Raw genomic sequence first — 72,089 nt, 5'->3', positions numbered from 1 at the left:
AGAGGAGCCACTGTGAACTGTGACCCCAGCCCGCCCCCAGCATGGTCCCACAGATCTTCATTGAAAGCAAGGAAAAAAAAAATGAAGGTGACATTGAGCTCCAAGCAAAAGATAATGTTCAAAATAACATCCCAGAACACAGAGAGAGCCATGAGGAATTCAACCTCTGACCTGGAGGATTCAGGGTGAAATTATCTAAAGCTCTGAAGAGGACTGAAGCCCCAGCTGGTGTTGGAATGACTTTGCCACTTACAGGGAGCAAGTTTCTGCTCCCACAGGAGCCCCTGTGTCCTCTGTGTTCTGTGGTTCCCTCTCAGGGTGACCCACTCTAAGCCACCTCTCTATCCTCAGGTGTCTCTTTCCCTCTTAGCCTTGAGATTCTCACTCTCTGTCTTATCTCCTGGCTCTGGGAAGCTGATTCTAAAAGTCCACACTATCCCAACTGAGGACAAACTTTCCATTGTTTAATTTAAAAATTCAAAATCTCCCCTGAGCCAAACCTCCCAGACTGCTGGTACTTCCCACTGTCTTCTGGTGTGAGATTTCTTCTGAAATTCACTGGCTAGTGTGCGTTGTAAGTGAAATGCCACTGATCATAGAACTTAATTATTTGGTTAGATCTAGTTATTTTTACACCCAACTGATTAGTTCCTCCTATCTCTAACCAATTTATGAACACGAACTCAGAGGGCCAGACTTCCACAAGTACCCATTTCATGGATCTAATAGGAATCAATCTGCCGAGTTGATGGTGGGATTTACAGATTAAGTTCCAGGTAGAAAGAGAGATAATTTGGGACAGACACCCCTTCCCATGGAGGGACATCTTAATGTAATGGAAAGTCGTATATAGAGAGAGGGCTAACTGAATGATAAGCATTTCACATGCATTATTTTGTTTACTCCTCCTATCAATCCTATAAGGCTGACTTGATAAAAATCTTCCTTTCTTTATCTCCAAAATGGGAGTAAAAATACTATTTACCTTAACAGGTACTTTTAAGGATCAAATAAAATAGTATATGTGGTAAGAGTTTGTAAATCACATGCATTTTACAAATGTTAGTTGACGCTCTTATTATCCCTCAAATCAAACCATACAAGCAACTGGTAATTTCAGGTGCAGTCTTAGGCCTCAGTATGGTTCGCTGCCTCCATCAGACCTAAACTACTTAGCTCTGTAGCCAAAATTGTGAATTTGATTACATCTCATTGCTTTGCTCACAGGCACCAACATTTCTTTCCTGTATTAAAGAACAGTGTAATAAGGTGAGAATTTCTCTCTTTGTCCAGGGACTGGGATCTAGCTTAGCCCCTGAAGAGAACAGTTTCACAAGTGCCTGGGTGAGCTGGCTGGATGACCCTCAGGTAGAACTGAGCCTTCCCTCTAGCTGAGGAGGTCGGCCCCCTTGGAAGTGGCACGGACTTGCCTATTTGATGCTGTAGCGTCTGACTCCTGGAAGCCTCTAGCTGCTTAATGGATTCATTTAAGTGATAATACGAGCCGATCATATGTCAGGTTGTTAAAATGGTGATAACATATTGCACTAGGAGAACATTATCTACAGTAACTGCATTATAATGGTTAGGGAATGTCGACAGAACTACATATGATATTCCCATAAACACCAAATGAATGCAGAGCAACTAGGCTATTCATTCCAAGTGTGGCCAAGGCAAGAGGTAACACTTCATCTTCCAGGCCCTCGTTTTCCAAACATTGCAAAAAGGAGACATATGCAGACAAGTGTTCACACATCAAAGGCAAACAAATGCACATGCTTCTCTGATTTATAACCAATCCGGAAACCCACTTACCCAGCTTCAAGGGAGGGTGTGAGCTCACAAAATGTTCTTTCCCAAGGAAGAGAATGAATGAGAGGGACAGAGGGAATGTAAGATGCTACATGAACAGCAGGAACCATGAGCTCTCTGTCCCCTGTTTCTGCTTTACTCTACTAGAGAATTTAAAAGGGGTGGGTGAGTTGCACAGTAAAGCGTCTGCCCTACTTCCCACTCCCTGCACCCTCTAGGACCACCCATTGAGAAAGAATAGTTAAGTAGATAAAAGTTTCTCTTTGCCACCTTCAGCCCCAAGTTTCAGTACTGTTCTCCTGTCTCTTAGTATCTCCCCAATACTCTTCTCTAATACCTCCTCCTCTGATGTTCCATCTTAAAGTGTTATTCCTCTCATGGTATTTATACTGTAAAGAATAGTACTACCAGAGCAGAGAGATTCGGCTTATTAGAACATATAGATGTGACTTTTGGCTTCCAACTTCAAATTGGCAATAATAATAGTTACCTTTCATTCAGTGTTTCCTATGAGCTAAGCAATGTGTTTTACATTATCTGTAAACTTCAGAAACATCCGCAAGGCAGGGTTTACAATTACCATTTTAAAGATGAGGTAACTGAGGCTCAGACACTTAAACAAGTAGGCAGAAGGGAAGAAGCTAGCATTGATATACAACTCTGCAAAACCCTTGTGTTAGGCAGGTTTTCCTTTTAAAGAGCCAAACATCTCTGAGGCCATTCCTTATTTTTTACGTTCAAAAATATTGTTCTACCTTACAAGGCCACTGTGAAGGTCACTTTCCCTTTGGAAATTGCAAACAACTTATACAGATGTCAATAAACACCAGTACAAAGTAAAAAAAGAGCCCTGAGTCTGGAGTTACAAGACTTGGATTCGAGTTCCTCATTGAATAATATCCACTGGGAAAATGGCTTTATATCTTTGTGCCCTGTGATATGGTTTGACTGCGTCCCCACCCAAATCTCATATAGAACTGTAGTTCCCATAACCCCCACGTGTCATTGGAAGGACCTGGTGAAAGATAATTGAATCATGGGGGCAGTTACCTCCATGCTGTTCTCATGATAGTGAGTTCTCATGGGATCTGATGGTTTTGTAAGGGACTTTTCCCCCTTTTGCTTGGCACTTCTCCTTGCTGCTGCCATGTGAAGAAGGACATGTTTGCTTCCCCTTCCACCGTGAGTGTAAGTTTCCTGAGGCTTCCTCAGCCATGCTGAACTGTGAGTCAATTAAACCGCTTTCCTTTATAAATTAGCCAGTCTTGGATATGTCTTTATTAGCAGTGTGAGAATGAACTAATACATCTTGTCTTCTTCCTGTAAAATGGGGTTGCTGTGAGCACTGGAATCCTTTACTGCCTGCCCACTATGTGTCCTGTAGTGTGCTGGGTCCAGAGGCCTCTGCTCTGTAGCAACTTATAGTCTAAAGGGGCAAATAGATTGCATAAACAAATAGTGATAATAAAAGTCCATCAGTGCTATAATAGAGGTAAGTATAAAGTGATCTGGGAGCACCAATGAGGCAAAGCGACTGGTCCTCAGCAACCTCGTTACAAGGAAACAGATGGATAGTGTTCTATCAAAACTAATAGAATGAAAGATATTGCAAAGGCAATATGTGCTGAGGTGCTTGGTAAACTAAAGCACCAAACACATGGAGAGTTTATGATTTGCTCAAAGGAAGGAATTGCTATCTAGAAGAACAACTATCTTGCCAGCAGGGGAATATTTTTAGGGGAAATACTTCCCTAAAAACATAAGACCTTTGGGAGGCTGCCTAGTCCCCTGGCCTGCTTCAAACCCTGTTTCTTGGTTTAAACCTAAGTCCTTCCCCACCTCTCTCTATTATCAAGGCAGGGAATTGTGACCTAACATGCTTGTAGGCCCCAGGCTTTCCCATCACCTGGGGCACTGAGCCGTAGGGAATGCCCCAGGGCCAGAAAGAAAGGCCTTTATGCTTTTATAAAGTGATGCCACAGGGAGCTCTGAAACCCTGATCCCCCTGCCCTGGGGGAGCCTGAGGCCAGGGGAGATTTCTGGCAGCCTCTCTAACACTGCAATTCTCCCTGCTTACCTGGCTGTGATTTGGGGTCAGTGCTGTTGTTTTTCACTGCTTAATAAGGAACATCCTGGCAAAAGGCTATGCATTCCTCTGTTAAATCAAAACATTTTGTCATAGAAGACAACATGTGGTGTGATTCTATTTATATGAATTGTCCAGAATAGGCAGATCCATAAAGAAAGTAGATTAATGGTTGCCTCGGTCTGGTTGGGGAGTGGCTCTGGTGGAAGAGAAAATGGGGGAGTGCACTGCTAATGGGTACAGGGTTTTTTTGGGGGTGATGAAAGTGTTCTAAAATTGATTGGGGTTATAGCTGCAAATTCTGTAACTATACCAAAAACCATTGAATTGTGCAATTTAAATTGGTGATTGTATTTTGTGTGAATTATATCTCAATAAAGCTGTTAAAACAAAACACTCAGAAATATTAAGGTTTTGGCCGGGAAGTCACAATAAAGAGTCTCTTGGTGGTGAGAGAAAACAGTACAAGAAGCTGGTCTCTGACGCTCCAGGTTTCAGTGTTCATGTGGGGTTCTGCCTCTCTCAGTTCCACTTGCTTCACAATGACAGGTCCCCGGGGAAAGCTGGTGCTCTCTCCTCAGGACAGAGTCTGGCCAGCTATTCTCTCCTCTGCCTGCTGCCTAATTTGTCTCAGCCCAAGGCAGACGATCTTTCTTTCTTTCTTTCTTTCTTTTTTTTTTTTTTTTTGGAGATGTAGTTTCGCTCTTGTTTCCCAGGCCAGAATGCAATGGTGCGATCTTGACTCACTGCAACCTCCACCTCCTGGGTTCAAGTGATTCTCCTGCCTCAGCCTCCTGAGTAGCTGGGATTATAGGCATGCACAATGACGCTCAGCTAATTTTTGTATTATTAGTAGAGATGCGGTTTCACCATGCTGGCCAGGCTGGTCTCAAACTCCTGACCTCAGATGATCCACCCGCCTCGGCCTCCCAACGTGCTGGAATTACAGGCATGAGCCACTGCACTTGGCCAAAGATCTTTCTTTATAAGGCAATTAAATATAAGTGGAAAAGATTAGTATAGTGGACAGGGGAAAGGGGGTGTTATTTTTTTAATGGGCATAGAGTTTTGGTTTGGGAAGATGAAAAAAGTTATGGAAATGGATGTTGGTGAGGGTTGTACAATAATGTGAATGCGCTTAATGCCACTGAAGAGTACAATTGAAAATGATTAAGAGGGCAAAGTGTATGTTATGTGTGTTTTACCACAACCTTAAAAAAATATTATCACATAATTAGGGTGGTCTCTAAAACATTCTTGGAAAAAAGTAGGAGTCATGAAAAGAGAACTTCCTTGTGGGGATGGTATGGAAAGTAAGCAAACTGAAAGTAAGCAAACTGATCATAGCTTAGTTAATATGACAATGCTGGCCTATTAGGAAATCTTGAAATTATACCCCTGTGAATGAAAAGGGTGCTTCTTCCCTTCCAACCTCCTTGATCCTGGAGAAGAGCTCCATGTCATGCTGTACTGTCTATTTGCAGTTGACAGAACCATGCTGCATGCAGGATGCTTTGGAAAGACATGTGTTAATAAATAACAATCACAGAGAAAAAGGAGTTTGGTATTGTAGGCTGTGTCTTACCCATCTCACCCTTCCCAGACCTGATACGCTGTTCTTATCTCACCACAATATATTTTTTCTTCTCAAATTAAAATCACTGTCACCATACACCCCAAACTCTTTTAGCATTCCTAAGCTCATCCACCCAGCTTCTCAACCCAGAAACCTCAAGGTCATCTTTGACATCTCCATCTCTTCCCAATAAACCATCAAAAACCTCTTAATTCTAGTCCAAGATATCTCTTGAATGTGTCTGTTTACTTCCATCCACACTGCCTCCACCCAAGCCTTGGCACTATTAGCACTAACCTGGACCTCTACGATAGCTTGTAGCGGAGTGGTCTCCCACTTCCATCCTGGGTCCCTAGTACTTCATTCTTTGAGAAGCAGTAAGAGTGACCCTTTTAGAGATTAAATGAGATTGGGTTACTCCTGGGCTAAAGCTTCACAGGCTAGCAATCCCAGCTAGAGCAAACTCCTTCCTGTGGCCTGCAGTGCTCTGCAGAGCAACCACACGCCTGCCTCTGTCCATCATGTCATCATATCACCTTCTCCCTTACCACATTTTTCGAGGACTTTTAACCTTTAAAAAAAAAAAAAAACTGGCCTTTTTCAGTTCTTAAAAGGTCCCATGCTTTCCTTGGCTAATTCCTATTTGTCTTTCAGTTCTCAGATCAAATGTCACTTATGCAGAGAGTCCATTAATTCATTCATTTACAACTTATGCATTTATCCAATAAATAGATACCTAGCATATACACTAGTGGTAGGCACTGGAATTGGTTTTGAGCCCTCTTCCAGTCTAATTAAAGCCTCCTATTATTCTCTTTCTTTGCACTCTGTTCTCTTTATTCACAGTATTGAACACAATTTGTCATGATAATTTTAATTTTTTTTAAAAAGCCTTTCTTCCTACATAATGCTAAGGTCTTTGAGGGCAGGTGCTATTTAGTTTGCCACTGTATTGTCCTTATAATAATAGTTATTCAATAAATATTTGCTGAATGAATGAATATATCTTTAAATAGAGGTTCTTTTTGCCAGCAGCATATGGCATATGGAAAGTTTATTGCTTTCTTTCTCTTCCCGACTTCCTCCACATCATAAAATAACAGTACATGATTCTGAGGGTGGCTAAGTAGGAAATAGGCTTGCCAAATGCTTCCTAATGAGAATCAGCATTGGTTAATAAATGACAATAATAATGAGTAACATTCGTATAGCATTTTACAATTTGCAAAGCATTTTCCAAATGCATTATCTTCTTCAATTTAATAAAGATAATCTAGTTCTTGGTTGCCCTATAAGAATTACATTTAAAAAAAGAAAAAGCTTAAGGACAATAGGGATTAGGCTGTTACAATATTTAAAGTCTATTAGTAAAAGATCGGTGAGATAGAAAAAGAAGGATAACCCTTTCACTTGGTTGCTCCTTCCAAATCTTGAGGCCACTTTGCAAATTTGCAAAAACAAAGGCACATCTTTTAAGTTCTTTGTATCTGTGCTCTATCAGAGTTTTGGGCTGCTCACCATGCTGGATTAGAACTTATGGTGCAATGTACACGACATGATGGATTCCACCTTAGTGTTTCATCAGTCTGAGGAATCCTCCCTAGAGCTCAAGGACAAAGAGGAGTCTCAGCAAGTAGAAGCTGGAGTACAGGACTCCTTGATTATTGGTTATAGAGAGAGGGAGGTTTCCCTGGATTGAATGCCCTGCCCCTACAGAGGCAGCCATATTTGGGATTACTTACATCGACCTGGGCACTCCGTTCCTCCCTGTTTTCTTCCAAAAGTCCTTCCTTTGTACCTGCACTGTATAAAGAATGGACCTTCCCAAATGCAAAGATCCATGATATATATTAGAAGCAGATATAGGAAATTGACTAGGGAATCTGCACAAATGATATTGTATAGAATTAAGTAGAAGATACCCCAACATGCACATCCCTTTACAGCTTAGCAACTGTTTTACTCTATCACATCCAAATGTCCTTAACTCTGGGCAGTAAAGTTCTGATCAGTTTACCTTTATCATCACAGCATGGCATTTTCAAGGACTCTGCCTGGCACTTTCAATCTTCTTCTCCTCTTGGTATTGATTCTCTGGCGTCATGATCAGCAAAAGGCCAGCCTGAGGGGTGGAAGCCCTTGGGAGGTAGAGGAGAGTGAAGTGACAGAAGACATAGATCTGTCACCTTGAATGTACTCCAGCTCAGCCAATCACAGAGTTGGCCTGGGTCAGACCTGTATAATTTGGGGATGGGAGACCAGTTTGGAATACCAGGCACTGTAGACTGAGACACCAGATGCTATAGGGGAGCCAGAACTGAAACTGCTCCATCAGCTGGAGCTGCGATTTTTGGCAAGTCACTCTTCCTCTTCTTCTGCCCTCCAAACTGAATAGTCTGGTCTGATTTTCTCTGGGGTCTTTCTGCTCTAACATTCTATGATCTTAATTTTCATTTAATTATTCCACAATGCCTCAAAAATGAGGACACAATCAATGGTGTCAAGGGGTAAAGAGATATAGGATAAAATGAGAATAAAAGGTGCCCACTGATTTTTGCCATTTTGAATGAGATGATCGGGGTGGAAGAACATGTTAAATTGAGGAGTGAATAGAAAGTAAATAGAAATAGATTGCAAAGAAGAAAAAGACATGGAGAAATGGCCAGAGATGAGATGAGTCTGGTGAAATTTGGAAAGGGGAAATGATAGTACAAAAAATACAGCAGCCCCTTCGTATCTGCAAGGATGATAGGGTCTTTCTTCTTATTTCCCAAAGTTCTAGAAGGGATTGGTCCCAGGAGCCACACCGCCCCCTAACCCCCCACCCTCGGGACACCAAAATCCATGATGCTCAAGTTCCTTATATAAAATAGAATAGTATTTGCATATAACCTACCCATATCCTTTCCCATATTTTAAATCATCTCTAGATTACTTCTAATATCTGATGCAATGTAAATGTTATGCAAATAGTTGTTCTACTGTGTTGGCTTTTATATTTGTATTACTTTTTTATTGTTGTATTGCTATTTTGTCCCGAATATTTTCAATCTCAGATGGTTGAATCCAGGGGTACAGGGAGCCAACTGTATACTTTACTATTAGATATATAAAAGCAGCTAAGGAAGTCATATGCTATTCAACTTGTAGGATACTTTTCAGCTCTTAAATTGGGATTCCTGAGTGTTTTAGTTTTTGTTTTAGGATGACCTGGGGAAAAGATAAAAATTGATGGAAGTGGGAAAAGAGTAAAAGAGTAAATTGTGCTAAACAGAAGGATAATAGTCTTTTTTCTTATTCCCCAAAGTTCTGGAACTGAAGAAATAAAATATCCCTGGACACTGAAGGTGGGTGGAGATGTAGAGGAAAGAGTGTGACATTGGAGCGTGTGGACCTGACTTCCCAAACATGGCCAGGGAAACAGGATCCAGAAGACATATGGGCACCACCAGTAGACTCATGACTCAGCCCCTCTTCAGTCTAATGTTTTAAAAGCACTTGTTCAACCATACTTAAAGGAGAAGCTGACCAAGGGAAGGACAAATGACCTCTAGAGCCCACAGTTCAAATCTGGCCCCACACTTGGCACTCATCTATCCAAACAAAGGCTGACATTTGCCCAAACTGTCCTGTCTTAGAAAGCAGTTTAGCAGGTTCCTTAGAGGTCTCATCTCCCATCTCCAGTGATTTTTTTTTAAAGTCTCCTGTTCCGATAGTCTCCCTGAGGTTAAATATGTATATATGTGTGTGTACGTACTAGTATATAAATATCTATGTATATGTGTATGGTTGTATCAGAAGTTTAAAAAATACAGTTCATTCTCTTTATTCATAGCAACTGTGTTCTGTAAAATTACCAGGAACTTTGAATTAATGACTACTGAACCATTGATCCCAAGGGAAGGACAGGACTAAGTTCCTTGAAGCCTCTGGTCATGATGTTGTCATCAACTGATCAATACATAGCCTTGTTTTATGTGTGTCTCTGTTTAAAGACACCTTTACTATATATTGTTGACTCATTAACATTGAACTCTCGGCCAACAGTGCTGTAACTTATGCCTGGATGAAGCTTATCTAACACAGGTATTTTCTCTGTAAGGCTCAGAACAGTGTTCTTGCACTTAGGAACAGTAGCCAGCCCTTCAGCATTGTATTTGGGGGGTCATTTTAAACAGCAAAATCACCAAAAAAACGCATAAAAATGTAAAAACATGTGAGACTAAATAGACTGCTAAAAGGACACTCGTTTACAGTATGAGAGCAGAAAAACAAGGCAGAGTACCAGTTCATTGAACCTTTGCTGAAACCACACATATGGTGACAAATAGTTCCTCATTCTGCACATGTCTGTGAACGACTGAAAAAGGACCAAGAAAATGGATTGAGTTGTACAAATACATTTTAGCTAGTAGATGAATTCATGAATACAAAAAAAACCCATAAATAATGTGGATCAATCATACATGTATGTGTATATATTGATATTGGGCAAGTTCTCTAATCTCTTGAAGCCTCAATTTACCTAACTATAAAATAGGATTCATAATACTTCCTTATAGTGCTAGTGTGAAGGTGAAATAAAATAATCTGTGGAAAGCATCTGCAGGATATGCAATAAGCTTTTTGAGCCACTGAGGAGGGAGCTGTCACCTTTTCCCATGCACTCCCCTTCTCTTCATTTGGCAGCCTCATTTCTTCAGCAGACCATCCATGGTGAGCGGCTCTAACTTTCAATCTGGCCAGACCATTTTCCCCTTGTATTAAAATTGTCCTGGAAAACCATTAGGTCGATTTTCAATCATCACAGCTAATACATTCCTTGTTGCAAATGCCAAGTATTCTGCACTTGCTTCAGTTTTTCAGATCTTCTCTCTCATATTCTGTACCTGGGGTGAAATCCATGCCTAGTAAAACAGCCCTTTTGTATCCAGGCCAGGATGCATCTGAGACTTGAATGCTTTTGCTTTCTCTCCTGTTTTTTGTTTTGTTTTGTTTTGTTTTGTTTTGTTTTGTTTTTGGTTTTGTTTTGTTTTGTTTCTCTTCTCTGCCTGATCAATACTTTCCCATCTGAAGAAGCAAAACATTCTCTCTCTTCTGTTTCCCTTGCTGCTGATTCTGGCTCAAGGGGATGGGGGCAGGAGTGGAGGAAAGAGGGTCAGAGTCTATATTTAACCACAAAGATAATTCCTCCTTGACAGCAGCTCCAGAGAGAATTTGACATTTGAGGGGACTGAGTAGCAAGAGTAATTTGCATTTATCTGGCTATAGAAACAGAAAGGATTGGGAGCAACAAGTGATCTGTGGAGGTAAAAATGAGTCAGGGGTTTGGAAGAGGGAATATAGGGCAGGTGAAGAAGAAGAAATTATTGCCAACAATGATGGAAGGATAAAGAACAAGACTCCTGAAACTATTTCCTTAAATGTTGCACTAAAGCAACTCCCAGAGGATTGTAATAGCTTTGGAGTGGGACAAGTGGCACAGATGGGGAGGCTGACATGTCCCGGCTGCTTAAATACTCTGAATTCTAGATCTGCATTTATCAAAATTTAATGTACACCTGAATTGCCCTGGATCTTGAATAAAATGCATATATTAATTCGGTAGGTTGGGGTGGGCCCCAAGATTTTGTATTTTTAGCAAGCTTCCAAATGAAGCTGATGTTGGTCCTGGGACCACACTTTGATTAGCAAAGCTCTACTAGAGTGTTTTGGGAGTCCACAGGCAAAGAAAAGCAAGGCAAGGTGATCAGACAACCATCTCCACTTCTCCCTTCTCTATTTATAGTTCTCTCTGCTTTTAAAGCCTCATTTTGTATTTTCCTCTTTACTTGTCTTTCCCCATCTACACTCAAGCACTTGGAGAATTTGGATTGTGTTTTGTCGATCTTTGCATATAAGGCTTTGTCCAGAGTGGGCACTTCATAAATATTAAAGTTGTAGTTTAAAACATCCCTCTTTCTCTATGAAGCTTTGCCAGATCATTCCAGCCCTACAGCACTTGTTATCTGTATCATTCATTTGGCAATTAATCTTAGACAGCCTTATGACAGTTTATGTATTGTTGTACTGGACTGTTATATATCTTTTGAATTGCTATTTATTTTTTAGCCCTTTATGTATTGACTCTGCTGCTAGGTTGTAAATAAGTTCTTTGAGTTGAGGGACTGCATTTTTATTTATTCATCAATCATTTAGTTTGTACCTACCTGTGCAAGGCAGTGTGCTAGGGTCTTGGTACACAAAGATAAATAAGGTAGGGTCCCTGAGAGACAGCATGGTATAATGAGAAGGGTTCAGCTCTCAGCCAGAAACAACTAGGCTTGAATCCCAGCTCTGCTACTAACTAGCTGTATGACCTTAAAAAAGAAAAACACACCATGACCTCAACCTTTACAGCTGTAAAATGGGTTAAACACATTAATCTTGTAGAATTGTGGTGAGATTAGCTAAATGACATATATAACAGTTCCTGTAATAAGGATCTGGTGGGCACTTTGAAAAAATAATTCCCTGCCCTTCGGAAAGTTATCACCAAGTAGTTTATAAAAAATGACAAATATACAAATAGCCAAAGCACCAGAGAGACTATTTTAGTGGGGTCCTTCTTTATAACTCCCCCAGGTCTAGCTGGGAAGGGCTTAATAAATGCCTGTTGCTTGATTGAACACAACCATAGTATCTACTACCATAAAGGTGCTTGGAGAGAGTTAATTGGATTCAATTTTATTTATTAATTTTAATTATTTGAAACTTATTATATTGACTCCTCCTATGATCAGGCCATGGACTAGGCTCTATAAAAGTGTAAGGATCTCTCAGTTCTTTGCTTCATGGAGCTTGTAGGAAGAACTCTTCTTACAAAAAAATGCTGTCACTAAAGAATGGATGACATAAACAAGAACCAGAAGTGCAAATAAAAACATAAGCTGAGAAGAGGAAGGAATATATCGATTCTGACAGTGGTAATAGGGAGGAGGAGGTGGCCTCTGAGCAAAAGGGGAACCCAAGGAACAGTGCAGATGAGGGGCCAGTTAGGAGGGCTTGGGGAAAGTTCAAGTTGGCGGAAGGCAGCCTATAGCTGTCCTCTAGGCCATGAAGAAGCCGACTAGATGGTAATACCCTAGATGCTGCTGGGGGACTCCAGGCATGGCCTCCTTTGCTCTGACACCCTCACTATTAAGAATAATCTCTCCTTTGGTCCAGATGAGAAGCCTGAGGCAGAGTCTAGGAGATGGCTGCCCACATGGTAGAGATAAGGCAGGGCTAATATTTGGTATACCTGTCTGCCAACCTGTGGATTAGGTGGGATCCAGACTTTCTTCCATTTTGAAATAACTAAAAGGAAGAAGATCTTGGAAGCAGAAGAGCAGAAAGTTCTTTTTGGCTCCTGGGCCTGATTATTGTCCCTACTCATCTACTTGGAGCAAGGATAAATATTTCTTCCACCCTAGTCTTCATGTTTTTCCCTGAGCCTGTGCTGAAAATATGACTTTAGTGACTATGGCCTCTGGTTCGAACCAACCCAGGAATTTCTGGCAATGACAGCTATCAGCAGGCAGTGAGCCCAAAGAGGTTAAAAAGTTAAGTCTGTCTGACTCATCATGGTGCTGAATTCTTAGCTTCAACGGAGTCCTGGTTCTTTACTTCTGCCCTTGGAATCTGCTAGAGTAAATGTCGGCCTGACATATGGTTCAGATTTCTGACATGCCCAGAGATGTCACGTGGGAGCAGCTCTTGATGGTTTCAGGGTACCAGGCCATATTTGCCGCACCCTTAATGGTGCTACCTGTCTTGCAAAAATCCTGTGGATTATTCTATAATCCAGAAAAGCCATTCAGAGGGATTTTACTTAATTTAACCTAAATGAGAGATACTTTTAAGAGCTGTGTAGGTTTGTCCAATCACACCTAGAAATTAACAGTTTTCATACTTCTAGCTTCCTTCTCACAGCAAACAATCATGGATTATCAAACCATAAATCAGCAGTTAATGGATTTTTTATCTATGTGCTTTGGCCTTTGGTATGGTTTTTAATTTTCTTTTAATTTGTATCAGTCTCAGTCCTGCTTCTTCAATTTTTCCAGCATCTTCAGGTTAGAGGATGCTGCAGTGATGCCCTGCTCCTAGGTGATCTGCAGGAAGGAAGGATGCATGCCCATACCTTCACAATCAAACACAATTTTCCACAATTGAATAGCACAGTCTGGGAAGAGGAAAATACAGTCATGTGCCACCAACATTTCAGTCAATGACAGACTGTATATAAGACAGTGGTCCCATAAAATACTACCATATTTTTACTGTACATTATTTTTTTCTCCCCCGAGATGGAGTCTTGCTCCATTGCCCAGACTGGAGTGCAGTGGTGTGATCTCGGCTCACTGCAACCTCCACCTCCTGGGTTCAAGCAATTCTCCTGCCTCAGCCTCCCGAGTAGCTGGGACTACAGGCATGTGCCACCACACCTGGCTAATTTTTGTATTTTTAGTAGAGACGGGTTTTCACCATGTTGGCCAGGCTGGTCTCAAATTCCTGACCTCATGATCTGCCCACCTTGGTCTCCCAAAGTGCTGGGATAACAGGTGTACCTTTTCTATGTTTATATACACTTAGATACATGAATATTTACCACTGTGTTACAGTTGCCTACAGTATCCAGTAGAGTAACATGCTGTATAGATTTATAGCCTAGGAGCATAGGCTATGCCACACAGCCTATGTGTGTAGTAGGCTCTGCCATCTAGGTTTGTGGGCATACACTCTATGATGTTCACGTAACAATGAAATCACCTAACAATGCATTTCTCAGAACATATCCCTGTAATTAAGTGAGCAAGTACTGTATATGTGTGTTTAGAGTTTGGGTAGGAGGAGAAGGCTGAGAGCAGGATGGATTCCCTCATGAAAGCTCTGCATGGGAAGAATCTGTCTTGCAGTTCATATGACTTCAGCCTCCAGAGAAGATGGCTGGGTGAGCAGTTAGAAACATAAAAATTAGAGCTGTGGAAGCCTTCTGATTAAAATGGGCAGCCAGGTGACCTGAGTGTTGCATCAACTGAAAAATTCATATCCAGTACCAGGCCTGTTAAAGACCAAGGGTGGAAATTAACCTCTCTTAGCACAATGATTAAGCTGCTGTCAATACAGCCCTTTTCCACTAGTGCTAAAAACTTACTGATTTCTCTTTTCTTTAATTGGATTAAAATGAAGGCAACCCAAGACCTCAGAGGAAAGAAAGCTGAGCAGAAACCATACTCTCTAGGGGCTCCAGGCTCTGCCAACTGTGTTGCTCCAGGTGTGAGAGAGCTTTGTGTGCCTTTGATGCCTGGACTGAGCAAGCCAGCTATGTGGCTTAATTATCACAAGGCAAACTGCTAGGATAGGGTCTGCAGTGGACTTGCTTCAGATACTACAGACTTCCAGAGCCAGAAAGAGAAGTGAAGCATGTTGTTTAGCCTACAAGTGGTTTTAATCTGTTGCTGTCTTGAGACATTAGGGACCTCTGGCTGGTGGTGAGCACCTGCCTGCATTTGTCTTCTGGGTGGATTCAGACCATCCAGTATACCTCTCCTGTTTCTGCAAAGATCTATAACTTGCTCTCATTATCCTGAGATGCATAAGGATAGATAAATAATGGGGGTGATGAACGCCCTGGGGTAATGGTCCTGAAGTGGATTCCCAGGGCCAGTGTGAACCTGCACAGTGTCTTTGGGTGAATCAGAGAAAGGGTGTCCCTCTGGGCAGTCATAGTCACTCAGCCGCACTAAGTGGCCAGATAAAATGTTGATGCCAAGAAAAGAGTGGCCCTTTCTGGGAAAAGAGATGGAGGAGGGGGAATCAGACACAGCCCTTATGGTTCACAGCTTGTTAAACAGAATGCAGACTGGACTTCAGCCATCCCTTCCCACCTCAGCAAGATGCATCGGGACAGGGCAAAAATCTGCATAACCATCAGTAGTGGCCCTGGTGACAACTTGTGAAGCAAGGGAGCAGTGAGATATCTCAAGGCACCGGACTGTGTGGAGGAGGAGGAGCCCTTTACTTCTGTAGGACTTTCCTAGCAGATTCTATAGGATTTTGCTAGCTCCGGGCTCAGCTAAACAAATGTTGGTGAAATAGGAACACAGGACTTTTGAACCAAAGTGGATCTGAAGCAGCAGGCCAGGAACTGGTGCAAAGGGAAGGAAATGATGTCTGCTTCCCAGATATATGCTCTGATCAGCACCACTCATCTTTCCCTGTGAGTTGGTGCCTCAGTCTTCCCCACAGCCCCAATGTAGTATATTCGGAAAGACGGTTGTAACATCCCCAACATTTTTGCCACAGATGGAGTCAGGACGCACTCTTGCACTTCACACACAGATAATGGTGCACGCCCCAGGTGCCTCACATCCTTCCTTTCTTTGAGGTTATGTGCTATTTGATGTCTTGGTTCCCAGCCACAATGGACTTTAAAGGGATTTGGGAGGAATACATGGGAAGAAAAATTATTTCCACGTGAGTTGAACAATTGAGAGGAATTTCTGAACCAGACAATGACCATAGAGCAAGAAAAAAAATCTGTTGGGGGTGATTTGAAAGTAATACTAGACCCACATATATCTACACTTAGATGGGAAGAAAAAGTGCTTTCTTTTCCCTGTGTCTCCATTTTTCTCTCTCCCTCTCTGTCTCTCTCAAATGATAATCCTATTGCCGGAATAGAAACTAATTGTTTTCTTCTTCCTAAGTATTTTTCCTTCCTGAATACTGCCTCTTCTTTAATATCCTAAAAAAGCATTACCATGTGAATAGGTTCCAGCCAGCACAATCAAGAGCCTTTTCTGGGGTTTGCCAGATGCTTTTAACAGACACCATACTTGCAAGCATCCGTAAAACATTTAAAACTGTTTGTTCATCCTCATCCACCCCCACCCATCTGCATGGTTCTTTTCTTCTGCAGGAATACAAGTTTTACCCTGGGTTCCAGATTCTGGGAGTCCCCACAAACCCTCTTCAGTGCCTTCTTGAGCTGTGCCTGTTATGATATGGCCAGCAAGATAAGAATAGTTTTTTAAATGGTTCAATACAAACCAAAAGAAGAAGATACACACAAATTATATGAAATTCAGATTTCATGGGCAGAGTGGAGTAATTGCACAGAGATGGTATGGCCAATACAGCCCTAATTATTTGCTCTCTGGCCTTTTACAGAGAAAAGTTCCCTAAATCCTGAGCTTCTTAACTGAGCTTCTAGTCACTGAGGAAGAACTCAGCCAGAATTGTTTTCTAGGCTAGGCCCGTCCAGGGAAGGCAATACACTAGAGATAAGAATTCAAAGGGAGACTCGTGTTGAGGGCTCTGGATTGAGATGAGCATAGATATTTTTGCGTGGAGATTTTGGAAGTGCAGTGTTCATACGCACAGGACGCTATGCAATTTTTCACCATACACAAATGCACACGCGCACACACACACACACACACACACACATACACACAAATCAGGAAGTCAGAGTCTTCTATTCATCGGGCTGTGGTTGCATCAGCCCCTTAGGTCAGGTTGTCAAAGGAGCCAACGGTCAGGTTGGCTCAAAGGAGCCGCTTAGGTCAGGTTGTCAAAGGAGCCAACGGCAATGTGGCTGGTCTGGATGGAGGATTCTAGGACTCTGCTGTTGATCAGTTTACTCCTGATAACTGAAATATTCCGGGCCATTGGGCTCTTATAAGTGAAACAAAGCCCATGAGGAAAATAGTTTAGTCCTTCTGCAGGTATCTTGTTATCTGTCCTATCTCTGCTTAGTTCCAAATCTAACCTCTCTGCTGATTGGACACTCCAGAGGAAACTGAGCTTTTGGCAGCTAAGTGTAGATCTATGCCTGACTCCTCAGGTTCTCAATGCAACACTTTAACCTGGGGGTGGCTTGTAAGCAATTAAAAAAATATAAATCTGATTCCTAGACCTTATACTCAGCAGAATGTGATCTGTGGGCCTGGGATGGGATGGAGACTAGTTATTTGCATTTTCAAAACCACCCCAGGTGATCTGATACACACTAAAGACTAAAAGCTGCCTTTTTCTTCTTCCTCACAGGTGTCATTGGCAGCATTTCCACCTCAAAAAAATTCACAGGAAACACACCCTTGCTCCATCTTTCCTCATACCCACCTATTGTCCTTCAGTTCTGTTCAGTTGGTTCATTAACTCTGCCTGGAGAGCCTGCTATGTGCCAGACACTGCACTAGGCTGCATGAGTACCAAAGCAGGTTAGACACGGAGGCAGGGGTAGGAGATATACGTGCCTCAGGAGGTCATTCTCCCCCTGCAGGGTGACCAGTGCTCTGATGGGTTGCCCAAGGTGCTGTGACTCACAAAAGGGCAGGGGCATGCTCCTCAACCTGCACTCACCTGGGCAGGTTCTCTGGACTTCTCTATATCTGTGCCACCACCTTGCCCCTTTGCCTGGGCTGCCAGCTTCCCTGTGGCTGGGTCTGCAAGAACATTCATAATTGCAGGAAGGAGGGAAGCTTTGGTGGGAGTGTTTGGCCCTTCTGTTGAACTAAGAGAGTCCTCTTTTCCTCTCTCTGCAACTCATCGCAGGGGCTGGAAGGAACAATGAAGTTTGCACTCAGCTGTCTATTCAGCTGATGATGCAGGAGGCTGGGAACGAGGTGCTGGGGCAGCCTTCCATGGACAGCTATATTGGCCCCGCGGCGCTCAGCTTACAGATAATAAAAACTTTGTTCTTTTCTTTACTCTTTTTGTTATCAGTAAACAAAGCAGATCCGCTGCCGGGGTGACACCGAGGGACGAGATGCACACTGACAAGGTGCCTGAATATATATTTTTCTGAACTATGATGAATTTTTTTCAACAGAGTCAGTATTCTGACCACTCTCCCCTGCTGACACTTTTATTATCTGTAGCTCAATTTCATGGAGCAGATTTGGTTTTCTTCTCCAATCCTAAGATTCTTTTTAAAACAAATCAGCTTCACTCTCTGGTGGTGGCTTTGTTTGTCCCTTTTTTTTTTCTGGGATGACATTTTTTGAGGACTGAATATTTGTAGCTCTGTGTGGAATAAAAGCATTCATTTTCTCCAAGAAGCCTCTTTTTTCACCCCCTCTTGTTGCCAAAGAAGCAGGGCTGGACAGTGAGACCAATAATAATGATAAAAGATAATATTTATTGAATGCTAACTCTGTAACAGGCACCTTTCATTTGGCTCTATGCCCATGATGGCTTCTACTCCTCACAACAGCCCCATGAAGTAAGTGCTAATATTATTCTCATATTACAGAGAAAGAAATGCAGGCTCAAAGAGATTTTGAAAGTCACTTGCCCCACATCACAAGCTCATAAGTTGCAGAGTCAGGATTTAAACTCAGGCTTAGTCTGGCTAGAGAGCCTGGGTTCTTATCCATCACACAATGCTAGGTTGCTCTGGACACAGTCTTGGCTCTCACATATGCATAGCATTCCTTAACTCCCTGGATACTGAAAGTGGCTAATCCAGAAGAGGAGAGAAGGGAAGCTGTTCTTTTGAGTTTCTTATGTCATTGCTTTCCCTGGACTTAGTGGTGTAAGTAATTTGGGATTGAATATGGGGATAAGAGCACACCACACAGTTCAAAATGAAGGTACTGATGTTCCCTTCTCAAGGAGTTGGGGCCCTCATTTTTCCTCGGTATGTTATAATTATAGCCCCACTGGCTGCAGTCTATTTAGTTAAGATGGAAATGTGAGTTTAATAAACATTTCAAAGTGACTTTATTGGCTGTACATTCTTGATGATGGCGCATCAAGAGAAAGAAGATTTTACCAACATAAAGATATTCAACCTCACTGAGTCCATGGCTGTGATCAATTCACTATGAGTTTTCACCTAGAATTAAAAACTGTGGATTATCAAGGTGAGGGTGAGGATAAAGATATAGAACAGCATATCAGAGATTCCAATAAGTAGCCAAGAATATTTCATCAATTTTTCCAAGGGGATTTCTCTTTCCCTCTCTTTCTATTCTAGCCTTTCCTCACTCCTCATTCACATCCTATCAAATTACATCCTGGAAATGGCTTGCCTGTCCCTGCTGCCTCAGCTTACTAAAGGTAATGCTGAGCTGCCTGGCATGAGCTACCCCATAATCTAGTGTAGAGTTTTGTCAATGTTCAGATCACAGAAGCAAAGGAAAGAAGAGGTACAAATCTACCTATGCACCTTATGGGACTCATCTAAATGGCACTTCCTCCACCTAAAGCCCCTAGCCTCATTTTCCCCTACTCATCCATTCATTCACTCACCAAATATTTATTCAGTTCAACAAATATATACTGGGCATCTAATGTAGGCCAGGCGCTGTGCTAGGCATACACAATAGGGAAGAAGTAGAATAGCCCCTGCTGTCCACATGAGCATAGTTAAGTGGAGGAGGCAAACAATAAAATAAGTGCAATGATTGCATGTGGCTGGGATACACGGAACACTTTGGGAACTCCTGGTGGGAAAGTGAATGTGTTGATATGGTACCCCAGGTAGAAGGAACTGTCTGTTGGGTTTTTCTGTTACTTGCAGCCTATAGCACCCTACCTGAAGAAGCATGCTTGAGAAATCACTACATATACGCCACACTTCTACTTCACTGGCTATGTTCCTGTACATTCTGCAAGCATAGATATCTTCTTAACAGCTCTACCTATAGTCTTACACACTGTATGAGAACTACCTCAAATGTCCCCTCCCTTCATCCAAACCAACATGCTTCTCCTTCCCATATGACTTTATGCCCATTTTGGAAGGCAATGGTCACATTTTCCCTAGTATCATAATTACTTCTGTGCTTATCTGATTCCTCCTACTGAACTGGAAGCTCTTTGACCCTAGGCACAGTGTCTTATGCTTCTGTACAAACCCTGCAGTGCTTTCACAGTGTCTGACCTCAGTAGCTACTAAGTGATGAATGGATGAATGAATGGATGCAATGCAATGGGGATCTGGGGAGAAGTGAGATGCAAACAAAGGAGAAGGTGAGATCTAGTGAAATGTGAAGTGAAAGGGAGATCCAGCTAGGCAGAGAAAGTATATGGCCTGAGAACCACTGATGTCAGGGCATGAGGAATCACCAAGTTGGAAAAGCCATATTGCTTGGCATCTCAGGTTATGGCTGACAGTACCATGTTGGTTAGGAGTTGACAGCTGAGGATAAGAAACTCGGAAGCTAAAAAATAACAAGCACAGAGATAAATTTATATATATACATTTATAGTTCATCTCAAATAATGTCTTTCTACCTTAATAATGCAGGAGAGAAAGCCAGACTCTGAAGTCAGGGATGGCAGTGTGGCATGTGCCTAACAGGTGAGATTCAGCATCATGGAATGATTACTTGCTGTTAAGTTACTCTTAGCCAGGGCTTGAGAACCTATGATACCACCTTGCAACAGCTGTCCGGACCTCAGAACAGCCCCTAGTTGGTGCTAAAGTGGCTTTTGAGATCCAAGAATGTGCGGGAGCTGCAAATAAAGTGGTAAAATATATTTGCAACTGAACACATTTAAGAACTTCTTGTGACATTCAAGGCCGTAGGGGAGTGGGCCAGACATGCCCCAAGGGTAGATGTGGAAGAGGCTGCTTTTGAGATCTGCAAATGAAAAGATGAGGAAGTGAGAAGTTCAAGTTTTATTTTGGGTGAAGAAATGAAAAAGTGAAACTTCTTATTCCAGGGCTGGAAACAGAAGAGAGGCACCAGGCATGTTAGTATTGAGAAACTAACTTTTGTCTAGTTGGCTAGACTGGATCCTTTTATTCTGTGTAGACCAGAAAGTTTATTTACATTCTTCTTTACTTCTATCATTTATTCCTTCATTTTTCCTCTTTCTTTCCTCTTCTTTGTCGAGAAATGGGGCTTCTACATCTGTGAAGCAAAGTAATGGCTTCAAATTGATAAATGTGTGGCCTAGTCAATTCATGTCCACGTCCCCTTTTAAGAAAGTGAAGACTCAGCTTGTAGGTAGAAGAACCAGTGTGAACTGTGGGAGTGGGCTAGGGGGTGTCCATTCCTCAGGTGAGAACTCAAATCAAGCCTTCAGTAACACTCATAGCTCCTGTTCTGTTTTTGTGATGCATTCGGTTATTTATGGCACATTTCTATGTCTCTGCTGGACTGACGGTCATCCAGATAGACAGACCTGATGGAAGAACACAGGAAATGCTTGCTGAGTGAAATGAGTCAGATGAAAATTAATCACTTTGTGCTCTCTGAGAAAGAACTAGAGTGACAACCCTCCCCATTGTCTGAAGCTCACAGGACTAGAAGTTGAGAGTCAAGTTCAAGTCTAACTGTGGCCCTATCCAGAGCATGCTGCTTCTCCTTTCTAGCCTTCTTTTTTTTTCGTCTCTAAAGGCACTGGACTGAATAATCCCTAAAATCCCTTCCAGACATTTCACTCAGTTTTTCTATGCTTCTTTACTGTACATTTCTAAGCTTGTGAAGCAAGAAAGAGAACAGGCAACACTAGAACCCTCAGAGCTGGGCGTGTTTCCTCCAGGAAGCCTGGGTCCTGCAGATGACGCCTGGAGAGCTCACAGGCCCTGGATATTCTGGGCCACAAAGATGGGCTCAGCTGGCCCTGGGCCCAGACTGAGTTTAGGGGCAGTATGGATTTTTTATAAAGAGAAAAGTTTTGTTTGATAAGTGTACACAAAACTCAGGGTTGCTGAGTGAAGCTGACTTTGTGCTGATTCCCTGTAGCCATGTGGAAAACACAAGTCAAGTGTGAGTCATACATCAACATATTTCATGATTCTTAAGTTGCAAGGTGTTTTGTTTTATTTTTATTTTATTTTTTATTTTTGCCTTGTTTAGAAAACTGGCCCTTTCTCCTCTAAATGCCTCTTCCAATCTGCTGCCTTTGCCCATTATAACTACATCTAGAGGATGCCTCTGGACATGCTATGGTCACTGCTTTGGTCCCACCAAACTCCTTTTCCTTGCCACTCCCAGCTTACCCTCCCTCTCTTTTCCTGAAACCCTCGTCCTCCCAAGTTTTATGGAAATCAATCTTAAAGGAATGCTGCTCATTTAATTCACTCTAGTTCTCATTAGACCTGCTATCTGATTTCACAATGTTCCGGGTTTGTGAGCCAGTGCCATTTTATGACTGTATTTTGTTTGAGTTTTATAGGAAGCACACACACAGACACGAATATCAAGCAACTGATACTACGCTTGTTTTAAGTACCAATGTAAAGTCACAACTAAAACCTAAACTTGCCCTTCTCCTGAACCATGCCTACTGATCCAGCTCTACAATGTGCTCTGGAAGGGGCCCTGGGACAGCCATCTCCTGTCCCTCCAATGTTCCGTCAAGCCCAGAAACCCACATGTAACCCCTGCCACCCTGCACGGGAGGGGAGAAAGCTTATCTGAACACTAAATTCATTATACTCAAAGGCAACATTTGTCCAAAAGCCAAAAAGAGCAAATGGAACAAAATAACAACTAGTGTCTGTGTATCACTGTATAATTTGCAAACCACTTTCCCACAGGCTGTCTCTCAGAGGCATTACCCCTGCCCTTTGAGAATATGTAGACTATCTCCATCGTGTGGGTGAGAAAACAGGCTACAAAAGTTTAACTTACTTTTCCAAGGTTTTCTCATTATTAAATGGCAAATTCAGGCTTTAATCCCAGGTTTGCCTCCTATAGATTCCACGGAAATTTCATGGCAAGGAAATGATGTCCACAGTAGATGAATATAGGCTGTAGGACAGACTAAGTATTTTTACTGCATTTAAAAAATAAGTTGTGCCAATTTTGTTTTATTAGTTTCAAGGTAAAACAGCAATTTTTTCAAACATCAGAAAATATGTGTTCTTTTCTATATACTTAGATAAATGTTCAGCTGAATCACCAGATCTGACTGCCAATTTATGTGGCTATGAATTTTTTATATACTTTTTTTTTTAGATCAGTTTTAGGTTCACAGAAAAATAAGCAAAAGATACAGAGATTTTCCATGTGTTCGCCACCCCCACACAAGCCTAGCCTCCTCCATTATCAACATTCCCCACCAGAGAGGTACATCCAAAAATCCACAGTTTACATTAGAGTCCACTCTTGCTTTTACTGAGTTTATTAGACTGGGTTTCAGTATTCCTTAGAGCTTGGTAATTCTAAGACATCTACTATGATTGGTCACTAAAGACCACAAAATATCATGAGCATTATTTTATTCATGCATTAAACAAACACTTTTAAAATCCATGTTGAGTTCAAGGTCTCGTGCTAGTTGTCATTGTACCAAGACCTGCCCCCTTGCCCCTCAACACACACTGCAATCAAACATGTACCACTCCATCCCCAATCTGCCTGTATCATGACCAAAGCCTGAGCACTGTCTTCATAAACCTTCTCCAAGTCACTGCCAAAGAGTTCTCTGTCAAAGGCTACCATGAAGTAGTTTAAAGGGCTTTTGGGACTCCTGGATAAAGCCAATTCAAAAGAGACTCTGGCAGTAGGTGGTACCACTACCTTCCTAAGAACCCCTGGCACCCCACCTCTCTCCCTGGATGCACCACTCTTAGCTTTTATTATCTACAAACTAGGGTACTTTATTTCCTCTCAGCCTGTTTCATAAATCCAAAGCCATTCTATGAGCTGCAATACTAGTTGGTGGATTAAAACTACAATCTGGACTGGCAAGCTGCTAGTCAGTAATGTGCTTTGGGAGCAGGAAGGCTGGTGGAGGGGGATGAGAGTAGAGGGAGGGAAGGAGATGGGGGCGGGGAGGACAGTGCTGTCCAGTCCTGCATTGTGCCACAAGAAAGGTAGAAGACAAGGCCATTGTGTTTGCTCAGTGGCTCTTCTTTGGTTTTGTTCTTTTCTCCAGTGTCTGACAGCACGTGGGCCGGGGACTTGTTTCATTGTTTAGGTTCTCTCTTCTCTCTGTGTTGTCAACGGCACCCATCTACAAAGAGACAGCCAAGGAATAGTTTGTTTGTTAAGAAAATAAAAAGGAAAATTCTTTTGTTTCCTGTTTCTGTGCAGCTTGGAAACAGCCCTCACAAAGAAAGATTTTCAAAGAAATGCTTCATCATTCAGAGACAGTTCAGTCCGTTTATTTCTGACCCCATCAACCTTCTGATCTAGGTTTCTTCCCAGTGCTTCTTGCCCACCACCAAGAAGAGCCACCTAAAACCTGGGCTCTAAAAAAAAAACTGTAGACAGACCTCCTAACAAGATGGGCTACTGCCTGGCACCACCATAATTTATTTATTGATTATAATGGGCAGGAACTTGGCTTATTTATGGCAGACTTTTCTGAGTATTTATTGATACTGCTAATTCTTGGCAACCAGAAGGGAGAGTTGGCAGGTTCAGTAATCCAAAGAGTGGCGCTATGAAGCTCCATCCTCAGAATAGCACCAAGGAAGCAAATGATTTGTGATGCTCAGAAGCAATTGTGAATATTCAACTAGAGTTTAGGCTGAGGTGATTTCCCAAACAAATCATTACAGAGAGAGAATGTAGGGAAATAAAGAAAGGTGTTGCTAGATAATATTTACCCCAGCCCTGAGGCCAGGCTGAGTTCATGCAACCCTAAAAATAAAGCAGTTCAGATGGTGAGTTTGGGCCTACTGAATCAGAGGGAATTCTGTGATTTGGATGTCACATCATATTTACAAGGCTTGTCCCTGTGGTGCCATTCACTATATGGAATTTTTAATTTAAAAATTAAGAAATAAATTATTAACATAGACTCTGACACATGGGTGGTAGCAACCATCCAGGTTGGCATATTAATGTCTGCAACTATTGGTTGCTGGACTATAACACCTACTGGCAAAGTTTAGGATTACATCTCATCACAGACCACTTATTATTCGTGCAGTCAGTATAGTCCCTCAATAGTTATTAAGCACTTATTGTGTGCCCAGCATTCTTCTAAGCTCTGGGGTTACAATGGTAAAGAAAGACTGACACATTTTTTGTCCTATGAACAGAAAACATATTGAGGTGAGACAGATAGATATAATCAAATAAATATATAAGACTATTTCAGATAGTAGTAAGTGCTATGAAAATTAACAAAATTTAGTAATGTAATAGAAAACAGAGCTACAGGGCCAACGGTGGGACTGCCTTACTTGGGGTAGTTATGCAAAATCCGACATTGGGATGAACCCAGAATGAGAAAGAGTGAACCATACAGAAACCTAAAGGATCAACATTTCAGGAAGAGAAGACGTCAGGTACAAAAGGCATGAGATGGGACCTGTCTTAGTCCATTCTGTGCTGCCGTAACAGAATACTACAGACTGGTTAATATATAATGAATAGAAATATGTTTCTTCCAGTTCTGGAGGCTGGGAAGTCTAAGGTCAGACACCAGCACGTTCATTGGTGAGGGTCTGGCCTCTGTTTCCAAGATGGCACCTTGAATGTTGCAGTCTCTGTGCTGGGGCGGGGGATGCTGTGTCCTTACATGGCTGAAGGAAGAAGGGGAAAGGGTACAAACTGCACTCCCTCTCTCAAGCTTTTTTTAGAAGAGCACCTAATCCCATTCATGAGGAAGGAGCCCTCATTGCCTAATCACCTCTTAAAGGTTACATTTCTTAATATTATTACATTGGCAACACAAGATTTTGGAGAGGACACATTCAAACCATAGCAGAACTCATTTTATGTGTTTGGGAAACAGAAAGAAGGTTAGTAACACTAAGAGTAGAGAGTCTGGGAGAGCATGGCAGAAGACAAGATCAGAGAAGAGTATGTAGGAAGCCCACCATGGTATTGGGTGCCTACAGTCCCAGTTCATGGGAGGCTGAGGCGGAGGATCCCTTGAGGCCAGAAGTTCAAGGCTGCAGTGCTCTTTAACTGCATCTGTGAATAGCCGCTGCATTCCAACCTGGGCAACATAGCGAGACTGTCATTTGGGGTTTTCAAAAGAAGTACATAGTAAAATTAGGATTAGAAGTTTGGATTTTATTTTAAATGTCCTAGAAAAACTAGATGGCTTTCAGAAAGAAAGTGACAAGATATTATTTCAGGTTTCAGATGATCATCCTGCTGCTATGTGGAACATATAAGCAAGGAACACCAGCCGGAGGCTGAGCAGTTGTCCAGGCAAGAAGTTATGGTGGCACTGGTTATGATGGCATTTATTTTTTTGTATAGAGGTAGAGATGGAAGAAAGATGTCAAATTTGAAATAGATAAGAGGACAGTTTTAAGAATTTCTAAATATAGAATCACAACACATTGCTTTATACTTTAGATTTGCAAAATTAATATTTGAACTAAGTATTTTACTGATACTTAGTAAATACTTAGCACTAGACTCAACTGTCTCCTTCCAAAACCCCTCCAACCCATTCTAAATTTCTCTAAAAACTAAGTACCTATTACCAATAGCATAGAAATTAAGAGGCTCAATTCAACTATCAAATGAGCCTGTTTTCAAATTTTTATTATACCAATTAGCAGTCCTGAGGTCTTTGGCAAGTTATTAAATTTCCTGAGCCTCAATTTTATCAACTGAAAATGGAGATAATAATAGGAACCACCTCACAATTGTTGTGGGGCCTAGCTCACATAGTGTATGTACATAGCCCGCTTGTAGACACATAACAAATTCTCAATACACATTAACTAGCATTCTTCTTAAAACTTCTTCCAGGTGGAAGTAGATGCCTTATCATTACAGTCTAATCTGTAAGACACATAAATGTCTTGCCGGACTTGCATATTCACAGAGCAACCTTGAAATTTTCAAATTGCCAAAAGTGTAGCTTTTATTTTTTTCATTTTTAATTGATGTATAAATAACACACATAAACTGCATGTATTCAAAATTTACAATTCAATTTTTTTGTATAAATATATAACTGTGAAACCATCAGCATGATTGAGATGATGAGCATGTTCACTGTCTCCAAAAGTTTCCTCGTGTTCTTTTGTGGCACCTCTCTGTCCCTCTCTGCAGCCCTGACACTAGCCCCTAGGCAACCACTGATCTTTCACTCTTGATTGGTTTCCATGTCATAGAATTTTATGTAAATGAAGTCATACAGTTTGCACAGTTTTTGTTGTTCTGGCTTCATTCACACAGTCATGCATTCCTTTTAATTGCTGAGCAGTGTTCCATTGCATGGATGCACTACAGTTTGTTTATAACTGCTGATGGACATTTGGGTTGTTCCTAGTTTTTTATTATCACAAACAAGGCTGCTATGAACATCCATGTATAAATCTTAGTGTCGTGTCTTAGTCTATGCTGCTGTTACAGAACACCTGAGAATGGGTAATTTATAAACAACATAAATTTATTTCTCACAGTTCTCAAGGCTGAGAAGTCCAAGATAAAGACACCAGCATCTGGTGAAGGCTGCTGTCTGTTTCCAAGCTGGAACCTTGAATGCTGTGTCTTCAGGAAGGGAGGAACGCTGTGTCCTCACGTGGAAGAAGGAGGAAGAGTAAAAAGAGGCTGACTTTCCTCTGTCAAGTCCTTTTGTAAGGGCATTAACCTATTCATGAGGCAGACCACTCATGAGCTAAACACCTCCCAAAAGACTCCACCTCCCAACACTGTTGCATTGTAAATTAAGTTTCTGTGTTTCTTCTTTTTAGAGACAGTGTCTTACTCTGTCACCCAGGCTTGGGTGCAGTGGCACATTCATAGCTCACTGCAGCCTCCAACTCTGGTGCTCAAGTGATCCTTCCACCTTATCCTCCTGAGTAGCTGGGACCACAAGGATGTGTCATCATGCCCAGCTACTTTAAATTTTTTTTGTAGAAGTAAGGTCCTGCCATGCTGCCCAGGCTGGTCTTGAACTCCTGGCCTCAAGTGATCCTCTCACCTCCATCTCTAACACATGAATTTAGGGGAATACATTTACACCATAGCATGTGGACATATGCTTTCATTTCTCTTGGGTAAATGCCTAGAAGTTAAATAGCTGGATCTTATGGTAAATATATGATTAACTTTTTAAGTAAGTACCAAAATGATACAACTACATTTTCCAAAGTGGTTGTATCATTAAAGTGGTTGTATCATTTTACACTTCCACTAGCAATGTTTGAGAGTTCCACTTGTTGCAGTATTTGGTATGGCCAGTCTTTTTAATTTTAGCCATTCTAATAGGTGTATAGTGGTTTCTCATTGTGCTTTTAATCTGCAGTTTTGTAATGACTAATGATGTTAATTAAGCATCTTTTCATATGTTTACTTCTTTCTTCTCTGAACTCTTAAGATAATTAATTGCCTCTAAGAATTCATTAGCTTCTCTAGGCTGTCATAAGTAAATAAAGAATTAAATAGATTATAAATAGGTAGGAAGGTAGGTAGGTAGGTGGATGGATGGATAGCTATATTGATAGGTAGGTAGGTAGGTAGATAGCTACCTAGCTAAATAGATAGATAGATAGATAGATAGATAGATAGATAGATAGATAGATAGATAGATAGGAATTTGAGTTCCTATCATGTGCCAGACATGATTTTAGGCAATGAGAATAGAGTGCTGAATGAGACAAAAATTCTGCCCTTATGGAATTTCTATTCACATGACAGAGACAGGCAATAAACAATGTAATAAAATGTTAAATATATATAATTACTATGAAAAAACCCTGAATAGTATACGATGACAGATAGTGAAGGGATGAAGCAGGGATGGAGCAACATTTTAAGATGATCTCAGACTGTTACATTTATTACCTGCACCTCCTGTGAGGCCCTGAAGAGCACTGTACAGCACTGCTCTGCAGTACTATGCGCCATGGATTATGCTCAGTGCAGATTTGTTCATTATTTCTAGTCCTCTGTCCCCTTCAGAAGGGTGGGGTGTCTTAGTCCATTTGGCTTGCTATAACAAAATACCATAAACTAGGTGGCTTATAAACAACAGACATTTATTTCTCACAGTACTGGAGCCTGGGGAGTCCATGACCAAAGTGCCAACAGATTTGGTGTCTGCTGACGCCCACTTTCTGGTTAATAGGTGGTGCCTTCTAGCTGTGTCTTCACGTGGTGAAAGGACCAGCTAACATTTTGGGGTCTCTTCTATAATGATGTTAATCCCTCATGACCTAATCATCTCCCAGTGGTCCCACTTTCTAACACCATCATTTTGGGAGTTAGGTTTCAACGTACGAATTTTGGGAAAACACAAACATTTGACCATAGCAGTGGGGCTCCTCCCATCTGTCTTGTTGCCTGGTGAATTTTTCACATGTGGCTCAGGGTCAAGAACATGGTAGGCATTTGTTTAATAGATATCAATTAGATAAATTAATGGAGGAAGGGAGGAGTGAATGGTTCACAGTAGGAATGTAATGTGCAGGGAGAACTCAGTACCAGAACTGAGGCAAGAATTCAGACTTACCAAGGCCTCTTCTGCCAGCTTCCTCTTCTTGGCAGAATGCCTGTGCCGCAGCTCATCCAGACAGTTGTGTTCATTCCTTTTGGTCCAGATGAGATGCAGGTGCTCTCCTGAGTATCTTTGTCTCCACCATAGAATTATTTGATTCTAGGTAACATCAATGGCTCCAAACCCTCTCCTTGTGGCCTTACTATGTGGCATTTACCACACTCTGTATCATGAGTGATGTGGGAATTATGCTTCTTGAGATGAGAAAGAAGCCCAGATCATCAACTTTGTGACCCTCTCGGCCCCATTTCAGTATCAGATACGTAGAAGCTCAGTAAATATTTATTGTATTAAATTGAATCCTAAGTCCCTCTAAATGATTCAAGATGTCAGTGAAATACCCTGCACCATTCCAAAAGGCAGAACAAGAGGAAACATCCTATGTTCCTGAAGCACGACTGATTAGACTTAAGAAAATTTTTTATTTTGGTCCTCTAAGTTGTTTAAACAAACTCATTCATATAATTTATATTTGGCAACTTTTGAAAACAGGAGACATTTTCACTCTGAAATAATTTTGAAGTCTTCCAAAGAAGAGACAGAGGCATGGATGAGATGACCTTTAAAAGTTGTTTGCAATGTGTTCAAGACGTGTCACTTGTTTATCTGTAGGTGACATCCTCAGTGAGCTCAAGTTCCAAGCCCATAGAGCTGCATGGGCCACCAGAGTCCTCCGAGGCCCCTGGCAAGCTGCAGATCCTGCCTCCCTGTCTCAAAGTTTACAGCCACTGCAAAGGTCAGGAATTGTGGTCCTCACATGGAAAAGATGAGACAGCCAGGGAGCAGGCAAGTTTGCAACCCAGAGCTCTCTTGAGGAACACAGAGCAAAGCCAGCAGCCAAGGCGTGTTGTTTCCGTCATAATGTGTGCTGCACAGTGTGGAAGAGTTTTATGGTGGCCCTGGCCTGGAGCTGTAAAGTTTATTTCTGCACATTAGTTAGTCCATTGTCCCCTGCCCCCAATATCTCTTTCATCTTCTTTAGGTAGACTTGTCAGGATCCTCTTTTAAACACAAGCCAACTCGGGTGGGACAGAGTTTGTATATCAGCACCTTAATAAATGATCTTCTTTTAAACACAAACCAACTGGGGCAGGGCTGCTTGTATATCAGAACCTTAAAGAAGGCACTAATGTGGCACCCATGGCATCCTAGCCTGTCTTCCTCATTATATGCTGTACTATGAGAATCTAAATAATCTCAGTCTCTCCTGCCTGTGCACTGACTCTGAGGATGCAGTGAACTAACAATAGGTAGAATCATTGCAGACAAAAAGTAGCATCTTTGCATTGCATGGTGTGTTGGGGAAAACGAAGAATTGTATCTGTGTTCACATTTTTACTTCTACAAAAAGCTGTGTTTCTCCCCAGGCCATGATCCCTGAATCCAAAGAAAAATATTTTAATGCAATTGGGAAGTAAGGAGGAGAGAAGAAAAAATGTGGTGCAATATTCTCATCCAGAAGATGGGGATAAAATATCATCTTCTTTATGGGTATTTTGATGATTAAATTGTAAGATCCACATAAAGAGCTCAACACAGAAACTGGTACCTGGAAAGTGATCAATAAATGTTACATAGAATTATTACCTGCTATAACTGTTATGCCCAACTTTCTGGGAAGTTCACTGGACATGGAGGGAGGGAGAGGGAGATGAAAGGGTAGGAATAAAAATAATACAAGTGAGAACACATTTCTTGCTGAGAGGCAATGTAATGTAGCAGAGAAAGTGCTAATGTTGAGTGCTAGACGAGCCTGATATGTTGTGGGAATGAAAGGCAGGTTAAGAGGGAACACTCAATACATGTTGGTTCATTTTTCTTACTTCTATCTTTCATTTAACTGATTTGTTCTCAATAGGAAATACTTTTTGTCTGAAATTACTTCACAATTCTTCCATAACTAGGTTCAAATCCACAACTATTGATTTCTTCTCTCTCTTAAGAGACAGGGCCTCATTCTGTCTCCCAGGTTGGAATGTAGTGGCACAACCCTAGCCTTGAACTCTTTGGCTCAAGTGATCCTCTCAACTCAGCCTCTCAAGTATCTGGGACTAAAGGTACATGCCCACTAGGCTGAGCTAATTTTTTAAATTCTGTTTTTATTTATTTATTTATTTGTTTGTTTGTTTATTTATTTATTTCCACTTTATTCTCCACTTGAGGAGAGGAGAGGGAAAAGGAGAGAGTAGAGATGGATGCTTACTTTGTTGCCCAGGCTGGTCTGGAACTCCTGGCCTCAAGTGATCCTCCCGCCTCAGCCTCCCAAATAGATGGGATTACAGACATGAGCCACTGCCCCTGGCCCCTGATTCTCTTTTAATTAGGACAATCCTGGTTTCCAATGCCAGTTGTCCTGTTTACTAAGCATATGGTCTTGCATATGTGACTTAACCACACAGGGGCTAAATACCTGATACATAAAATAGAGATGCTAACCCCTATACCAGAGGGTTATTAGGATGATCATATAAGATAACACATGGAGCGGGCTTATCATACAGTGGTACTCAATAAATGGTATCATTGGTAGAGTTCCCTAAGCATAGCTGGGTTGCAGGAGTGACTGCTAAAACAATTACCCTGGCTAGCATTTATGGGATTTTTACTAACAAAGAGGAAAAATAATTTGCTTCATCTAAAATCTTGACAAGTGAGCTATAAATGAAAGAAGATGTGTACACCCTAGAGAGGGAGGGCATTCAGCTCTTGTGGTCCTACAGAGGTTTGTCTCCATTCCTGAAAATCTCTTTCATTGCCTCTTTTGATGAAATGAACAACATTCCTACCAACTGACTGTATAATACTACAGTTTCTCTCTGGCTTGCTTGTTGCTTCCTATTGAACTCTCTGGGGAATATCATGCCCCACTTGCGGATATGTTGTACTCACTCTGGGTCATTAAGTCCTTCCCTTATCAATACCAATGGCACACAGAAGCAGCTCATGGCAGGTGTTTACTTCTTCTGAGATGTGTTAACCTCAGGTCTTGTTGGACTGGTATTTACCACAATGGCTCTATTTTGTGGATTAAAAAACCTGAAGCTCATGGGTTAGAAATGAGTAGGTAAAAGCTCTAATGAGGAAATAACATAGAAAGACAATGAATTTCAGGTTGTTCTCAAGCTGCAGTGGACTTTGTTGAGTTTTTTTTCAAGTTATAAAAGCAGTTTGTGGTTATTACTCTAAGACAAACAAAACAGTTCTTATAGGAGCTGGAAAGCAGGTGCCAACCACCAGACCCATAGTACCTACCTTACTTGGAAGACTAATTACTATTGCAAAAACTACTCTTTATTGTGCTCTAGCTGAATAGAAGAGTTTAACATCTTAATCTCTTAGAATTAAAATCTGCATGATATTCTGGCCCTCATCAACCCACAGCAAGAAGGCTCGTTAAAACCTGGGCAGAATAGGAGGTGAAGCAAGATGGTGTTAGAGAAGGCTTCAATGATCATCCCCCCAGACAAGGACACCAAGTTAACAGCTATCTACACACACAAAAAAACACCTTCATAAGAACCAATAAATAGGCGAGCACTCATAGTACCTGGTTTTAACTTCTTAGTGCTGAAAAAGACACTGAAGAGGTAGAAAGAAACAGTCCTGAGTCGCTGACAACACCCCTCTCCCACCCCTGGCAGCAGTGGCCTGGTGCAGAGAGCCTCTTTGGGTGCTGGGGCGGGGAGAACCCAGCAATTCTGAGGCATTGAACTCAGCGTTGTCCTGTTAGAGCAGAAAGGAGAACTGGGTCAAACTCAGCTGATGTCTGCCCACAGAGGGAGCATTTAAACCAGCCCTAAACAGAAGCTAGTCATGGATCCCAGCAGTCAGAACTTGTGCCTGCAAATCTCACCACAGAGGGCTACAGTGCTCTGTGACTCCAGGTAAACTTGAAAGGCAGTCTAAACCATAAGGACTGCAATTCTTAGACTAGTCCTAGTGTTGAATTAGGCCCAGAAGCAGTGGACTGGGGTGGGCGTGGTGGGGAGGTGGCGTGGATGCAACCTACTAAGACACCAGCTGGGGCAGCCGAGGGAGTGCTGGCATCACCCCTCCCCTAACCCCAGGCTCCACAGTTCGTGGCTCCAAAAGAGACCCCCTTCTTCCACTTGAGGAGAGGAGAGGGAAAAGTGGATAGGACTTTGTCTTGCATCTTGGATACCAGCTCATCCACAACAGGATTGGACACCAGTCAGAGTTGTGAGGCCCCCATTCCAGGCCCTAGCTCCTAGACAACATTTCTAAACACACCCTGGGCCAGAAGGGAACCCACTCCCTTGAAAGAAAGGACCAAGTCCTGGGAGCATGCATCACCTGCTAACTGAAGAGCCCTAGGGCCCTAAATAATGAGCAGCAATACCCAGGTACTACATCAAGGGCCTTGGGTCAGCCTCTGAGACTTGCTGGCTTCAAGTGAGACTCAGCCCATTCCCAGCTGTAATGACTATGGGGCAAAACTCCTCCTGCTTGAGAAAAGCAGAGGCAGAAGTAAAGGGGACTTTGTCCTGCACCTTAGATACCAGCACAGCCACAGAGGGGTAAAGCATCAAACAGGCTCTTGGGATTCCTGATTCTAAGACTTGACTCTTGGACAGCATTTCTGGACCTGACTGAAGCCAGCAGGGAGCCCACTGTCCTAGAGGGTGAGTTCCAGGCCAGGCAGCATTCACCATGAGCTGACTGAAGTGCCCCTGGACCTTAAGGAAACATGGGTGGTAGTCCAGCAGTACTCCTTGTGGCCTGGGGTGGTGGTGGCTACAGGGAGAGGCTCCTTTGCCCTTAGAAAGGGGAGGGAAGAGTGGGAAGGACTGTGTCTTATGGTTTGAGTGCCAGTGCAGCTGTAATACAGTAACACCAGATAGACCTCTAAGGTCTTTGACTCTAGTCCCTGACTCTTGGATAGCACCTCTGGACCCACCTGGGGCCTGGGGGACCTCACTATCCCGAAAAGAAGAATACAGGCCTGGTTGGCTTTACCACCTGATGATCGTAGAGCCCCAGGGCCTTTAGAGAACATAGGCAGTAGCCAGGGAATGGTTACAGCAGGCCTTGGGCGAGTCCCAGAGCTGTGTTGGATTCAGGTCTGACCCAGCCCAGTTGTATTGCTGGTGGTGCTTGTGTCACTCCACCCCCAGCTTTATGTGGCTCAGAACAGAGAGAACAATTTCATTTGTTTGGGAGAAAGTAAGGGAAGAGAACAAGAGTCTCTGCCCGGTAATCCAGAGAATTCTCCCAGATCTTGTCCAAGACCATCAAGTCAGTAACTCTATGAGTCTGTAAGAATCACAGCATTATTGGGCCTGGGGTGTCTCCTAAAGCAGATACAGCTTAGATCACAACACCTAAGTCTTTTCAAATATCTGGAAAGCCTTCCCAATAAGGATGGCTACAAATAAGCCCAGACAGTGAAGACTACAATAAACACCTAACTCTTCAATGCCCAGATACCAAAGAACATCTACTAGCGTCAACACCATCCAGGAAAACACGACCTTACCAAATGAACTAAATAAGGCACCAGGGACCAATACTGGAGAAACAGAGATATGTGACCTTTCAAATAGAGAATTCAAAATAGCTGCATTGAGGTAACTCAAAGAAACTCAAGATCACACTGAGAAGGAGTTCAGAATTCCATCACATAAATTTAACAAAGAGATTGAAATAATTAAAGAATCAAGCAGAAATTCTGGAACTGAAAAATTCAATTGGCATACTGAAGAATGCATCAGATTTTCCCTTAATAGCAGAATTTATCAAGCAGAAGAAAGAATTAGAGAGCTTGAAAACAGGCTATTTGAAAATACAGAGTAAGAGGAGACAAAATTAAAAAAATAAAAAACAATACAGCTTGCCTACAGGATCTAGAAAATAATCTCAAGGGCAAATCTAAGACTTTTTGGCCTTAAAGAAGTGGTTGAGAAAGAGATATGGGTAGAATGTTTTTTCAAAGGAACAATACCAGAGAACTTCCCAAATCTAGAGAAAGATATCAATATCCTAGTACAAGAAGGTTATAGAACACCAAGCAGATTTAAACCAAAAAAGTCTACCTCAAGGCATTTAATAATCAAACTCCAAAAAGTCAAGGATAAATAAAGGATCCTAAGAGCAGCAAGAGAAAAGAAACAAATAACATAAAATGGAGCTCCAATATGTCTGGCAGCAAACTTCAGGGGAAACTTTACAAACCAGGAGAGAGTGGCATGACATATTTAAAGTGCTGAAGGAAAACAAAAACAAAAACAAAAGCAAAAATATTTCACCCTAGAATAGTATATCAGGCAGAAATAGCCTTCAAACATGAAGGAGAAATAAGTATTTTCTCAGACAAACAAGAACTGAGGGATTCCATGAATACCAGACCTTTCCTATCAGACGTGCTAAAGGGAGTACTTCCATCAGAAAGAAAAAGACATTAATGAGCAATAAATAATCACCTGAAGGTACAAAACTCACTGGTAATAGTAAGTAAATGGAAAAACAAAGAATATTATAACACTGTAACCGTGGTGTGTAAACTACTCTTATCCTAAGTAAAAAGACTCAAAAATAACCAATAAAAAATAATAACTAAAATAACTTTTCAAGACATCATCAGTACAATAAGATATAAATGGAAACAACCAAAAGTTAAAAAGTGAGGAGACAAAGTTAAAGCATAGAGTTTTATTAGTTTTCTTTTTGCTTGTTTGTTTGTTTATGCAAATAATGTTAAGTTGTTATTCGGTAAAATAATAGGTTATTTATAAGATAGCACTTTCAAGCCTCATGGTAACTTCAGACCGAAAAACATACAATGGACTCACAAAAAATGGAAAGCTGGAAACTACTTTATATGACCAGAGAAAATCACCTCTGCTAGAGGAAGATAGAAAGGAAAGAAAGAAGAAAGAGAAGACCAAAAAACAACCAGAAATCAAATAACAAAATGGCAGGAGTATGTCCTTACTTACCAGTAATAACATTGAATGTAAATAGACTAAACTCTCCCATCAAAAGACATAGACTGGCTGAGTAGATTTAAAAAAAAAGAAAGACCCATTGATATGTTGCCTACAAGAAACACAGCCTACAAATACACACAAAGGCTTAAAATAAAGCTATAGAAAAAGAAACCCCATGCCAATGGAAACCAAAAAAGAGCAGAAGTCACTATATTATATCAGACAAAATAGATTTCAAGAAAAAACTATAAGAAGAGACAAATAAGGTCGCTATATAATGATAAAGGGGTAAATTCAGCAAGAAGATATAGCAATTTTAAATATATACGCACCCAACAGTGGATCACCCAGATATATAAAGGAAACGTTATTAGAGCTAAAGAGAGAGCTAGGCCCAAATACAATAATAGCTGAAGGTTTCAACACTCCACTTTCTGCATCGGACAGATCTTCCAGACAGAAAATCAACAAGAAATATCAGACTTATTCTGCACTATAGACCAAATGTATCTAATAGATACTTATAGAACATTTCATCCAACAGCTGCAGAATACATATACTTTTCCTCAGCATATGGATCATTATCAAAGATAAGCCGTATATTAGGTCACAAAACAAGTTTTAAAACATTCAGATGATTAGGGCATCTTCTCTGACCACATGGAATAAAAGTAGAAATTAGTAACGAGAGGAGTTTTGGAAACTATAAAAATACATGAAAATTAAACAATATGTTCCTAAATAACCAGTGAGTCAATGAAGAAATTAGGAAGAAAATTGAAAAATTTCTTGAAATAAATTATAATGGAAACACAACATACCAAAACCAATGGGATACAGCAAACTAAGAGGGAAGTTTATAGCTATAAGTACCTATGTCAACAAAAAGGAAACACTTCAAATGAACAATATAACAATACATCTTAAAGAACTAGAAAAGCAAAAGCAAACCTAACCCAAAAGTAGTAGAATAAAATAAATAATAAAGATCAGAGCAGAAATAAGTTACATTGAAATGAGAAAAAATACAAAAGATCAATGAAACAAAAAGTTGTGTATTTTTTGAAAAGTTTAACAAAATTGACAAATCTTTAGCCAGACTAGAAAAAAAAAGAAAGAAGATCCAAATAAATAAAATCAGAAATGAAAAAGGAGGCATTACAATTGATGCTGCAGAAATTCAGAGGATCGTTAATGGCTACTATGAGCAACTATATGCCAATAAGTTGGAAAATCTAGAAGAAATAGACAAATTCCTAGATATATAGAACCTACCAACATTAAACCAGGAAAAAATCCAAAACTTGAACAGATCAATAACATGTAACAAGATTGAAGCTGTAATAAAGTCTCCCAATAGAGAATAGCCAGGACCTGATAGCTTCAATGCTGAATTCTAACAAACATTTAAAGAACTAACACCAATCCTACTCAAACTATTCAGAAAAATAGAATAGGGGGACACTACTTCTAAACTCATTTTGCAAAGCCAGTATTATCCTAATACCAAAATCAGACAAACACACATCAAAAAAAGAAAACCACAGACCAATATCTCTGATGAATATCAATGCAAAAATCTCAACAAAATACTAGCAAACTCACTTTGGGAGGCCAAGGTGAGTGGATCACGAGGTGGGTCAGGAGATCGAGACCATCCTGGCTAACACTGTGAAACCCCGTCTCTACTAAAAATACAAAAAATTAGCTGGGCATGGTGGCGGGTGCCTGTAGTCCCAGCTACTCAGGAGGCTGAGGCAGGAGAATGGCATGAACCCGGGAGGTGGAGCTTGCAGTGAGCCGAGATCATGCCACTGCACTCTAGCCTAGGTGACACAGCAAGACTCCATTAAAAAAAAAAAAAAAACTAGCAAACTGAATTCAACAATACATTAGAAAGATCATTCATTATGACCAATTGGGATTTTCTCTGGAATACAAGGATGGTTCAACATATGCGAATCAATCAGTGTGATACATCACATCAACAACGTGAAGGATAAAAACTGTATGATCATTTCAACTGATGCTGAAAAAGCATTTGATAAAATTTAACATCCCTCATAATAAAAACCCTCAAAAAACTGGGTGTAGGAGGAGCATACCCAAACATACTAACAGCCATGTGTGACAGACCCACAGTTAATATCATACTGAATAGGAAAAAAATGAAAGCCTTTTCTCTAAGATCTGGAACACAGCATGGGTTCCCACTGTCACCACTGTTATTCAAAACAGTACTGGAAGTTCTAGCTAAGGCAATCAGGCAAGAGAAAGATATAAAGGGCATCCAAATTAAAGAGAAAAAAGTCAAATTATCCTTGTTTGCAGATGATATGATCTTATATTTTGAAAAACTTAAAGACTCCTCAAAAAAACTATTGAACTGATAAAAAATTCAGTAAAGTTGCAGAATACAAAATCAACGTACAAAAATCAGTAGCATATTTATATGTTAATAGTGAACAATATGAAAAAGAAATTTAAAAGGTAATCCCATCTACAATAGTCACACATGAAGTTAAATACATAGGGATTAACTTAACCAAAGAAGTGAAAGATCTTGATAATGAAAACTACAGAACACTGATGAAAGAAATTGAAGAGGACACCAAAAAAATGGAAAAATATTCCGTGTTCATGGATTGGAAGAATCAATATTGTTAAAATGTTCATACTACCCAAAGAAATCTACAGATTCAATGCAATCCCTATCAAAATACCAATGGCATTCTTCACAGAAATAAAAAAAATTATAAAATTTATATGGAACCACAAAAGACCCAGGATTTCCAAAGCTATTCGAAGCAAAAAGAATAAAACAAGAGGAATCACATTACCTGACTTCTAATTATACTACAGAGCTATAGTAATCACAACAGCTTGGTACTGGCATAAAAACAGACCCATAGACAAATGGAACAGAATAGAGAACCCAGAAACAAATCCACACAGCTACACCGAACTCATTTTTGACAAAGATGCCAATAATATAAACTTGGTAAAAGAGTCTCTTCAATAAATGGTGCTGGGAAAACTGGATATTCATATGCAGAAGAATGAAACTAGACCCCCGTCTCTCACCATATACAAAAATCAAATAAAAATGGATTAGAGACTAAAATCTAAGGCCTCAAACTATGAAACTACTACAAGAAAACATTGGGGAAAATCTCTGGGACATTGATTTGGGCAAAAATTTCTCAACCAGTACCCCACAAGCACAAGCAACCAAAGCAAAAATAGACAAAAGGGGTCACATCAAGTTAAAAAGCTTTTGCACAGCAAAAGATACAATCAGCAAAGTGAAGAGAGAATCCACAGAATGAGAGAAAATATATTAATAACCAGAATATATAAAGAACTCAAACAACTCTATAGGAAAAAAAAATCTAAAAATTTTATCAAAAAATGAGCAGAATATTTGAATAGACATTTCTGAAAAGAAGACACACAAATGTCAAACAGGCATATGAAAAGATGGTCACTATCATTGGTCATTAGAGAAATGCAAATCAAAACTACAATGAGACATTATCTCATCCCAGTTAAAATGGCTTATATCAAAAGACGGGCAATAACGAATGCTGGTAAAGCAATGGAGAAAAGGTAACTCTTGTATACTTTGGTGGGAATGTAGATTTTTACAACTACTATGGAGAACAGTCTGAACATTCCTCAAAAAAGTAAAAATTGAGCTACCATATGATCCAGCAATCCCACTTCTTGGTATATACCCCTAAGAAAGGAAATCAGCATATGAAAGAGATATCTGCATTTCTGTGTTTGTTGCAGCACTATTTACAATAGCTAAGATTTGGAAGCAACATAAGTGACCACCAATGGAAGAATGGATAAATAAAATGTGGTACATATACACAATGGAGTACTATTCAGCCATAAAAAATAAGAACCAGTCATTTGCAACAATATGGATGGAACTGGAGATCATTATGTTAAGAGAAATAAGCCAAGCACAGAAAGACAAAATTGCATGTTCTCACCTATTGTGGTATCTAAAAATCAAAACAATTGAACTCATGGACATAGAGAGTAGAAGGATGGTTACCAGAGGCTGGGAAGGATATTGGGAGGGTGGCAGAGGGAGGTGCGGATGGCTAATGGGTACAAAATAATAGCCGGAAAGAATGAATAAGACCTACTATTTGATAGCACAAGAGGTTGACAATAGTCAATAATCACTTAGTTGTACCTTTTAAAATAGCTTAGAGTGTAATTGAATTGTTTGTAACTTGAAGGATAAATGCTTGAGGGGATGGATACCCCATTCTCCATGATATGCTTATTTCACATTGCATGCCTGTATCAAAACATCTCCTATACCCCATAAATATATGCACCTACTCTGTACCCAAAAAAATTGAAATTAAAAAACAAACATGAGCGGAAGGCAAACAATTCTGCCTGAGGAGCAGTGGTTCCACCCAGTTTTCTCTCATAGAACCCCAGTTGCTGTCTTGGAGTTGGCTTGTCTCCAAACCCTCTACTTTGTTCCATTTGTTCTGCTCGTGTAGCCTGTCTTTGCTTTTGACCAGGCCCATGCCTAGCTGTATAGCTATCTGCTAACCTGGACTTACTGCCCTGGAGTGCACACCATGCCTGCTCTCTTATGGCTGGCCTCACATGCTGAAGTCTGGACTTGGCTTCCTTCCCTGGATTCATGGTACCCGTGGGCACTTTCTGCTTTCCCTGGTGTTCCAGGGCCATTCTTCTGGCCTGGCTCTGGTTCCTGGCCTTTTCTGAGAGAAGTCCTATTTTTCTGCTGCTTGTGCTGCTGCTGCTTCTGCCAGACTGGGTTGGATTCCTTTGTACTCTTGTCTGAGCAGCTCAGAGTTTTTGTCATTTTTTTATCCCCTCACATTACCAATAAGAAGTAATTGCAAGAAGGGTAGAAAGTAGAACCAGAGTATTGTCTCCATTTTACAGATAGCTAGACTCAAATCCAAAACATTAAGGTGGCTATGTTCGTCAAATTAAGACCAGCTTAATACAGTACCAACTTCCCCTGACACTCATTCCTGCTCTCTTCTCTGCCAGTATTCTCAAGATTTGGGAGAATGCTGTTGCAGTAACACAGGAGATGAGACCCAAAGCAGGATACACCACCTGCCAATGTCTTGTTCACCCTCAGCCCTCTGACATGACCTTGGAAGAAAGAGGAAATTCTGTTTCTATGTAAAGAAGGCCATCAAGGGAAGGTTTACTGTATTTGTTTCCCAGTACTACCATAACAAAATACCACAAACTAGGTGGCTTAAAAAACCAGAAATTTGTTGTCTTATAGTTCTGGAGGCTGGTAGTTCCAAATCAAGGTGTTCAAAGGGCAATGTTCCCTCAGAAAACTGTAAGGGACTTTTATCTTGCTGCTGTGTAGCTGCTGGTGTTGCCTGCAATGTTTGGCATTCCTCAGCTTGTAGATGTATTATTCTGATGCTCCATCTTCACACAGCATTCTCCCAGTGTGGCTGTCTTCACCTGGCTGTCTTCATAGAGGATAACAGTCGTATTGAATTAGGGGCCCACCCGACTCCACTATGATCGCATCTTAACTAGTTACACCTGTAACAACCCTATTTCCAAATGAGGTCACATTTTGAGTTACTGGGGCTTAGGACCTCAACATATCCTTTTTTCAGTGACACGTAAAGTTCACTCATAAAGTGACTATTATAAATTCAGCTCATAAAGGTATTAAAATAAGTTGAATTCCCTTTTAGGAGAAGAAGTGGTCCAAGGGCATGGGGATCACAGAGCGTGAAAAGGCAAACACACCTTAAAAATGCTTTTGAGGGCCGGTCACCGTGGCTCACGCCTGTAATCCCAGCACTCTGGGAGGCCGAGACAGGTGGATCATGAGGTCAGGAGTTCAAGATCAGCCTGGCCAACATGGTGAAACCCTGTCTCTACTCAAAATACAAAAAATAGCCGGGTGTGGTGGCACGCACCTGTAATCCCAGTACTCGGGAGGCTGAGGCAGGAGAATGGCTTGAACCTGGGAGATGGAAGTTGTGGTGAGCTGAAATCGTGCCACTGCACTCCAGCCTGAGTGATAGAGTGAGACTCTATCTCAAAAAAAAAAAAATATATATATATATATATACACACACATACATATGCTTTTGAGGTTTGCATCAAGAAGCAGGTACCCAGGTATCCTATCTTCTAGGTCCCCTCCTCACAAGGCAGGAGAAGCTCACAGGCAACAGCTCCCCTGCAGGGCCTTGTAGGAAGGCAAGATCTCCTTCCTACAGCAAGATCTCCCCAACACATATTATAAAGTGAGAGGCACAGGCATTTGTCCCTTTGCTTCTGGGGAGAGTCCTGCATTCAAAACTTTTCTTGACACTTAATTCAGTCTTGTCCTCAAATTTTCCAGAATCTAGAGGCCAAAACTAAGGTTCAGTTCTTGAATTTGCCTCATGTTCAAGTGTTATCACATTTATTATACTGAGGACATGTGGCCCAGATGAGTATGTTCTTTATACAGGTTGGAGAATCTGGAAAATCTAGAAATCAAACTACAGTCTCAGTTGAAAAAGCCAGGAAGATTTATTCTGAAGAAGAGAATAAAGGATTGGGGAATGGAAATAACGACTGCTTTCAAACAATTGACGAGCTATTACTTAAGGAGACAAATGGTTCTTATATATTAGTTTTTCTTTTTGATAGAAACCCCTAGCAAACAAAAAATATTAATACAGAAGTATAAAGAAATTGAACAGGGAAAAAGAGAGAGAGAGATGCTCAAGTTGAAGCAGAATGTTCCAGGAGATAGGCCAAGCTCTCTCAAAATATAATTTTGAGCATGTCAAAGACTCAAAGAACCTGAGAGCTGTAAAGCAACTTGAGGAAATGCCATCTTTTTATTCTTTCTTAGTGCAGGAAATACTTTTATTGCATTCCTGACAGTGGTCTTCTAGCTACCACTTGATTATTTCAAAGACACAGAAATCACTAACTATACCACAGAGCATCCCATTACCTTTTGGATGGTCAGTTTTAATTATTAGTAGATTCTTCCTTATCTTGAGCCAAACTTTAACCCTTGATTTCAACCACCCTTTGGATAATCCTCGGCCTAGTTTCCAGTGTATGTTTTCCAGACAGGGTTCCATTCAGCTCTAGGGTTTCTGGAGACCCTCCTGTATCTGTCTATGATGGAATGAGGAAGAGAGAGTGATAACACTTGAACGTGAAGACAGTGCAGAAATCATATAATTAATTTTCTCATTTACTTGTAGTCCTGAGACGGAGGGCATAACCTGCAGAAGTCAAGTTTGCCTAAAAATATATATATATATATTTATTTTAATTTAATTTTTTTTTTTTTTGGAGGCAGAGTCTTACTCTGCTACCCAGGCTGGAGTGCAGCGGTATGATCTTGGCTCACTGCAACTTCTGCTTTCTAGGCTTAAGTGATTTTCATGCCTCAGCCTCCCAAGTAGCTGGAATTGCAGGTGCACACCATCACGCCCAGTTAATTTTTGTATTTTTAGTAGAGACAGGGTTTCACCATCTTGGCCAGGCTGGTAACTCAGGCAGTCTGCCTGCCTTGGCCTCTCAAAGTGCTAGGATTATAGATGTGAGCCACATTGACCAGCCAAAAAATTTGTGATACTGAATTCCAGTCTTCTCAGAAGTGATCATGAAGACTAATTTCCTGGTTCCGAAAGTTTTCCTTTATTTGATCTTTGTATGTCATTTTACTGTCACAGAGTTGCTAGGGAGTAATCATTTCCACTGTCAGCCTACCCTAGACACACACCATGCTCATTCTTAAATCCATGAGTGTAGCACACTTTATCCCTCAACTAGTACTGATTGTATTAACAGGTTGCAGTCATTGAAGGCAAGGACTCTGTATCCACATGCACTAATGCTTGCCTTTTACTAGGTTCTCTATAATGTGTGTTGAATGACTGAATGATGCATCTTTCTATGCTGTTATTCTCGGCTTCTTGTCTATCTCCCCTCTCCCTACCCATCTAAATTGGATGATAAGCAACTTGAGGTGAGGTCTGATGCTCTGTATGCTGCTGAAATGGCAGAGCCCTCAGGGAATGCTGGGCACTGGAGAGTAACAGAATAAATACTGTTGATGGATGATTAGAGAATGAGTGGGTCAATTGTTGCCATGTAAGTCTGGGATTCATACACATGGGCGTGTACTTACATTTCTATTCATGTTTTATATAAAGGGCTTTTGACTCACCTTGGTACCTTGATCCAGTTTCCTCCAGCACAGTCCTGTAGTCAATGCTCGGGTCATGGAAATACTTCACATAGATGCGACAGCACACACATCTTTTATGAGCTCTGGTGACTTGGGTTGTACCTTGAAATTGCAAAAGTGAAGGTTTGTTTAATGATTTTTAATTAATTTTAATTACTTACATTTTGAATGGTGGCTTAGCATTCTGAATCCCAGCCCCTCAGATCACTCTGGGATGCATGCCAATTTCCTCATTACACACTGCTCCCCTAACACTATTTGATAATGAAAGGCTTTAAAGCAATCCCCACTCAAATATTCAATATGTAATGGGGAGCTCTTGGGAGACAGGAGTGGATTACAGTGTGAGGTATAGATAATATAGCTTATTGGACCTGAATTTATGAAAAGATATTTTCAGCGGGGGAACATTCTGCTTTTGGCAATGAGGCAGAACTCTTCCTCCTTTTACCCTTGTCACTGTGCTTCAGTGTCCTAACCCTAATGCAATCCTCATCAATGCCTGGAATGATGAGCTAATAGGAGCAATAGTCCCAAAGGGATTATTTCCCCTAAAGGTTGAAATGTCATTTAATTTTAAAAGATATATTGGAGATAAATCAGAGGAGAGCGAGAAGTGGGAAGCATTCACTCACTAACGGAGAGGACATAGGTGAGATACTTTTTAGTTTTAGATGGTAAAACACACACCAGCATAGACTTCCAAGCAAGGTTGAGAACTCCCTAGGGGCAAAGACCATAGCATTTTGTAATGTACGTGAACTTTGACACAATACCAGTGAAGTTCCAAACACTGAAATGTTTTAGCTGTGGGATCAGGGCAAATAATTTGGCACTCAGAATTTAGTTTCCACAGTTCTAAACTCATTCCTGTCTCAACGACCATGGAGAAAGTTCAATATAGTATTTGGCGCATATTAGATGCCCCCAAGTAGTAATCTCTTCCCTCCTTTATCTTATGTTTAAAACTATAAACAGGTCTTGTTTTTTTTTGAGACCACATAGGGAAAGTTCTACCTAGAGGCAAGGGAGGATAAAATGATTCCTGGAATTATATATAGTGCCGAAATATTCCAAGGATATGGTAATTTAACAGGCCTCATTTGTCTGTCTCCACTCTGATGTTGTCTAGAGAGAAAAGCAGTAGTAGAAGAAAGAGTTATATCTGCTGGAGAATGTATGACAAACTTGATCCAATAGGTGATGGCCTATGGCCCTGGTTTCCTGAGGGTCCTGAGACTATGAATGAATGTTGTTCAGAGTGCTTGTGCTAGTGACGTAGCCTGAACCAGCTGATCAGTCTTGGGCATAAGAGAACTATGTATACAGCTTCCTGCTGCTGCTGAGACACTCAGCTTATTATCAGAGCTGAAATGGGAGGGGGTCAGACTACTATATTTTTGTGGACAATGTGGCTCACAGAGGAGTAAGATATAGCCACTCATGTTTATTCAAAGGATTTAGAAACACTACTTTTTGAGGTGAAGGCTGAATGTTACTCCAATTCCAGATGCTTATCAAAGATATTTACTGGTCATCATATAAGATATTTCATTTCTCTCTTTTTCTCTGCCCATTTCATTCTTAACTGGCTGCTTTTCCACTTTCTTTATTTTTCCCTTGGCTAACAACTGAGAGTTGCCATTTGAAGTCTCTGTCAGGAGTTGTGAAGTAGAAATTCGTTAAGGTGATTAGGAATTGTTATCAAAGGAAAGAAATTTTAAGAATTATATGAGGCCAGAAGAGATGGCTCGTGCCTGTAATCCCAGAACTTTGAGAGGCCAGGGCAGGTAGATCGCTTGAGCTTATGAGTTTGAGAGCAGCTTGAGCAACATGGCAAAGCCCTGTCTCTACAAAAATACAAACATTAGCAAAGGTTGGTGGTGTGTGCCTGTAGTCCCAGCTACTCAGGAAGCTGAGGTGGGAGGATTGCTTGAGCCTAGGAGGTTGAGGCTGCAGTGAGCTGTGATTGCAGCTTTGCACTCCAGCCTGGGTGACAGAGTGAGACTCTGTCTCAAAAAAAAAGAAAAAGAAGGGAATTATATGAGTTCACCAAAGTCAAGGATATTTGTTCTTAGCAGACTTCTTTTCTTGATCAACTCCTTGTCAAAAGACCGAAGCGGAAGTGATGGGTGCTGCCACCCAGGGATGTTGGAAGCGAAGGTGAACTCAGTAGAGGTGAGTCAAGTGGGAAGTAGCCGACCTCTTTTCTGTCCACAGTCTGTGTGTAATTCATAGCACAGAGATTACATACAATTTCTTATTCGTGAACTGTTAAGCAGACTGGTTATTACTCTTGGCCAACTGAAAGGAGATGACTCCCTCTACCAGCATCAAGGACACATAAACATTCTCAGACCCTTAGAAAACAGTCATCAGTTCCTTCAAAGTCCTTAGTTTTGAACTCTTGCTAAGCTGTTGCATATCCACTTTCAAAAGGACCTTTTGCACCAAAAGACTCCACCGTCAGCAGGTGTAAATACAAGTATCACTCCTGGAGTATGGAGGACTGAGGGACAGGAGGTATACAGGCTGAAAGGGAAAGAAAAAAATAGAAGGAGTAAAGTCTACTCATTTTCTTCCTTATGGCAGTTGGAATTGAATAAAAAATAAGCCAGGGGCCCTACAGTAACTAGGTTTCAATTCTGTTCCTTCCTCTCAGCCCCATTTCCCCTGTCTTCTCATCCACATCAGAAGATGGTCCAAGTGTCTGTAATCTTGAGATGAATCATAACAGGTGTTTGAAGTAAAAGCTGGGAGTACTACTTCTGCTCTTGTGTTTTCCATGCAGCCAGAGTGAGTGAAGAGAGTAGAGCAGATGGGAGGGGGAGTCAGAGAAGAAGTGTGGGCATGCAAGCTTTGTGTCATGGGAACTTCCCCCCAAGAGTGGGGTGCATTGTCATCGTGGTTTCACATAGGTGTGTGCCACAAGACACTGAGACTCACCTGCTTTCTTTACCCAATAGTTTAGAAAGCCAGCAAAATCCTTGTGTAGCCTGGATCAAATTCACTCCCATGCTACCCTGCTCAAGGTCCCAGAAGTATTTTTGTGTTCAATGCTATGGAGTAAAAGCTAAAAAGATACAGTTCCTGTCTTTGCAGTTTAACAAATTTTTATAGGCATTTCATATCTGACAGCCATTTCATGCTTCTTTTACTAAAGCTTGGGAGGCAGCCGGGGCCAGTTCTCAACACCTTTGAGAAGAGAATTTCGCTTCTCTGAAATTTTAGAGCAAGTTTTTTATAGCTTTGGCTCCTGTGTGTTCCTCGGCGCCTGTATGTGACGCATGTTGTGTTGGTTCCACATTTTTGTCAGTGTCTGGAAGTCTCTGAAGAGTTGGCAATGTCTCTCGCTAGCCCCAGGGACTCACTTTTGTTTCTTCATTGACTGAGTTTGTTCGCTGTCTTTCTACTCTTTTCTTCTCTCACTTAAAGAAAAAAATAGCAAAAGGCATTTTAAATGAGTGAGGCAATGAGGTGCCAGAGTTGTGACTTCCATACCTCAGTGAGTAATGATAGGATTAAAAAACATTCCATATGTTTCATTCAGGTAGCTGCCCAGGGACCTTGCCAGAAATAGAAAGTGATAGAAAGCAGGATATCACAGTGGAGCACAATACAGAGCCGTGTTCACAGAGTCCCGTTACACCTCTTTCTTCCCTTCCCATCCAGCTCCCCAGTGGCTGGAGGAGCTGGGATGAAAGAGCCTTTCATGGAATGAAAAGCCAAGAAAGCCACACAATTGCCAGTGTCTTGGAGACAACAGTAAATGGAGTGTGACGCTCAGTTAATTAAGTGATGAAGGCAACAGAGCTCTTCCTGAGTTCGGTTGCCCTGGTCCCTTCAGAAGCAGAGGCAAGTCTGAGTTCGAGCCCTTCTGGTCCTAACAACTTTGCCATCAGGGGTTTATCTGAGCTCTGCCTTGAGGCAGAGTGAAAAATAATCACCACCAATTCTAAAGCTGACAGAAGTTCTTTTTCGAGGTTCTTCTCCTCCGCTGCGGTGGCGTGTGGTGTGTGGAAATAGCATTGAATTTGCAATCCAGTAGTCTCAGATACCAGTCCTGGCTGGACTTCCTTCTTGCTACAACTTGATTTCTCCTCCGTAAAGTGGGTTAACAGTAATTCTTACATCACAGGGCCATTGAAAGGATCAAGTAACATAAATATGTGTTTTATAAACTAATAGGTATTATCATGACATTGACATTGTAACTACTCCTAACTGGACTGAAAACATTCAAAGAAAGGCAGACTAGAGCTGATGAGAAAATGAAAGAGGTCCAAATGGAAGGGAGTGAATTGATATATATTTCTTTTTTTTCTTGAGACAGAGTCTCACTCTGTCACCCAGGCTGGAGTGCAGTGATGTGATCTCGTCTCACTGCAACCTCTGCCTCCCAGGTTCAAGCAATTCTGGGACTACAGGTGTGTGCCACCATCCCTGGCTAATTTCTGCATTTTTAGTAGAGATGGGTTTTTTGCCATGTTGGCTAGGCTGGTCTCGAACTCCTGGTCTCAAGTGATCTGCTCGCCTGAGCCTCCCAAAATGCTGGGATTACAGGCGTGCACCACTGTGTCCAGCCAATTGATAATATTTTCGTGAAGTACATATACATACGTATACATACATATATATTTTATTTTCATTTATTTATATTTTGAGATGGAGTTTTGCTCTTGTTGCTCAGGCTGGAGTGCAATGGTGTGATCTTGGCTCATTGCAACCTCTGCCTCCCAGGTTCAAGCAACTCTCCTGCCTCAGCCTCCCGGATGGCTGGGATTACAGGCATGAGCCACCACACAAGGCTAATTTTGTATTTTCAGTAAAGACGGGGTTTCACCATGTTGGTCAGGCTGGTCTCGAATTCCTGACCTCAGGTGATCTGCCTGCCTTGGCCTCCCAAAGTGCTGGGATTAGAGGCATGAGCCACCATGCCTGGCTATATATTTTTATTTTTAAAATTAGGTTACACATGCCATCTTAAAAATAAGCCCTTGTTTTTTCTTGTCGCCTCATTCTATTTTGTTTTCTTTAACATTAGCCCACCCAGCTGGCTAGAGAAAAATTAAATCACAAATGAATAATCATTTAATTGTGATTTTTGCACAGTAGTAAGTGCTCAGGATGTATATGAATTAACCAGAAAGTCCACATCTAGTAGACAAAAAGAAGACTCCCTGGATGAAGCCTGGGTAGTCTTCTGGCCAATGATCTGCCTGTCCCTGCATGGAAGGTGGCCTGCCTCTCAGAGATTCTTGAGTCCCTCCTATGACCTCTGGATTTATTGGTGTTCACTTGACAAATGAACTTAGCCATCTGAGTTTCTGAATTTGTCTGAACAATGTGAGTTTGGTTTCTCAGAGGTCTTTGCTCCTGGTGCCTATATCTGCTTCTCCCCAGAACATCATCTCAACTTTTCATCTCCACATCCACACCCCTAGACTAATAAGTCAATCCTTCTCCGCGATTGCTCCCAACTTTATTGGTTGGTGTTGACACCACTAGCCTTGTCAGAGCTATTGAGTAGGTAAGTTTTTGCATTCCTTTTCTTGACAGATTCAAAGTCTTTATTTATGTCTTTCCTAAGGTAAAAACTTTCTCAGAATCTCAGGCGTGTCCTATAATTTATAAAATAATACAAAACTCCAACCAAGTCTGGTGTGAAAGCATATATCAGCATTTCCAGGGGTACCCAAATGCCCAACCCCACTCTTTTCAGATATAATAGGTGAGATTACATTAAAACAGTGGTTCTCACATTTTTCTACAATCTGGCATTCTCAGATTAGAAGAGATAGCTCAGTACAGAAGTGATTCTTGTGAGGATAGGAGGGGTGGTAAGGGGAAATGCCTTTCTTCAGTTGGACCAGAAGCTTGAGGAGGAAGAGGAGGTATGCTAATTTAAATAGGACTCTCTAGTGGGAGCTGGAATGTGATTAAGGCTAAACACATGAATTGACCATCGGGGTTACTTCTTGAAACATGAGACTAATGTCACCACTCCTTGGCTTTCATCATCAGCTCTAGAACCACAATTTTTCCGTAATGTATCATATGATTATAATTTGACTTGTTCAGGCTCCTCCCAGGACCAGAGCACAAACTCATGCCATAGCTCTATTCAGACATTTTTATACTGTTCCATGGAGCTGCAATCTCTTTTGGGAACTGTACCAGGCTACATAGTGTGCCTCCTTCATATTAATGTTCACCCAGAACCTCAGACCTTATTTGGAAATAGAGACAGTGATGATGAATTTTATGTGTTAACTTTACTGGGTTAAGGGATAGACCAGATATTTGGTCAAACATTATTTCAGGGTGTGTTTGGAGTGTGTTTATGGAAGAGATTAGTATTTCAATTGGTAGACTGAGTGAAAAAGAGCACTCTCACTAATGCAGTTGGGCAGCATCTAATATATTGAGGGCGCAGACAGAACACGAAGGCAGAGGAAGGATAAATTTGCTCTATGTTTTAGAGCTGAAGTGTCTGTCTTCTCCTGCCCTCAGACATCTGTGCTTCTGGTTCTTGGGCCTTCAGACCCAGAATGGGACTTACACCATCATCTTCTCTGGTTCTCAGGCCTTTAAACTTTAAAAGAATTACATCACTGGCTTTCCTGGATCTCTAGCTCACAGATGACAGACTGTGGGGCTTCTCAGCCTCCAAAATCACATGAACTAATTCTTATGATAAATCACCTCATATATATATTTATAAATAAAGCAGATTGCCCTCTGTAATGTGGGTGACCTTAATCTAATCAGTTGAAGGCCTGGATAGAACAAAAAGGCAAACCCTACTGCAAGTAAGAGGGAACTCCTCCTGCCTGGCTGGGAGCTGGGACATTGATCTTTCCTGGCATTTGGACTCAAACTGAAACATCTGCTCTTTTTGGGTTTCAAGGCTGCTGGCTTTTGGACTGAAACTTATAGCACCGGCTTTCTTGGATTTCGGGCCTTCAGACTCAGACTGAACTGCACATCAGCACCCCCGGGTTTCTAGCTTGCCAACTGCAGATCTTGGGACCTCTCAGCCTTCATAATTGTGTGAGCCAGTTCCTTATAATAAATTGTGTGTGTGTGTGCCTGTGTGTGTGTGTGTGTGTGCATGCAATCTCCTATTGGCTCCATTTCTCTAGAGAACCCTGACTAATACAGGGGCTTTGGAGATGTAATTTATTAATCTAAGATAAGGTCGTACTGCATTAGGGTGGGCCCTGTTCCCACGACTGATGTCTTTATAAGAAGAGAAAACAGAGGCAGAGGCTCTTAGAGAGAACATCACATGATGACAGAGGCAGAGGTTAGGGTGGTACACCTGCAAGCCCAGGGACACCAACGACTGTCAGCAACCACCAGCAGCCAGCAGAGAAGCATGGAGCAGATTCTCCCTCGGAGTACCCAGAAGGAACCAACTTTGCTGGTATCTTGATTTCAGACTTCTAATCTCCAGAACAGTGAGAGGATACCTTTCTGTAATTGTAAGTGACCCAGTTTGTGGTACTTCGTTATGGCAGTCCTAAGAAATTGCTACAGTTTCCTACTCAACAACCTGCCTGCAATCAGTTCCTCTCTACTCTCTACTGCCATCCAGGACCGAGGTGCTGGTTCCCAGGCCCACCTGATGTCACATTGCTCCAGCAATGTGATGAAGGCCCTCCTACTCTTACCCTCCGCATCTGCCTTCCCTGCTGATGAGCAGCTGTCTGTCTGGGTCTCTTCTAGTGCCTGCCCTGAGTCTTTCCCTGTTATGGTCTGGAACAAGCAGTCACAGCCTTCTTGCTACCTTCACTGGCACCATCGGATGGCCTGGACTCCCACCTGCTTCCTGATGTCAGCCCTCTGGCCACAAGGAGCCATCCACCTGGCTGCAGCAGGGTCCGTCTCCACAATGCCTACTCCATCCCCACTGTGTTGGGAGGGGATAGTTTGTTCTAGGTCTGATTCCAGTCTATTTTACCCTCTTAGATATCCTTCTGTGCCAGGTTACCTGGTGAGGCAGGAAAGTCAGGATCTGAATTCTCTGAAATCTTGTTGTCATCCCCTCAGAAAGTATTGTTTGATGCAGGCGTCCTCCTGCCTCCGTTTTATTTACTATGCAGCAAGTAGAGTCCCTTTATCTGCTTGGCACTTGGCCTCATTTAGATTCTTAAATGTGCTGGCAAAAGAGTCTGTCTTTCTGTGGGGAGCTCCTTTTGTTCTTTCATCCTTTTGACTTTCTTCCTTCTTCCTCTTCTTTCTTCTAAAAATGAAAACAAAGGAATTTTAAATGAGCCAATTCATTGCTTACAAAAATGGTCTTATCCATATTTTGGTGAGTAATTAGTAGCATCGGAATCCCGCCTGAGCAACTTTTTTTGCCTCCCATCCCACCCCAATCAGCCTAAAAGTTATAATCTCTAAAATCAGAGTAAGAGGATACTTTGGCTGCTTTTTATGCCCAAAAAATTATATATATGTACATATGTGTACATGTATCTGTCTTTTTGTGTATTTATAGAGTATGTGAGACAGAGAAAGAGGGATTAATCAGTCACAGGAGGCGTATGTCACATGGTTACAAGAGGCAACTACAAGGATTACTAGAAGCCAGTTGGGTGAGAACCGTGTACACCTGCACAGGACAGATGCAGGAAACAAAGATACACTATCTCTGGCACCTTTTTATGGAAAAAGAAATTTACCTTACTTTGGGGATGTGTGACTGTGGAGAATGTGGCTTAGTATTTATGGAGTGTTCATCTTGTAGTTAGTGGTTTGTCAATTCGTAAAATTTTAGAACTAGAGGACCTCTTACCTTAAAGATTAGGAAATGGAGCCCACGGAGGTTATCCATTCCATAAGCCACAAGCAATAAAGTATGGCCACTCACATCTAGAAACACATCTTCAATGCAGAATCAGTGCCCAGCAATCACAGGACTGAAAGGAACTTTCATGACTTTTCTTCTCTGTCAACAGTAATAGGTGGATCTTTGGGATTTCTGGTCATTTAGGCCACTCAGTAACTGGATCCCAGTTTCCCTAATAATGTGTTGCATTTGCAAAGTCGACCCCAGAATAATCTGCTTCTTCTAGTCCCACTGTCCAGTGTGCCATGAGATAGATACCTGCTCTTCTTGTCCTTTTTTGTCTTCATAGATAATGTTTATGTATACACTGTATATAATAAAGGGAGATTTTACCAGTGGGTTAGGATTGGCACAGATCATGCTAAAACTCTTTCCATAATTTAGCAGATACTCTCAGAGCACCTCTCACATGCCCTCAATCCTTTGCCGGTTACCAGTCGTGCATACAGTTTCAGATGTGCTTCTTTTCAGGACAGTCAGTCCCCAACTCTGTCCAAGGACTTCCCTCAAGATCCAGAACTTCAGCTTTTCTTGTGTATGCAGACAGCTGCAAGAGCTTAGGAATTTACATCCCTCAGGGAGTATCCCTTAATGACTGATGCGTGTGAGGGTATAAATAATCCAGCTACCCTGCTTCTAGTTTGGGATAACCCTAGTTTTGTGATTTACTCTCCAGTGTTTCCTTGCATGACTGAGCTAAAGTTACACTCACAGAACTTTGCTTTATATTGCACCCTTGCTTGGCTTCCTTCCCTTTCTATGTCCCACTTCCCTTCTCCCCTGTGGATTTTGCAAGGGGGCACTGTGTAATAAACCACTTCCATAAAGATCATCATCTCAGAGTCTGTTTTTCAGGGACCAGAACCCAGAACACATGGACTATCTTATTTAGTGCTTTCAAGAAGCCCATAATGTAAGTTTTTACAGAAGAAAAAACAGAGGCTCAGAATTATGGAGCCAAGAGTCCTGTCCAGTTTCCCTGGCAGCTGAGTCCATGCTCTCAGCCCCTCCACTGTATAAGGCTTAGTTCTCTGGTGCTCCTCTTCCCCTGACTCAGGGCTGGCTAACCCACTCTTATTCCTGGGTAGGTGGAGCCAATGTCCTCTATCAAGTTTCTCTCAGCTGACCCCAGCATGTCCACTAGGGAATTTGACCTTTTTCCCAAGTCTTTGTAGCTCCTTTGCTGAGTCTGGACTCTAGAAATCCCATACATCGTCATCCCCCATGAGCACCAATGAATGATTTAGACTCCAAATGAATATACATAGCATACATTGTACTCAAAACCTTCACCCCACCTACATTTGAACTCTAGAGTTGGATTCCTTATGCCCTTGCTATTCAAAGTGTGGTCTGTGGACTAGCAACATGGACATCATCTGGGAGCTTGTGAAAAGTGCAGAAGCTGAGGACCCATCCCAGATCTGTTGAATCAGAATCTCTACTTTGAGAAGACCCCCTAGGAGTCATGTAGGTTTTAGAAATTGAGCCTGATTGGAACAGGACCTGATTTTGCCACACTCCCATGAATTCAGCCACCTGGATTCCAACCCAGTCCCTCTGCTCACCACCCCTCCCTGGCATGAGCTCCTAGCATTCCATTTAGCCAGGACCAGGCCTTCTGTGTCTACTCAATGCATAGGATTGTGAATCTCTCCTCTAGCTAAGGAATTCTGCCTCTCTTCTCACAACAATCTCCCTCTCGATCAATTTAAAGTTATTTTTTCCTGAACTAAAATGGACTCTCACCTTGGGTGGGAACAAGATGGCTATTTGCCTAAAAGACAGATAAGCTACGCATACTCTTCATATAGAGGATACAACCTGCAGGAAAGACTCAAGTAGAAAGTGTAAGATGAGTCCTGGCTTCTAACTTGAATTAAAAAATACCTAATGCCCTGACTAGAAAGATACATTCTAAGAAAGGAGTACCTCCACGTCAGATCATTTGTGAAAAGTGATTCCTTGAAGGTTGGCTGTATTGATGGCAAAGATTGCTGCATTCAGCTGTTCTTTATTAGAACTCCTGAAGATACACCTTCTTGGAAATACAAACCTGCTCTGTGGAAAAGGGAGAGAAATTTGTGGAAAAACAGATGGAAGTAGTGAGGACGCTGCTCCATAGGTTTATTTTGCAATCTTCACAGACAGTTTTATTAAAAAGACTTCCAGTCATAATAGGGCTGTGAGTGATGTTTGTTGAGAAAGGAAATAATTTGGTAGATGGCTAGTTCCATATGCAGAGCTATTGCAGCCACAAGGAGATCTGAAGGTATGGAGATTACTTCAGATATTTGTTATGGTAAAACACCAGCGGACCTGACTTCTTTCCACCATCAGTAGCTCCTTTTAACTCCAGTAGCAATTCAACTTTGCTTTTTTCCCCATTCATTCAATTTTTCCGTGGTCCTTCTAAAGTCCTCCTTATTTGGCCTTAAGCTGATCAAAAGAGAGATTTCCATTGTATATCAAAGAAAAGTTTAAAATACTTACCCTGTGGTAAGTATTTATCTCTCCCATTCCAGAGAGAAAGTGGCCATAGACAATATGGACATGAACAAGAGTGGTTGTGTAGCAATAAAACTTCACAAAAACAGGCAAAGGGTGCATTTTACCTGAGCCCAGCTCTAGAGAGACTTTATGATCTTCTCCATCACACATCTTCACCCTGGTCCAAGCTACCTTTATTCCTTGGGAATGTAACAATAGTTTTCTAATTAGTCTCCTTCTGCTTCCATTCTTATCAGCCTCTAATCCTTTCTTCCCACAGCAAAATGAACTTTACAACATAAGTCAGAACATGTCTCTCCCATGTTAAAACCCTTCTGTAGGTTTCCTTTTCAGAAAGCTTTGGATATTCTGCCATCACCTCCCCTCCCCTTCCAGTCCCTATCTTCATCTCTTATTGCTATTCTCTTGGTGTCTCTGTCACATTGCCTTTCTTTCAATCCCTAAAACACTCCAACTTCTTTTCTATCTCTGGGCTTCCCATAGGTGGGGCTCTGCCAAAAAGTTTCCTCTCCCTCCTTTGCCTGGATAGCCCTGCTCCTGTTTTAAGTTCTAGAATTGGTGTCATGTCCTAGACTGGCTCCAAACTGAATTTCATCTTCTTTGTTATTCTCTCATATGGCAGCTTGCTTTTTTTTTTCAAAGCACTTTGTGTAATTTGTAATTATAAGTATACCTTTGTTTGTTGGCCACCTGTCTCCACCAATGCAGTAAGCTCTGTGACAGCAGAGGCCATGCAGTTTGCCACCATGGACTCGGTGTCCAGAGCAGTGTTGGCACAAGGTAGGCCCAGGGTCTTGATTTTTGATAAATGAATAATTGGGCAAATGTGTAAATCAGGTGATTGTGTGTGATGGGAAAAGGATTCTTTGGATAGAAACACAACAGGGTGCAAAGTCAACACCAGATCAGTTGCAGATTGTTTTGTGGGAAATGAATGATTCCACAAGAAAAGCCAAGTAAAGACTGAGGTAGGGGCTGGGTAAGAACAAAGGAGTTAGTAGGCAGCAAGTGTATTCACGTGCTATGGACTGAATGTGTCTCTGCAAAATTCCTGTGTTAAAATCTCACACCTCAATGTGATGGCGTTAGGAGGTGGGGCCACTGCGAGGTGATTAGGATGTGAGGATTAAGCTCTCCTGAATGATATCAGTGCCTTTTAAGAAGAAACACTAGAGAGCTTCCTCTTCTCTTTCTCTCTCCCTCCCCGCCACCCCCCCCCCCCCCCCCACTCCCCACGATGTAAGGATACAAGAAGACAGCCATCTGTAAAAAACAGAAAAAAGGACTTCAACAAGAACCCAACCATACTGGAACCCTAGTGTTGAACTTCCAACCTCCAGAACTATGAGAAAAAAAAGTTTGTTATTTAAGCCACCCAGTCTATGGCACTCTGTTGTAGCAGCCTGAACTAAGACAATGGGAGACAGAAGACCCTTGAAGGCAGAAACCAGATTTCTTTGTTTCTTTTCGTGTCAGTGCATGACAGGATACTCCATAAATCCCAGCGTAAACTCAGAAAATGAAAAGAAAAAGTACTCGATTAAAGGATGAAAGCTTAGAGAGGGTTTTGGGGGGCTCCCGTACAGTTTTAAGGTTCAAAGACAAACACATTAGGAGTCAGGGGACATTCTACTTGGTTAAGTACTAAAGAGAATGGAAAATTAGAAAAAAGAATATGATTGATTTCTTAGGATAATAGAGATAGAAGATTTGGTTAGTGGAAGTATGGTAGAGAAAGGAATGAAAGACAGAGCTAATTATTTCCCAGTATTCCTTCTTTCTTTCTTCTTTTTAGTAATAGAATCTCAAACCTTTACTTGAGAACACAAATTTTTGTGATACCCCATATTTTCCAGTCTGCTTTGCAGTTAGTTAGATATGCCATGTTCCTAAGTTTTGGACAATATATGTGAGTGGAAGTGAAGCATGCATCACCTGAATCTTTACAATGTAACAAGTTTCCCTCTACTCTGCCTTTCCTTCTTTCTGTTCCACTACTGAGTGTGGTGACATCTGGAGTAGCCACCTTGACCCTAACATAGAAGCCTCATGTTGACGATGGAAGCACTGGAGCAACCAGCCTTGGTCCCCGTGTGACTCTGTGGAGCAGAGCTGCCTGTCCACCCTGTGCCTCCCACTAAGTTTCTGCCTTATTTAATCTCATGTATTTAAGGTTAGAGCAGGTTAGCCTATTACATAGCTAAAGCAGTGTGGTAGAGCTAGAAAAAAAAGTGCCCTTCTCAGGAGCCATGTAACAAAACTCCCTGGGCCACGAAAGACTGAGAATGTGGTACTAAGACAATAAACTCAGTTCCAATTTATCTGTCAAACTGGATAACAGTTATTCTAAAGGGGTGTGATTGGTAGATCTTTAGATTAGTAGACCTCTCCACAGTAAGTTCTTATAACTCTAAACATATGGTGAAAATGGATTAATCTTACTGATGACTCATTCCCTGGATGGATATAGAAGGACTAGGATTGGGCTGAGGATGTGAAAAGATAGCAAAAAGAGGACAGTTTCTTCAGTGATTGTGACGAGTGTCTGCCTGGCATTTGTGGATTGCTCTATGTGTGCATTCTATCTGCTCATCTAGGTTATAAGTTTCCTGAGAGGATGTTTAGGTCATATTTATGTCCTCCATGACATGAAACCCAATGTTCTGCACATGGTAAGTGCTCAGCAAAAAAATTCTGACTGAATGATTAACCGAAAGTTATTTTCCTCTGTCATGAACACTCCCTTGTTTTCTGTGCTAACCTCACCCCTCTTCTAGCCAAACTATTCTGACATAACCCTAAAAGTAGCAGAAACAGGCACCCAGTAGTTCAGGAAACCCTGGGACTTCCCAGCAAGCTAAAAGTCAAACTAGATTATTGGTATGAATTTGAAAACCAAGAACCTCCAAGGCTTTAGAAATAGAAAAGGATTGAATTCGCATCAGTATCTGTCCCAAACTGTCTCTTGTGAAGAGGGAGAAATGAATGTCAGAGTAGGTAAGATGATACCCAGAGACCAAGAGATAGAGAACAAGAGGTGGACTGAGAACAGCATATTCCAATTCCCTGAGCTGTCAATCCAACACCTTTCACCCCACATCAAATTCTTTTCCAATTTCTCCTGTTAAATTGCAATCCAAAACACACTGCAGATGTGATATCATTCTCCCTGATAACTGGACCCTCTGAGTTAATGACTTTCCTTCCTTCCAGTGGGGAAACAATTTCATTTTGCTTAATGTAATTATTGTAGTCTTTTTCTGTTCACCACTCTGACCCAAGGAGGCCCAGTTTCAGAGAAGCTCAGCTTCTCCTCTCCAGCTGCACGTGGGAACATTATTATTACTATAAGTCTACATTGTGAATTGTGGCACAACAGTCCACCTCAGCCTAGCCGATGACCTCTCATTGACAATAACCAGGGCTGGCCAGGAGACAAAACTGGTCGGTATGAAGGAGAGGTGTGTGCCCGAGAGGAAAATACAGACAAACTGCTTATGTTCTATGTTGTAACGTGGTTCACCCACAATTAAGTTCCCTGGTCTAGGGACAGAGTCTGGGAAATGTGAGTAGCTTGGTTCTGTCATTTACCTTTCCCTGAGCCACAGGTGGGTTCTGGGACCCTCTTTTCCTTCAGCGCTCCGTACTTCTATCCAGAGGAAATTTAAAGCAGACAAGGGTCAGCAGCGCTGAGCCCCAGCAGCCTTGAAACAATTGAATGGAGACTACTGAGCTCTGTGAAAGATGTGTCGGGCTCCTGCGAGGAGCTCCTTGAAACTAGAGGCAGCCACCTCAGCTTCACTGCTGACTCAGGCGAAGGCTTAGCGCTTGCACCAACATAGTTGATGAATGGGAGTGAGGCTAATTTGGTGTCATTTGTTTCCCATTTCCAAGCCCTCATTAAAATAATCTGCTCTGATTGTCTAGGGAAGTTATTTTTTGCACTTCCTTTCCCTTCACTTTACAATTTCACAGGCAGCAGATTTCTGTGTGAAGGGGTCCAGTCAGCTCTGAGGAGAGATGGGGGAGGATAGGAGGGGCTCAGGAATTGCTGGGAGCACAGCCAGACCTCTTGGCAGCCAGTGAGGTGGGAATCCCAGACCCTCCACTGTCCCCTGGACTGGATCCCTGACAAGCACTGGATTCCTGGTATTGAGGGATTCCACCTCCCTGGGAAATTCCTTTGATTAGAGAGTAAAAATAAAGGGAAATCTTGGTTCTGGTTAGCATATTTCAAAAAGGGTTCTCTGAGGAGGAAATGAAGCATCCCAAAATAGAATTCAGAGCTTCCATTCTCTCAGTCACCCATACGTGATATGGTTTAGCACACGCTGAGATGGTGAAGGGAATGACTGTCCATTTACTCAACTCTTGCTGAGCACTTGCTATGAGACAGGCAGTGTCCAAGATGATAGGGACACAGAGATGAGTGGAACACAGGGCCTATCTCCTTTTCTATCTCAGACTGTATTCTTGCTCATCTATCTCCATTAATTCAGAATACTTGTCTCTGCTAACAGGCCCGCATTGCCATCTTCACACCCTTTTTGGGGGTCCAAGTAATTTCCTGCAGGCTTTGTCTTGACTCACATCTCTGGCCCTCATCATTTTCCTGCCCTTGGGTAGAAACGCTTTGGTTTAGATTTTACTGTTCCAAAGCCAGTCTCTGACATCTGCTTTTGGCTAGAGCCCAACCAGGCCAGCCCCAGCCCCAGTCCCATTGAGGGTAGCCCTTGAGTAGCAGCCCTAGAAAGTATTACATTCAGCTGGGGAGACAGAATGCCCACGTTTGCATAGATCATTGAAACTGACTGGACAGCACATGCCAGAAGTCTAATGCAGGGCTCATTCCTGTACTCGCAGTCAGATGTTTGTTCCTGGCCACTCTCTCCGAGTCACAGATGCAGCAGAATCGCCCAGGGTCTCCTGCCCCAGCCAGATTTCCCAGAACCATAGCAGCAATCTCCTTCATTTGGCTTCTGCTTAAACCAGTAATAGGATTTACCCTTGGTTTGCATAACAGAAGAAGAGTTCTTTGTTTTTTCTACTGTTTATTATGACATATAAATTATGATAATACTGGTTAAACTATTTTTTATTACTCTAAATTGTCACTTACTATTTGCCAGGCTGTATGCAAGGCAATGAAACACAAAAGTCAACAAGGTACAATCACTGCCTTCAAGGAATCTATTAAAAAATGGGCCAAATAGCCACGTTGGTTTCTGACTGTAAAGGAAGAGTCCTTTACATACAGGGTAGATATTCATGAAAATGTCTTCCTCCTGTAACATCTTTTTTTTTTTTCATTCTGGTGTCTGAATATCATTGACTCACTCCTGCCTCTTTTCCCCACTCCCTCCCCCAGCAGCTCCCTCCCCCAGCAGCTCCCTCTTATGCCAAAGCAGGGATGCCTCTTGCATTCAAGTGTATTACATGGTCTTCAGGCACTTCATGTTTCTACAATCAACATATTTTAAAGTCTTGGGAAAGGTTTTTAATTGGCTGAAATGCTGATTGCCGTAACAACTGGCTAATGAACCATCTGGTAGCACATGTAATATTTATTTATGAATTAAACAGCTAGGCACTATGAAGTCTAGTTTCCTCTTAAGGACAGCATGGGGGCCATCTTTGGAGAATGCAAGTTCTCTGCAGGGGTTTGCTTAATGGATCTCCAAAAAGTCAAGAGAAGGGAAATGATGCTTCATTTCAGGGCAGGTGTGTATTCATGTTGAGAGGAAAACAGCAGAGTCATGGGCAATGGGCAGGAAATCCAGAGAGGAGAGGACAGAGCAGGGTTCCAAGGCCTAGGAAGTGACCCTCCCTATCTTCTGCCCCTTAAGATGTAAAAAACTCTCAACAGTAATTTACAGCTAATTTGTTCTTCCTAAATTTAAGTAAATTTCCCATTCTAGCTGTGACTGTCAGACATTGAATGTATGGCAAAAAAGTTTTTGTTTCCAACTGATGCCAGTCACTATGACTCTCGAATCTAAGGGTTTACTTTTAGGGGATCAGAAACCTTTTGAATATCTAATTCAAGCTATGGACCTTTCCTAGAAAAATAAATATATTCATATTCACACAAAATATAATTGCAATATTGGGGCCCATACCCAATTGCCTACACCCCAATCTCAGGATTTGAAAATTCCAGGTTCAGATCCTGGGTCACCCCCATGAGTGTTTTAAATATCCACAGGTAATTTAATGACAAGGTGAGCACTTTTTTTTTCCCCATAGTCACTAGATGAACTATTCCAAGATGAATTTAGCAAATATGAAAGTCTAGCACCATGATTGGATCAAAAGGCGATTTCGGTAAAGATTAGCATTGACATTTGAAGGGGTCTTATAGGTAATACTTCTTTGTTTTCACCTGATTTTAAAGCAATTCAAGGACAGATTAGAGGCATGTAAATGGAGACCACAATGCCAGCTTTATTATTTGTTAATATATTTATTGGAAAGTGTGACTTAGTCTTTCCAAGATTGAACCCCAGAATTAAATAGACTTGTCCTCATAAAGGGGGAAGACTGGTGTTAATAGTCAATGCAGTGTCAGGAAAAACTGAAAACTTTAACAGGATCTGGGCATGAGGAGAAACCTAGATCTAGGGCTTTGGGAGCTGACCAAAGAGATTCTTAGAACAAAAGTTTAGGAAAATAAGTTGAGTACACAAACACACACACACACACACACACACACACACACCACAAAAACAAAAACAAAACACAACCGAAATCAGTGCACCAAGAAGATGGTAACAAACTAGATAGGGCATCAGGGTCTCTCCCTTTTGTGCTGAGGTGGATTTTGACTGTGCATGGGTTTTGGAGTTGTTTGTTCATTGGTTTGTAGTTTTCTTTGCTCTAGGCAACACTTGCAAAGCATATAAACAAAAAGAGAAAAAATCTCTATACTTGTTGGCTACCTTAAAAATTATCCTCCAGGCCCCCATGAAACTGGACAGCACGGGATTCTTCAGACTCTTTCTTTACTTTCTTTCTTTTCCCCGCCTTCCTCCCTCCATTATTCCTCTCTCCAGTCCCTCCCTCCCTCCCTCCCCTCCTTCCTGTCTGTTTTTCTTTTTCTCTTTCTTTCTTTCTTTCTTTCTTTCTTTCTTTCTTTCCTTCTTTCTTTCTTTCTTTTCTTTCTTTCTCTTTCTTTTTCTTTCTTCCTTTTTTTCTTTTCTTTCTTTCTCTTTCTCTCTTTTTTCCTTTCTTTCTTCTTTCTTTTCTTTCTTTCTTCTTTCTTTTCTTTCTTTCTTTCCCCTCCCCTCCCATCCTCTCTTCCTTCCTTCCTTTCTTTTCTTCTTTCTCTCTCATTCTCTCTCTTTCTTTCCTTCTTTGTTTCTCTCTTTCTTCTTTCCTTCTCTTTCTTTCTTCTTTTTTTTTTTTTTGACAGAGTCTGAGGCTGGAGTGCACTGGCATGATCTCGGCTCACTGCAACCTCTGCCTCCCAGGTTCAAGTAATTCTTGTGCCTCAGCCTCCCAAGTAGCTGGGATTACAGGTGCATGACACCACACCTGGCTAATTTTTGTATTTTTAGTAGAGGCGGGTTTTCACCATGTTGGCCAGGCTGATCTCAAACTCCTGGCCTCATGTGACCCACCCACCTCGGCCTCCCAAAATGCTGGGATTACAGGTGTGAGCCAATGCACCCAACCTGCGTCTTTCTTTCCTTTTTTCTTTCTCTTTATTTCTTTCCTTCTTTCTTTCTTTTTCTTTCTCTCTCTCTTTCTCTCTTTCCTTTTTTCCTTCCCTCCCTCCCCTCTCCCTTCCCCTTCCCGCTCCCTCTCTCCCTCCCTCTCTCCCTCCCTCCTTTCTTTCTTTTCCTTCCTTCCTTCTTTCCTTCCTTTCTTTCCTTCCTTCTTTCCTTCTTTCCTTCCTTTCTTTCCTTCCTTCTTTCCTTCTTTCCTTCCTTTCTTCCCCATTCCCTCCCTCCCTCCTTCCCCCCTCCTTCTCTTTCTTCCTTTCTTCCTTCCCTCCTTTCTTTCTTTCTTTCTTTTTCTTTCTTTCTTTCTTTTTCTTTCTTTCTTTCTTTCTTTCTTTCTTTCTTTCTTTCTTTCTTTCTTTCTTTGTTCTTTCTTTCTTCCTTCTCTCTCTCTCTCTCTCTTTCTTTTTCACCTGGTCTACCTGCCTGACAGCCTTCCTTTCTTGGTTCTTTCTTTTTCTTTCCTTCTTTTTTTCTTTTTTCTTTCTTTCTTTTCTCTCTCTCCCTCTTCCTGCACACACACACACACACACACACACACACACCCTAGCAACAATAAAAAGAAGAAACAGGCAAATAAGATATCCTCCATCTGTCCCAGGGAGCCAGCCTCTTGCCCTGTGTAATTTTCCTCTTTAATGTCATCAAAAACCTCTTCCTTGGCCCCTGAAGATTCACACATCTCATCTGTTAACTTATAGGCAATGTCAATAAAGATATGTAATTTCTTAGAGAATCCTAGGCATTTGTACCTACCAATCAGCAGCTCCTCCATGAATTGAATGGAATGAGGCTTCAGTTTGATGGGAATCAGATATATTTTTAGTTTGTGGTGGGGGAAGGGGACTGAAGGGGGTAACCAGAGAAGAATGGAAAAAGCCCAACCCTATTTCATTAAATCTTCATGAATATGCAAAAGAGGAGTAATTGCCCTCTTCAAAAACTAATCATTCTGAATTTGACAAGCTGAATTATAAAACCTGACACACATATTTTTCTCTTTTATTATATTTGTAAGCACTACTCCTTCTGCAAAGAAAATCAAGTCCTGTTTTTATCAGTTGCCTCCATCTCCCCTTTTTTTTGCTCCCGACCCTGTTTCTCCCTCCCTTTTGCTGAATGCTGCAGCATTGCCATGTGTATTAATTGCCCTGTGAAATGCACTTGAAGTCATTAGAATTTCCCATTCAAAACTATTATCTTGTGCCATTATGCCTTTGCATTATATTTATTTAAATGTGCCTCTTCTGAATTAGCTCATTTTTAACAGCTAGCCATGCCTGAAATATTGTTCCCATCCAAGCTGCTCTCGTATCATTTTTCTGTCTTCTATGGAAGAGATGTCTGCACTCTCTACCCTTCTGCCTTGACAGGCACAGCTTTGTGGGAAGGCAGACGTTGGTTGTGTGTAACAGGCTTCCTTGAGAAGGAATCCCAAGCTCGGGATATTTCTGCAATGAGGGAACCCCAGGGTCTGGATTAGATATATCCTTCCCAAGAGCAGGTTGCCTATTATCTGTCATATTTGATCTTCATTTATTCTACGGCATTGACTGAAGAAATGGAGAAATCAAACCCAAGTTTCTAGTATGTTCTTTGCCTTTTGCTCTGAAGAATGCAACAGCAATGCCAATTATCACAGGTGTGACTTCCCAGGCACCATCCAATATCCACATGGTAATCTTACCTTGAGGAGAAGGAATGAATTAAATGGCCATGCAAATTCCCTCCCAGATGTGGGCTTCTTGGGGCTATAGGGAAATTCTGATATCACTTCTCTGACACTGAACTTTTTTTTTTCCCTACTAAGACTTTCCCTACTGTGAAAAGGAATAGCTGTTCCTATTTATCAAACTGACCTTTCTATTTTCACTTGTCTACTAGAGAATTGGCTTCCATTCCCATCTTCTTTCCAGTCAGAGGAGAAAACATACTTGATATGGTTTCACTGTGTCCCCACCCAAATCTCTTCTTGAATTGTAGCTCCCAAAATTCCCACATGTTGTGGGAGGGACCAAGTGGGAGATAATTGAATCGTGGGAGATAATTGAATTGTAGGGGCAGTTTTCCCAATATTGTTCTTGTGGTAGTGAATAAGTCTGAGAAGATCTGATGGTTTTATAAGAGGTTTCCCCTTTCCCTTGGCTCTCATTCCCTCTTGTCTGCTGCCATGTAAGACATGCCTTTCACCTTCCGCCATGATTGTGAGGCCTCCCCAGTTATGTGGAACTGTGAGTCCATTTAGCCTCTTTTTTTTTTTAAATAAATTACCCAGTCTCAGGTATGTTTTTACTAACAGCATGAGAACAGACTAATACAATACTTTATTCAATAACTGAGCTTAGAAAGTATTATTCTTATATGTTTTTACCCCAGAAAGAATTCCACTGGGTAGCTTTTGCTGCTAAGCTCATGGGATCTCTATGTCACATCTGTGTAAAGCATGAAACCAATAACACAGCATCTCCCTAAGTGTGGTCTCACAGAGTTCTTATTTTACCCTTATTATAACATTTTACTTATGAGAAAATTGGAATAAAGAGACTTGACTAAAGTTTACTATCTAGTGAGTGGTGGAGAATGAATTTGAGCTCAGGTTCATTCCGGATTCTTTTTTCTTTCTATGACACCAAGCTGCCAACAGTAGAAATAAAATCAATGTGTAGACATAAATAGTTGGTAGAGAAAATCAAGAACAACATTATGATTGGGTTGGTCAGAAGTTTGACTTGGAGATTAGGAGGAGTGCTTTATGATATGAGGAGCAGGATAAATAAGTTTATCCTTCTGTAAAAAACAGAAAGTTGAGACCTCAGCACTCTTAGGATTCTTGCAAGGCCTCAACAAGGTAAGTTTAGGCAAAAGCTTTTGTGAGCTATGATGAAAGCTGCACGTGTGCAGAAATGTTAACCTTTTTGTTCACTGATGAATCCCAAGTACCTAGAATGTTGTCTGGGTAAATTCTTTTAAAAAGTCTTCAGTTGAATGAGTATGTGACATTATTATTATTGTCAGTACCCTTGGAGGTTCCCTTGATGTTATTATTAGTAAAGCATCAGACACCTGAGCTGGGAGTCTCAAAATCTAAGGGACTAGTCAGCCTACCAACATCACTGTCTGTGAACCAGCTCTGAACACCTCTTGCCTACGTGCAATAGAGAGACCTGGCAGATGAGGGGACTCTGTAATTACTCTGGGGTACTTAAGACTAATGAACAGGTAAGACCAGCACAAATAAAGATGTTAAGATACATGTTGGCCTTCCATTAACCCATTCGATCTCTCACATCAGTCAGTCTAATTAGACAGTGGAGACTTATACTTCCTGAATTCTAAGAAAAAAAGGAAGTAACTGGGAATTGAAGAGTGCAGGGAATTGATTGAAATTCCCCTATGAGAAAGGCGCCGGGCATCCTACGTGAGCCTTTGCACATAGGCTCTGGGTTAGGGTTGGGCATCATAGTGGTTGTCTGCCTGCCCCGTGGTGTTATAAGCAGGCTGGGGCATAGGAAAATGAGGTTGAGAATATACTGCATGTTGTAGTTGGTGTACCTCGTAACCTCAATACTGACAGAAACTACCATACAGTCTAGTTCTGTCTCTTGGATTTCTTTTTTCTTGTTAGGGAATGATAAGAGAAAATACCTTGTGGAGGTTACATCTGGCTTGATTTCCTCCTAAGGACTCATCTGGCACAACTAGCAGCCTCTTGCTGAAAGGAGAAATATCCCTTCCTAACCTTCATGTGGAGGACCTCAGCACATCCACAGCAGAGAGCTCAGAAAAGATGCTGTGTTGGTCCTGAGAGGTTTGCACCCCCATCTGGCTTGAATCTCTGAAAACTTCCTGTCCAGCCCTATCCCTTAGGAACATAGAGAGGGCTTTCTCTTATAAATATATTTTTTAAACAAGTAACATCCAGAAAAAGCAAACCCATCCTTCGCTTGCTATGTCAGCCCACAAGTCAAGACCTCCATCAACAATGCCTTCTTTCTAAAACAACCAAACCACAGAAGATTGCTTCTCTTTCAGAGGATGTCCTGTGATTGTGTAAGCAGCTAAAGGCTGCTGTACTTGAAAGTCCAAGTACCAAGAGATGTAGCAGCGAGGGATGACAGGCAGCTTGGGCTAGGGTAGGAGTAGGTGAGGCAATACCTGAGAAATTCTGTGAGAATTTGGAGCCTCTGTAGAGAGGGAGTGGCTGAGGGAGTGGATGGGGTAGAACGCGTTTTTACTTTTCAAACACTTTTTAAAAAATTCTACTGTCAGATGACCCTATTCATTAATTCATTTTCTCCCTGAAGACTATTGAATATTTAAGCCAGGGACCTGAGATGTACCCAGCGATTTCATATCAGGTTATATCCGGCTTAATTTCCTCTTACAAGGACTCTTCTGACACAACCAGCAGCCTCTTCCGTATTCCTGGATGGCCCCATCGTTCACTGCCACAGGGACCCAGCAACCCCCTCCTCTCTGCAGCCAGTCCATATCAAGCTGACTTCTTTTCTTCCCACCGAGAAGATTTGTTATTCTCATGTACGGAGAGGGAATTTAGAGATGAATTTGCAGGTGGAAGAAACTCTCTCCTGACTCAAAAATACTTATGTAAAATTGGCTCCAAACACTAAGCCAATTTTTGTGCAAGGGCTGGGGTCTGAGCCTGGTGAAAAACCAGTCTCTTTTTTCTTCTTCTTTTTTTTTTTTTTTTTTTTTTTGAGATGGAGTCTCTTTCTGTCGCCCAGACTGGAGTGCAGTGGCGCCATCTCGGCTCACTGCAAGCTCCGCCTCCCGAGTCCACGCCATTCTCCCGCCTCAGCCTCCCGAGTAGCTGGAACTACAGGCGCCCGCCACCATGCCCGGCTATTTTTTATCTTTATTTTTTTAGTAGTAGCGGGGTTTCACTCAACACTTCCATGTCTTTTCCTAGAGTCAGTAAACAGTTGATCGCAAGTGGGAAGGTAAGGGCTGAGGGCCTGACTCCTAGCTCCTACTTCATGGCTCACTAGCTGAGTGATTTTGCTCAAGAAGCCTAAATTATGACTGATCATCTCGTCTTTAAAAAAGAGATAATGATGTTACAAAATTCACAGGGCTGATGTGAGAATTAAACGTGATAATATTTGTAGAAGTGTTTTATACAACACCATAAGCATAAGACATATTATTCGTGCTGGCTGGAGGCAGATGTCTTGACAGAAAATCTCTGGAGGTTGCTCCCAATATAAACATTCTATGATTCTTCCGGCCATTTAGTCAGAGTGGAGATAAATGGCTGCAGCTGCTACCCTTAGCAACCCGCCTTCTTCGCTGTAGGCTGCTGTTTGTCACAGTGACCACTAGGTGTCACCTCCTTTTAAAATCTCTCCCCCTTTCCCGAGAGAATCTAGATCCTTTCAGAAGCAAAAGGCATCGAAGACCGGGATTTAGTCAAGACTGGGGGAACTTGGAGTACTGTCTCCTCCACAGTGACAGAGGTCTTTTGCAAGGATCAAAAGGACTCTTGAATTTAAGAAACATGGATGCATTCAACACACCACCCTTTCTTGCTTGTTCTCAGCTCTCTCTCAGGAGTAAGAATACTAGTGAGATTAGACTGTTAATTCAAGTCTGTCCAGAAAAAAACTGTGGAACCATTTTGAGGGGTCTGGGAGAAGAAAACTCGCAGCTTTATCTGAACTCCTTGAGAAGAGAACAGTATGAGGAAAAGCACCTGCAAAGCCCCCTTTCTTTTTCCATAACTAGAAATGTGTGTAATCTCACTGCCAGGACCTCTTTATCAACAAGCTCCTACTCAGATTCCCCCACAACATGCCACTAGCCTGAGCTCAGAGCAAGCAATTTGGTTAAAAAGGCCATTGGGCTTTAAGGGTTTTCACTCCAAGTCAGACAGAAGGAGGCTTCAAGAGGTTCTAGAAAGAACTCTGGACTAAGAATGGGGATACTGAGGCTTTAGGCTTCAAGAGGTTCTAGAAAAAACACTGTGCTGGCGATGGGGATACTGAGGCATTGGTCCAGGCAGTCCACACGCTAGCTGCACCACCTCGGGTGAAATCACTCTTCCCCTCTGCATGTATTTCCTTCTCTGTAAAGGTAAAGATTTGAGTAAGAGGATAATTAAAATCTCCTTCAGAGGCTAAAATTCTATAAAATCACAGAGTTACGTGTGTGGGTAATGTGTCAGATACGTAACATTGACATTCATCTGCTTGTTGCCTTGTCAGGACACTTGATGAGGATTCTTGCCAGTTTAAGAAACATACATCCATTTACTTATTAAACCCCATTCTTTCCCAAGGAGTTCAGATAAAGCCATTAGTTTTCTCTTCCTGAGGCCTTCAGAATGGTTCAGTGGTTTTTCTGGAAAGATTACAACAGACAGTGATGAAAATCCACTCATGTTCTTATTACTCAGAGGACGAGCAAAAAACAGCGGTATGTTTAATTTATGCATGTTTCTTAAATTCAAAAGTCCTTTCATCCTTGCTAGTCTTTGCGTGTGCACTATAAACTCCTGAAGGCAGAGGCCATGTCTTCAGTCTATCCTCCTTCCTCTTCCCCCTCCACATAGACTCAGTCCAGGGCTCTGTACTCTGTACTTGTGCAGTAAAGACAAATGACTCACCGACATCAATTACAGGGGAAGAAAAGACTTAGTCTAGATGAAAAGTTCTAGAGTCTTCAGGTTTAGTATAATATATCAATAATAATGGCTAATATTTATCTAACACTAATTGATAAGCAAAATAAGGACAGAGATTTGTCATCTGCATTGTTAATTGCTGTATCCAAGAGGCTATAACAGAATAATGCTTGGGACGTCTAAGGCACTTGCTAAATATTTGTTAAATAACTAAATGAATGAATATTTACCATGGGTTTGTTTTACACATTGCCTTGAGAGGCATTACTATTATTTTCATCCATATTAGGGGGGAAAGAACTGAAACTAAGAATATAAAAGTAACCTGCCAATTCTCATACCTATCATGGGCAGCAGTGGGATTCATACCAGCTTGTCTGGTCCCCAAATCTACCTTAAAAATCTAAAAATCTTAAAAATCTATAAATCTAAAAATCTTAAAAATCTAAAAATCTAAAAATCTTAAAAATCTGGTCCCCAAATCTACCTTAAAGCTCAACACTATGAAAACAACTTATCATTTCCTTTGATAACATATCTGAGGCGAGAATATATACTTTTCTTTTGTGATGCATTAATAATTGTTTTCCCTCAAACGAAGAAGATAGGAAAAGATGTTTTCCCAGGTCCCTAACTCCACAGAGTGAAGAGGGGAAACCTTCCATTTCTCTGGAAAGGAAGGTTCAGCAGGAGTCAATTTACAAATCTGGCACTAGGTGGCGAAAAGCAGATTAGCGTATGTGTCACTAAGGACCTGTACTAGGATTAAGCATGGATTAAGTGCTTTGTGTGTGTTGGTGAAAGGATGAATAGGGAAACCCTGGAGGCATTCATAAGAAAAAGAACTTTGGCTTATAAGAAGAGGATTAGAAATTGCCATGATGGAAGAACCCAGGCATGATTCATTTTCTCTCTATAATTCATGTGCTTGTTCTGTAGGTATCTGTTAAACACCTATTTAGGTCATTATTTTTCTCAGTGCTGGGGATACAGGAGTGAACAAGACAAACATCCCTGCCCATATTATGGAGCTTATGCACTCCTGGCACACCATGGATCCTAAGCAAACTCATATTTCTCCCTTAGTCCTGCTAACCAGGGTTCAGGGGAACCTACTGAAGGCTTTGCAGAGATCTTCCCAAACCTGAAAATGAAAATCATAAGAGTTGAGTTATTTTTTCTTAATTATTTCCAATATATTAAACTTCCATAAACACATACATCCTTATTTCATCCCACCTCTTTCCCCATAACTCCCAAAAGT

At 41.5% G+C, this 72,089-nt stretch overlaps 1 long non-coding RNA gene across 3 annotated transcripts; it reads right to left on the bottom strand.

Moving 5' to 3' along the window:
• Positions 1-20,794: 20,794 nt before the first annotated feature.
• On the bottom strand, positions 20,795-57,650 carry LOC129528732 (uncharacterized). 3 transcript variants are annotated; one of them, XR_008674020.2, is made up of 7 exons: positions 55,883-57,650; positions 53,897-54,257; positions 53,090-53,341; positions 45,073-45,195; positions 43,843-44,012; positions 23,099-24,425; positions 20,795-21,644 (listed from the first exon to the last, which is right to left on the bottom strand). It is a non-coding gene; the product is annotated as an uncharacterized lncRNA (long non-coding RNA). The 3 variants fall into 3 exon arrangements; XR_010134797.1 differs by lacking the exon at positions 43,843-44,012 and having other exon boundaries at positions 53,897-54,049; positions 54,209-54,257; XR_008674018.2 differs by lacking the exon at positions 43,843-44,012.
• Positions 57,651-72,089: the final 14,439 nt, after the last annotated feature.

This window comes from Gorilla gorilla, chromosome 1 (genome assembly GCF_029281585.2).
Source record: "Gorilla gorilla gorilla isolate KB3781 chromosome 1, NHGRI_mGorGor1-v2.1_pri, whole genome shotgun sequence".
Classification (NCBI taxonomy): Eukaryota; Metazoa; Chordata; class Mammalia; order Primates; family Hominidae; genus Gorilla; species Gorilla gorilla.
The sequence above is the reverse complement of the archived record's forward strand: the minus strand, read 5'-3'. Positions and strand labels throughout refer to the sequence as shown.